This window comes from Papio anubis, chromosome 3 (assembly GCF_008728515.1).
Source record: "Papio anubis isolate 15944 chromosome 3, Panubis1.0, whole genome shotgun sequence".
NCBI classification, from domain to species: domain Eukaryota; kingdom Metazoa; phylum Chordata; class Mammalia; order Primates; family Cercopithecidae; genus Papio; species Papio anubis.
In genome coordinates this window covers 153,997,154-154,069,242 of record NC_044978.1, presented here as the reverse complement: position 1 = coordinate 154,069,242, position 72,089 = coordinate 153,997,154, and the positions used below count along the sequence as shown (strand labels likewise).

The 72,089-nt window shown below is 34.1% G+C and overlaps 1 long non-coding RNA gene across 1 annotated transcript; it reads right to left on the bottom strand.

The window, feature by feature from the left end:
• Positions 1-27,335: 27,335 nt before the first annotated feature.
• Positions 27,336-46,063, bottom strand: LOC103884306. The gene is made up of 3 exons (XR_002521995.2): positions 45,679-46,063; positions 42,440-42,582; positions 27,336-27,864 (listed from the first exon to the last, which is right to left on the bottom strand). It is a non-coding gene; the product is annotated as an uncharacterized LOC103884306 (long non-coding RNA).
• Positions 46,064-72,089: the final 26,026 nt, after the last annotated feature.

Here is a 72,089-nt window from a genome sequence, read left to right as displayed (position 1 = left end):
TGTTAATGTGAATCACTGTATAATATACAATTGTATAAATATGCCACAATTTATTTGACTGTTATGAACAAAGCTGCTATAGTCATCATCCTTATGCATACTTAGTTGTAAAAGTACATTCCATTTAAAGGTATATTTTTAGGAGTGGACCAGAGGTTATAAACATCTTCATGTTTTCTAAGTATTTCCAACTTACCTAAGACTCTTGTATCAGTATGTACTCCTACCAGCAAAATAAGAACATTGTCAGTTTTTCCACATTCTTGTTAGACTTTTTACTCTTGACCAATATGATGGATATATAGTAGTGTCTAATAGTAAGTTTTCATTTATATTTCCAGATATTTAGTTAAGATAAACAATTTTTATATTTGAGGAGGCAGTTGGATCACCCTTCCTGTGAAGGGTATGTTCAAATCTCTTGACATTTTAGTACAGTGTTGTCTTTATTTATTTATTTATTTATTTTTAAATTTTAAAAGATCCTTGTACTTTCTGAGTGAACTTCTTGCTTTGCAGGCCTTCTCCGTTTTATTTTTGTATGTCTTTTTTGTTTCAAACTTTCCATATTTACTTTTATAATTTGCTTTGTGTTTTGTTTGGTTTAGTTTTAAAATCGGCTATCATATCTTTAGCTTCTAGAATATCTATCTGGTCCTTTTATAAAAATTTGACTTTGACATCATTTTTAGTTTTCAGTTTTCTGTTAATATTTTCATACCATAAATTTATTATTTTGTGTATAGTAAGTGTATTCTGCTTTATAATCTGTGTCAGATCATTTTAATATCTTAATTCTATTGCCTCTACTAGATTTTACTAATAGCATCTTCTTTCCATAGGAACCTTGTTTCCCTTGACTGGGTCTAAGACGTATAGGAAACAATTTTGTTGTTGTTGTTAGAAATCACTATGACCTACAGTCATGTTTTCACCCTCCTGAAATATTTTTTTTTCTTTTGCACCTGGGACTCTACTTTGCAATCACATTATAAGTTCAACACTTGACTTCCTCCGATTACACAGAAATCAAGCTAGACTGTGTGGATTTCTTTACTTTTGCATCTGGTTCTACTTTTGGGGTCTCCACTTAAATTTGGGTTAAGCCAAAGTCCTCAAATTTGATTGCTTCTGAATTTTGAGGTTTGCCTCTGAAGAATCTATCAAAGGCACAGATCAATGTGCCCCAGGTGGTTCTTCAGGATGGACAAGTGCTCTCACAGCAAAAGTAGCTTTTAGGGCATGAACCTCTAAGTTCTTATTGTTTTCTGTCTCTTGGCCCAATAATGCTTCACTTATTTTTAACATGTAGCATTTTTAAATTTAAATTTTTTTTTTCTCTATTTTTGGTACCTTTTAAATTGTCCTCAGCAAGAGGTGTTGCGCTAAATATTTAAATCATCATTACTGGAAGCAGCAGCCAACACACATCAAAACATTTGCTTTTTTTTTTTTTTTTTTTTTTTTTCACACCTTGTCAGCTTTGTGCCTCATATAGTCCAGGCATCTTCTTTAATTAGTTTGGAAAACTCCGACTTATGCTTGAAAACACAGCTCAAGAATTTTCATTTAAGATGTTCATGGATTGCTCATTCTCCACGATTTTATTGACATGCCTACAAAATCGTGACTAACTGCCTATTGTTTATGATCTTTCCCTTCATATAAACACTTATTTCCTATATGTATCATTGTCATCGCAATTATGCTTTGTTGTATTTTTTGCTGATTTTTGTTTTTTGTTGCATGTGTATCTGTCTATATTTTGTTTGTCTTGTGGAAAGTGAGGTTCTTGAGGTCTGGGACTGTGAAAACTAATTCCAACTTATTCTTTTTTGTTTGTTTTTTCTTTTTCTTTTTGTTTTTGTTTTTCTTTTTTCTTTTTTTTTTTTTTTTTTGAGAAGGAGTCTTGCTCTGTCGCCCAGGCTGGAGCGCAGTGGTGCGATCTCTGCTCACTGCAAGCTCCGCCTCCCGGGTTTACGCCGTTCTTCTGCCTCAGCCTCCCGAGTAGCTGGGACTACAGGCGCCCGCCACCACACCCGACTAATTTTTTGCATTTTTAGTAGAGACGGGGTTTCACCGTGTTAGCCAGGATGGTCTCAATCTCCTGACCTCGTGATCCACCTGCCTCGGCCTCCCAAAATGCTGGGATTACAGGCGTGAGCCACTGCGCTGGGCCCAATTTATTCTTTAGAGCTCAAATTATTTATCAGTTGCACAGGGAGTCTGTCATTTTTTTTCAAGCCCCAGTTAGTTATGTCTCTTTGTTCTTGGTTAGAATTTTCCTTGTTATAGAAACTTGCAGTCTGTATTTTGACTTCAGAGCCTTTAAAATTCTTTTTTGAGGTCTTGTTTTGTTTTGTTTTTGTTTTTGAGGCGGAGTCTTGCTCTGTTGCCCGGGCTGGAGTGCAATGGCAGGATCTCGGCTACTGCAGCCTTCCCTCCTGTGTTCAAGTGATTCTCCTGCCTCAGCCTCCCGAGTAGCTGGGACTACAGGCGCCCATCGCCACACCCAGCTAATTTTTCGTATTTCTAGTAGAGACGGAGTTTCACTAAAAACCCCTCCCAGAGATCTTTGTATGGCTTTATATTTGATATCATTCAAAAATCTGTTCAAAGGTGATTTCCTTAGAGAGGCTTTTTTTTGGCCACTCAGTTAGAAGGCCCTCCTCAGTCACTGCTATCCTTGTTATCTGCTTTATTTCAAAATATGCATCACTATTTTAAAAACTGCATTTTTTTTTCACACTTGGCTTTTCTATTATATGGTCCTCCCATGAAAATGATTCTTTATCAGGGCTGGGAATTAGCTTTTCTCATCTTCCATTTTTATTCCCAGTATCTAGAATTTTGCTTAACTAGAATTGTGCTCAACCCAGACCAGGCATTCACTAAATGAATGAATTGTTTGACTCCCTCACTAGACTCTCAACTTCCTGAAGATAAGAAGTGCCTGCTAGGTTCTATTTTATCCTCAATGGCTATTATATTGTAGTCACTCAACATGTTATTGGTAAGAAATATACTAGAAACAAAGGTTTAAGACTATTAAAAATTATATAGGTTCAATATTATGAAACTTCCTCACGTTGGTACTGTTCAGAAGTTTAAAAATTTATTTTGTATTAATTAAAAAAATAATAACAGACCTTAATTTAAATGAAAATATCAGATGTTAAAGTGATGGAAAATCATAAAAGTAAACTGTTTCTCACAGTGAGAATTACCTAGGGATTTTTGCTAGAAGCAAAATTTTCAAAGGTCAGACATCTAAAGGCTTAGAAGTAGAAGTAAGAGTATGAGTGATGCTTCAGAGGCTTCCTTTTGTATTTGGCAAACATCTTCATTTACATCTTTCTTATTTTTCAATTCTTTTGACAAACCCTTCAGAGGGCTACTGGTGGCAATAACCTTGACAGACTCAAGAAGAAATTTTATAATGAAAAAAATTCAAATTGATAAAGACATTTTGAGAAAAATAAATTCAAAGAAGGAATATATAAGTAAATGTGATATTTAATAAGGACTTATTTTTTATAGTCCTTTACAATGCCTTTTTTTTTTTTTTCTTTTCCCCGAGATTTAGTCTTGCTCTGTCACCCAGGCTGGAGTGCATTGGTGTGATCTCGGATCACTGCAACCTCCACCTCCCAAATTTAAGCAAATCTTCTGCCTCAGCCTCCCAAGTAGCTGGAATTACAGGTGTGCGCCACCATGTCTGGCTAATTTTTGTATTTTTGGTAGAGATGGGGTTTCAACATGTTGGCAAACCTGGTCTTGAACTCCTGACCTCATGATCCACCCACCTCAGCCTTCCAAAGTGCTGGGATTACAGATGTGAGTCACTGCGCCCAGCCTACAGTGGCTTTTATATAGTCGCTTTACCGTTTTCAGATAGTCTGAAACATTACAAAAAAGAAGCAAATAAACCACCATAAAAATCCCAGGGGCAGAGAGGGGAAATTTATTAGCTAAAAATTGCATATGTTCACAAGGTGCACATATCCAGAGTACAATCAGAAGCTTCCAGTAATAGAACAATAGTAAATATCTGATACAAACTGATATTATGATGCCAATCGAATCATTAGTGGATATTTCATTATAACTCCTTGTCTTTTGAATCAAGCAAGTCTTTGGGTGCTGCTGATATCTTACAGAACTCCTACGACTGCCTTTTATTTTTCCACCTGGGATGTGTCATTCATTCCATTCTTTCCTCTACAAAGCCAGCTGATCAAAGCACTAATTCCTGATAGTAGTCACTTCCCTGCAATACATTTTAGCACCCCACATTTTGATGACTCTAATCATCCTCCATCCTTCCAGAACTGTGACCACATTAAAATGTTGAGACAGTCTGCTTTGCTTGTGTTGGGACCTTATGGAAATAGGAAAATAAAGTAGATGACTTTGCAGAGTGTTTTGTTATTTTTAAAGATGCACGTATCATAATGTATTTATATTTGAAAGAGTAAAAGCACATTCTGACTTTTAGAGGAAGCTGTAGGACATGGATATTGAATAATACACTGAGATTTGGCTCCAATGTAGACCTTACCATTCCTCTAGTGTTGTTGTAATTTTTCCCGCCAGTGGAACCAGGAACAACCTTAGTCATTAGGCACAAAGAAAGCTCGAGATGCATGCATCCTTTAAAACTCCAAATTATCACTGACCTCTGGTTTCTGAAATTTCGTCACTTTACTTGCTGACTTACCTTGACCTGTCTCTGAAATCAGGATACCTGGAATCCCCTGTCTTAACAACAGAAATCACCTGATAGTCTGCTCCTTGTAACTCCCATGAAGTTTCTTAAGTTTTTATGCCATATATCCAAATCTTCTTTGCATCCTCAGCTCAGTTTCTTATGACTTCAAAACGAAGATAGAGTTCTCACTAATGACACACCCAGTAATCTATTGTGTAATTCGAAGTACTTGGAACTAGAGTGTCATAATAAAAAGAGTTTCTTTATGATGCGAGTGATCAAACTGCCGCTGAAAAACTGATCAGACCTCTTGCATCTTAACCTCATAACCTCTAAAGAACCTAAGTAACCTCTTTACTCATGTTAGGAAGTGATACACTGAGAAAAGAATGAAGAGTAATATTGGTATTGAGTGGGTGAAAAAAAATCCTGTTGTTACAAAGAAAAATTTGTGAAGCAGTATCGTCGGCTAGAAATAATCTTTTATAAAATGATGCTGTAATCATTTCTTGAGGGCTTACAAATGCAGGACACTTAGCCTTGCATTCATCATCTTATTTAACTTCCAAAACATTCCTCTCATTTAGAAACTATCATTGTTCCAATTTTACTGATGAAGATTTTCAGGTTTAAAAAGGTTAAATAACTTGTACTAAATAACAGAGTTAGTAAGATCTTAAGCCAAGGTATTGATATCATAGACTGAACACTTAAACATAATTCTAAGCTACGTCCCCAAGCCCTTAAAGGCATTGTAGAACTAATTTTAAATATTCTTTTGACCAAATGAGAAGAAAAACAGACATTTCTATGTGGTCTCTTCCTAACAGAGGAATTTTAGCTCATATTCTGTTTTCCTAAATCTCAGTTTTCTCATCTGCAAAATATAGACTATGATCTCACAATATACTTACAGTTTTTTTGGTTAAAGTGAAATTTATTAGCATAAGCAATGCATTAGAAAAAAAGTGTGGTTTACGAAAACACCTCATTTAATGATGTAACATTAACATTACTAGAAATAAAGCAAATATATATAATAATTCAATATATTAACAGATGATATAAATGCTTTCCCTTATTTTCTGTCTCATTTACCATTTTCAAATTTGATGTATTCAAATGTGCTTTCTCTACCACTGGGAAGCTATTGTGTGTTTTTGTCAGAATTGTTTATAATAAATTATTATCATGAATTACTTACAATGTAGTGACGATCATAGAGAGCTTTGAAAATGTTAATAATGTTGTCTTAACCAGTTAGGGTTTTCAGGGGTTAATAAGAAGCACTAACTGGCAAACTAATCTGAGAACCACTCACAGAAATAATAAATTAGTCAGCTATTGGGTTGCTCATAGACTCCAGGAATGGACGGAAGGACTAGGCTTAGAAAATGGGTAGAGACTATGAATTTTTTTTTTTTTAATTCCAACACTTGGGCAAAATAAATTCCAGGGTTTTCTCTTCAGGAAATAGAGGGCATTGTCTAGCAGGATCTCTGGGGATTATCTGATTCTATAGGGTGCTTGCTATTGACAAGGCTATTTACAACCCTGCAGCGATAGAAGTTATAAAAACTGATTGCAATGCAAGTAATTCTTGTTAATGATAATGCTATTAAATTATTTCCACTAGAAAACATAAATTTCTGCAAGCCAAATTTTCATGTGAACCAATTTTAACATCTTACTGGTTATCTCATTAAAGAGTTTAATAAAACTTTTTGACACTAGTATTTTATATTTTTATGATAAATATGCATTTATAATTTGGGAAAACCAAATACATTTTAGCATAACCATAGAATGAAGTAATAATCCTCACCAATTTTATCACAGAAGTCGCCTTAATAGCACAGCAGTGCTAATACTTTTGGGGAAAATGATAGAAAAAGGTAGAATATTAGCATATGATTGTTATCTATTGCCAATTTGCACTATACACTGTTTAAAAAGAGAAAAAAAACTTGAATTATAATTAGCAAACAGAAAATAAAATAGTACTTAGAGGAATACTCTCATCCTGTAGCCTCTCAATGTAAATTGATTGAGAGTGTCCCATCATTTGGTTCCCTGTATATTTAGGCAAGTCATAAATTTTTGCCACTTAAATTTAAGTTGATTCTCCAGTACTGTCGCAAAGGTTTTTCCTTAAGTATTATTTTCCAGGAAAAGGAATTTTGTACATTAAAATAAGCTGATTTTAAGTGTGTTACTGTCCCATTGCAGCTTTTTTTTTTTTTCTGTTACTTTAAAGCAGCATGAGTAAAACATGAGGCTCTTAGGCTAAACAAAAAATTAGAGACTCATTAGTATTCAAGAGTTGCAGCAGTCAAGATCATTGGCTTTATCAGCACACGGCAATTAGAAATGGAAAATAAGTTAGAGTTCTACTAATTTTTGTACAAATTGAAACCCACTTCAAATTAATTAAAAACTGATATAGTAAACAAATTCTTAAAACAATCCAGTGTCCCCACATTTCCTTCAGTAGTAATGTGTCTGTGAAAACAGGATCACCCCAAGGGAAGACATCATCTACCGTACTTCTCAGCTATAGCATTCAAGTATCGGGGGAAGAATGAATCCTCAGCAGTCAGAGTCAGGGTTGCCATATTGTCCGGCTAATGGGCAAAAATTCTATGCTACTGCTTACTAAAATAACTTAAGAATTACTATAAACTACTCTTTTTAGGTATTTTTGGTGGTCCCTTTTTCTGAATAAATATTGTATGTTTTTTCCTTATATCTCTTCTGCAATTTTATCTAGGCATATTAGAGGCAGACAGACTGTCTTTTATTTTACAGGTAAGCAGATGATAAGGAAGGACAGTTGTCCATATGGGGAGAAACAAGCTTCATTGTGATTTTATCTTGATACAAACTGGAGATGACATTGTGTATGTTGTGACTATCTTCTTTTCCTGGGAAGACAGCATGTAGAGATTTTGGCTGCCAAAGAGGAACTGGCAGATATTGATAGACATCAGGCCAATATTCTTCCCCTTATCCTTAATATTAGAACACAATGGGAGATTGGCAACAGACAGTCCTAAAACAAAAGCAAATGTTTTCCTGACTCCTTGTGGTTAGATCATGGCCTTATGACACAGCAATAATCAATAAAATATATCATTCTCTGATATCTTTATCTTTCTTCCAGAAATCTGGGCTTAGTTAAAATTCTAGCAGCCATTTTTGCAGTCATAAGTAAAAGGCCATAAAAATCCCCAAGACATTTTACTTGATTTCCTTAAGTGTCTGAAGCAACATCAGAAATTATTCTCTCCAATCCTCTTGTTAACCAATGGAACAGAACAGAGTCCTCAGAAATAATACCACACATCTACAGCCATCTGATCTTTGACAAACCTGAGAGAAACAAGAAATGGGGAAAGGATTCCCTATTTAATAAATGGTGCTGGGAAAATTGGCTAGCCATAAGTAGAAAGCTGAAACTGGATGCTTTCCTTACTCCTTAAGGATTAGAGACTTCAATGTTAGACCTAATACCATAAAAATCCTAGAGGAAAACCTAGGTAGTACCATACAGGACATAGGCATGGGCAAAGACTTCATGTCTAAAACACCAAAAGCAACGGCAGCAAAAGCCAAAATTGACAAATGGGATCTCATTAAACTAAAGAGCTTCTGCACAGCAAAAGAAACTACCATCAGAGTGAACAGGCAACCTACAGAATGGGAGAAAATTTTTGCAATCTACTCATCTGACAAAGGGCTAATATCCAGAACCTACAAGGAACTCAAACAAATTTACAAGAAAAAAACAAACAACCCCATCAAAAGTGGGCAAAGGATATGAATAGACATTTCTCAAAAGAGGACATTCATACAGCCAACAGACACATGAAAAAATGCTCATCATCACTGGCCATCAGAGAAATGCAAATCAAAACCACAATGAGATACCATCTCACACCAGTTACAATGGCAATCATTAAAAAGTCAGGAAACAACAGGTGCTGGAGAGGATGTGGAGAAATAGGAACACTTTTACACTGTTGGTGGGATTGTAAACTAGTTCAACCATTATGGAAAACAGTATGGCGATTCCTCAAGGATCTAGAACTAGATGTACCATATGTCCCAGCCATCCCATTACTGGGTATATACCCAAAAGATTATACATCATGCTGCTATAAAGACACATGCACACGTATGTTTATTGCGGCACTATTCACAATAGCAAAGACTTGGAATCAACCCAAATGTCCATCAGTGACAGACTGGATTAAGAAAATGTGGCACATATACACCATGGAATACTATGCAGCCATCAAAAAGGATGAGTTTGTGTCCTTTGTAGGGACATGGATGCAGCTGGAAACCATCATTCTTAGCAAACTATCACAAGAACAGAAAACCAAACACCGCATGTTCTCACTCATAGATGGGAACTGAACAATGAGATCACTTGGACTCGGGAAGGGGAACATCACACACTGGGGCCTATCATGGGGAGGGGGTAGGGGGGAGGGATTGCATTGGGAGTTATACCTGATGTAAATGACGAGTTGATGGTTGCTGACGAGTTGATGGGTGCAGCACACCAACATGGCACAAGTATACATATGTAACAAACCTGCACGTTATGCACATGTACCCTAGAACTCAAAGTATAATAATAATAATAAAAAAATTTAATAAATGAATTAACAGGGGGAAAAAAAAAGAAAATATAGTTAAACCACTCTAGTCAGTTTGTCTTGCATGCAGCAAAATGTAAATCCTAACTGAAATACCTATTTTCAAACCAATGGTCTCCTGAAAGGCAAGCGAAAAGATATTTTATTCCCTGAATAAGTTAAGGAAGAGAAATCTGAGCATTTAACTGTACCAAACAAAACTCATCAAGCTGTCTTCTAATTCATTTGTCTTCAAATGTCCCAACACATAGTTCCTCCTGTCCATGCCAAGTTTTGAGCTTCCTTGGATTCCATATGGTATCATAGCTTATCATGTATTTAAGACCTTGTGAACTAATATCTTGTTTTTTTCTGTCTCAAAGTTCACTGTCTAGTTCAGCTACCACTGCATAGTTCAATTACCATCTTCCTCAAAGGTGTTGACTCTTCTTATTCGATTATTGTTTTCTCTCTCATATTCTCTGTCCTTGTGGATTTGTATGTTATTTACCCTCATCCACCCTTTACAGCCATTATGTAATCAGATATAATAGTTTCTTGGAAAATGTTTAAAATTCCTGCCTAATCATCAGAGGACTGAAAGTCAATGATTTTTTAGCAAACCTTTAAAGATGTTCAGGTATCTCCTCATTTCAGAAAATCCCCATAGCAGCATGAGTTCTTACTTCTCACTCTTTTTTGACTATAAGCTTCTTTTGCTCCAAAAGTCTAGCAAAGAGTTCTTTCAGTTAAATTTTTCTCTGACAATTAAATATTCAAGTCAATTGATGTAGCTTTTTGCACATTTGCCATAAAATACATGAATAAAAAATAAAACTTTTCTATTTATAGATTTATATGTAAAGCTTTATTTCTTGAGGTCTTTAAAAATTTCAAATACAGTAATTATCTTAAAATGATAACATCACAAACATCTATAATGTCACATCACAACCTTTGACTTTGGCTATACCTGTGGTGATGTACCATGGGAAATTACACTTACTTCACACTAGTAGTTTCTCAACTCTTATTTCTCGTCTTAGGACTTCTCCAAAACATAAGTTTGTGAAGGCTAACCTAAGCACTTCCCAGTAGTACAAGGAGTTAATATCCTCTGAGGACAACTCCCAGTAAATAGAAGATAGGAACCATTGATAAATGTGTCAGCTTCCAGATCTTCATGGAGATAACGTTGGGAAGCTATTTAGAAGATTCCAATGAAGCATGCCCCCATTGTTTTCCCATTACAATAAAATAAATAATGTACGTCTATGATTGATTTGCTTCTTCTCTGTCACACTCTTCCTAGTTTCTCACATTTTCTACCTTAAATAATTTCCCAAATAAGTTATCCCTACTCAAATCCTTGTCCAAGTCTTTGGTGTCAAGAGAAACCAAGCCAAAAGAGGTATCGATAACCTTATATCTAGGTCTAAAGGTGCTTTTGGAGCCACTGCTGTCCAGATTCTCATAAACAAAGGGACTCTACTTATCAGAAGGCTATAAATAAACTGCAAATGGAGGGTATAAAATCATAAAGGAGAAAACTTTATATTTTACTCAGGTTTAATAACATTTATTGAGTATTTAAAATGTTAATATATGTATAAGACACTGTATAAGATTGGTATAAGACACTGTAACAATATAAGAAGTGAGTTGTATAGTCCTTTGGGGAACACTGAACAGAATGTCTGGGAACTATCTCATTCATTGTTCAATCAAAATATTTGATGTATCTTAACCTAAGAATGGAATTTTAGAGTCTAGACGGGGTAATGGAAAAATGATCAAAATTCATATACTCTTATATTTATATTTTTGTTGTAAAATTAAAGTGCAATTGCAGGTGTAATATGGTAAAAATAATGATCATTAAGAGTATAATAATATTTTCATATTATACTGGATATTGAAAAGAATCCAGAAAACACACAGTTAATTGGTACTTAAATTCCTGAAGAGCTAAAGAATCGTGTAGTGACATGTACTGAATCAACAGCATCATAATAAAACATTTTATCTGTGTGGTTAATGGATATTTCCATGAATATATGCTAGCAGGTCAGCCGATACAGAATGATATTAGGAAGAAAAATTACTCCCAGTTGTGTTTAATAAAATGAGAAAGAATTGTCAAATGACACTAATAATAATAATAATCCTATAGCAGGCTACATAATTCCATAATAATTACAAGTATTAATCTCACCGTAATAATTACAAGTATTAATCTCATTTTCTTCACTGATTATGAATCTCCTATCTTTTCAATGTAATGGGGTGGCAGATTGTCTGCAATGAATTGTGAAAACCCAGCAATGACTTTGGCAGTGAAGGCCTGTCATCAATTTTGATAAATTAAAATGATTTTGGATTTTGGTTAGCTCTTAGTCTTGAGTAGATTCATCAACTTTATTTTTGCACATGTCTTATATAAAAAAAAGAACCATTGTAAGTTCTTGTTGTCATTTCATGGAGCCAAAATAATTATAGTGATGATAAAGGGCAGTTGACAGCATTAGAGCAGGTAACTATCTTCAAGTACTGGAATTAGAAATAAAATTCCAAAATTTTATATAACCTTGCTTTTTTGATAGAAAAGAAATTATAATATTGCTTACATTGTAGATTCCTGCTATTATGTAGCTATTTTTAGCATGTCTATTGTATAATATTCTTTTTTGTGTGTGGGTAACTAATTCACTTAGAGATCAAAGATTCACTTAGAGATCAAGTGGGTTGCAAAACCACTTTTACTGGTGGATTTGGTTTATAATTAAAAATAGCTGAAAAAGGGAAGGAAAATATTTCACATGAAAACAAACTTAAGTTTGACCAAAATGTTTACTTACTATAATGGTGATTCTTAAGGTACAGAAAAACATTTTGAAATATAGTTATCAATTGCTATAAGTCTAGTTAGCTATTTTTGATATTTGTCTAGTGTGAAATGTGTCTTGACATTCTGGTTCAATCCATTATATCAGGTCATCTGTGAATTTTTATTATTATATTGATAGCGCAGTATATCTCAAGGTCATGACACTTTAGAAATAACGTATGAGGTACATTTTCAAAAGCATTACACATATGTAAAGCCAAGATACCAAAAAAGGTGGATGCCTATGGTAGAGTATGTACTCAATGAATGGATAGAAGCTCAGAGCTTTGAGTGAGGTCTGTGACTGTCATTCAAGACTAGATCAATCAATCATAATGACATAAATAATCTGTATTGAAATCATCACTAAGTTAATCAGTACGATGTAAATCTGAGAAGGCCAGACAAATTCTAGCCATCTTAGCTCAATGAACAAATGGGATAAATTTTAGTTTGGCCAGTTTTTGACCTGATTTCTAACCATTTTACACTAGTGAGAACCTTCCTGAGATAAGGGTTCTTAAAGACATAGCCCTTTGGGCACAAAAGTTCAATATATGATTGTTTTAATTTATAGACTATTATATAGCACATGTAAGTTATACCACATTTACTGATGCATATATGTAAACATATGATAATATTTAGGTTATTATTTTATGCTTTAATTATAATATTTCAAAAGTTGTAGAATATGTAATATATACTTTTTCTAGATATGTTAGAGATAAGCTAAACCTCACAGAATCTGTTTCTTTGATGATAATTTTTATTGTCTAGATTTCAGGGCTTATTTCCTGCATGTCAACCTTATTCCTTAGTGGTGAAAACAATTTTTAACATGCTAAGAATTATGAAAAGAATGAAAATACAATTATTTTAATGAAGAAAAGGATTTTTCTAGATTGCATCTTTAAGTGACTAGTACTCACTAAATTTGTAACAACAAAAAAGTCAAAGATTTTTATAACTAGAGACATTAGGCAAAATAACTTTTCCAGCACTTTTCTTTGATTCATATCATATTTATTTTGTTTTTTCTACTCCTTCTCTGCCATTCATAGAGAAAAGATATTCAGCCTTAAGAGAGCTTTTAAAACCAAGAATGGATTAATGAATTGTCAAATGGAAAATAATCAGTACTTGTGCTAAGTCTTATGTTTTTAGCTTCTTACTTTTCCCCTGGCTCCACACATTCTCTTGCCAAAATCAACTGACCTTGTCCTAGGCTTACACACAAATCAACCTTGTTTTCTACTTTGTGAAAATAAATAGAATGAAGTTAATTAATCAGATAATTATTGCAAGTTAATTCATTAAATAGTTAATGAATTATTCAATAAGAAATAAATCACGCAAACTCCACCACTACAAAGTTAAATACAGATTGCTTGAACACTGGTGTTCAAACAGGTAGATATATATATACAGAAAAACGCTTCAAAAGGAAGTCCTGTGGTTTGAATATTTATTTCCTCCAAAACTCCTGTTGAAATTTAAGTGCCATTTTAACTAAGTGGTGAGAACTTCAGGAGGTGGTTAGGCCACGAGGGTCCTATTCTCAGGAGTGGGATTGATGCCATTACAAAAGAGTGAATTCAGTCCCCTCCTGCCCTCTCTCTCCCCACTTCACCTTCCACAGTGTAATGAAACAGAAAGAATTTTTTACCAGATATTGGGTTATTGTAAACCACGAAAGTCACCAAATTTCTTTGTCAATTGTGTTTCTAACTGTATCCAAACTGGACATTTTGTTATTTACAGACAACTATTATTTTGTTTTAATTCTCTTCAAAACATGGTTTACATTCAGGCTGTGAAACCTTAACAAGTGCTCTCAAATGCAGGTTTCTCACAATAGCAACAACACAACAAAACATACAGAACTCATGAAAAGCTAAAATGTTTGTAAATATCAAGCAAAACAAAAGTTAATAAAATTGGCTAAACTAATAAAAAAAATGAGTTTTTACCTCTTGCTTAGAACACTGCTAATCTTTATCTTATTTTTCATTAAAGAAAATGTCTTAAACTAGATACAGCCTGTAACAACTAAGTATACTCCTAAAAATAGAATCTAAATAGTGTTTGTTTCTCTCTGCCTAGTTCCTCTACAATTTAAAAACTAGTTGTAAGTATTCTTAAATTACAACGATATAGGTGCTTGCATCACTGCAATAGAAATTTATTTTCTTTTGTAACAGAACACAACTGGAAAAACTGGTTATTTTACCAAGGCTTTAACTGGAATGGTGTGCTCGCCTTTAAGAAATTGAACTTGACTTATAAAGCAAGAAAACCCCTGGAAAACTGGCCTCATATTTTGTGTGCACAGTCCCTGTACAGGGTTTCTGATCTGTGGTGAGTGAAGAATGTCACTTTCTAACAGGCCGGGAACCTCAAGTTATCTTAACACCTCAAGAGGAGAGGGATTCACCCAACTCATAGGTATTTTATGGTACAAACCCATGGCTGGACTTGACTTTAACAAGTCTTATCTCAAATTCCTTCCATATAAGGAAGTTCCATCAAAGCCGATTTAAAAGGCCTCTGTAGCAAATCGTTATTCTTGTTTCACTGTATACAGATCATTAAGCAAAGTATAATAAAGCAAACCAGTCCTACCATGTTTGTCTTTTAATACAAACAGGAAACTGAAGAGTGAAAATTATGTCGCAAAAACTATAGCACAATTGTTTTAAATTTTAGTCTGGCCTAATATTTTTCAATTTTTATTATTTTCTACAGTTTAAATTATATCTGTTACAGAAGTCAACTTCTGGATACATCACACTCAAGTCAAAGCCTAAAGAGCAGAGAAAGCAACCCCTAACAGCCCAGACAAACATCCTATCAATACAAAAAAATAAAATAAAGGCCGCGTGCAGTGGCTCACGCCTGTAGTCCCAGCACTTTGGAAGGCTGAGGTGGGTGGATCATGAGGTCAGGAGTTCGAGACCAGCCTGGCCAACATAGTGAAAACCCATCTCTACTAAAAAAAAAAAAAAACAACACACACACACACAAATTAGTTGATCATGGTGGCAGGTGCCTGTAATCCCCGCTGCTTGGGAGGCTGAGACAGGAGAATCGCTTGAGTCTGGGAGGCAGAGGTTGCAGTGAGCCAAGATTGTACCACTGCACTCCAGCCTGAGTGACAGAGCAAGACTCAGTCTCAAAAAATAAATAAATACATACATACATAAATATACAAAATAAAATAAAGTAAAATAAATCTTAAGCTGAAAAATCCTAAAAGATAAGTAACTAAGTAAAAATTACTCATCTTACTCAGTCTTAATCCTACTTCACCAAATACTTTTTGTTTTTTCTACCTCTCCTTTCAAGCCAAATATTAAAAGCTTTTTTATTAATGGAAATTATTTCCTATGCCACCCTCGGGGGAATTGTTTTACTCACTCTACTATTTGCAGTAGGACTATATATTATTGTAGCACCCTCAGGGTGGAATATCGGACAGAGAATCTCAATTACTGTAGCATTTTGTTTAATTATTATCCTCAGAGCAGGAATTACAGTTACTAACAAAAAAATATAACACTTGGGTCTTTCTGAACATGTGTCTCTGCCTGTGATTGGAAAAAAAAAAAAAAATAATAATGTTGCTTCTGTCTCAACCAATCGGGCCTAATAATAAATGCTGCTAAAAAGCCTAGGACTAATGTTTTTACCCTGCTTAATTAAACTTAAAAAAACCAACAACAAAATTTAACTACAGAATCATGGCCATTTCGCAGACAACTACCCAAAAACATCTACAGACCTTGTTGCTCCTGCAGACAACGCCAAGAATATTAAACTCTCCACCCTCACTCTCAGCAGCAAGTAGCCAGAAAGAACACGTCACCCCTTGTCCTTTTATAACTATAGGGCCTGGAATGACAGAGCAAGAGCACCATCATCTCGGACAAACACCGCCACTTTAAGTTCCAGCTCCCTTTCTAGCCTCATGGATTTCAAGGAAATCACTTCTAACTACAAGCAGCCAGAAAGAGCAGGCAGTAAAACACAGATAAGGCAGCTCAGCACAGAGGGAGGTGGGGGGAACGTCTCTTGGGTAACTGCCAAACTTCACCCTCATACAATGGGCCCCAGTAAAACGGTGGGCCTTAATAAGCACATTCCTTTCCCTTCAGGTGCACTAAGATAGGGAAACTAAAAGCAAATTCTGGGAATATGCCTGCAGCTGCAGGAAGATGAATGGAAACAGACACACAACTCTTCCTCCCAGATAAGCACAACAAAGAGACACAGAAGCAGTCCGAGCCTCTAACAGACTCTCCCACCGTGAATCCTTAAAAATTCTTAGTCTGTAAGAGTGTGCCTCTGACCTAACTGGGCCAGAAGGAGCCTCTCAGGCTTGTTTTCTCCAAAATAAATCTGTCTTGATTGGCAAGCTGCCTTTCATGTTTCTTTCCTCTTTCTTTAATTCTTACACCAGATGTTGGCATGTTGATATTGGACTCCCTATCCTCCAGAACCATAAGCAAATACATTTCTGTTTGTCATCAATTACCCAGTCTGTGGTATCCTGTTGTAGCAGCACAAACCAAACTAAGGTAGTAAGAGTGTGCTAATACTTTTCTATATTTACTGAATCCTAACACTCCTTTGTTACTTCCCCTTTTGCAAAGTAACCTCTCCCACTTTACAGAACAAAGGCATTCCCCTCACCTGGCATGTTATTATAGCATATTGCCTCGTGTATAAAAACTTCCAGGCAACCAAACAAAAAGGTAACAGGAAATATTATTTTCAATGAAGACTATTTTTATGGTGAATCAAAGCACAGCAAACCCCATTGAGGCAACCAGTCTTTCTCTACATAAGCATGGTGTTAGAAATGGGGTAGTTTGGCCTGATAGAATATTGTTAAATTGACTATTTAAAGAATACAAGCAAGGAGATACTTTACATCTGCAATTTTCTAAAATTTTTCAAGTAATATATGGCCCTTAGAGAATGTTGTGAGAACAAAACAAAGAAAGCATTGATTAAAACAAGTGATATTGGCTGGCCGCGGTGGCTCACGCCTGTAATCCCAGCAATTTGGGAGGCCGAGGTGGGAGGACCACCTGAGGTCAGGAGTTTGAGGTCAGCCTGGCCAACATGGTGAAACCCCATCTCTATTAAAAACACAAAAATTAGCCAGGCATGGTAGCGGGCACTTGTGATCTCAGCTACTCAGGAGGCTGAGACAGGAGAATCTCTTGAACCCGGGAGGAAGAGGTTGCGGTGAGCCGAGATTGTGCCACTGCACTCTATTTTGGGCAACAAAGAGCGAAACTCCATCTCAACAAAACAAAACAAAAAAGTAATATTTTTTCCACAAATTTAAACATGAGAAATTTTTCTTAGCTATGTTCTTCTCATAAACTGCTGAAATGAAACGCATCTCAAGCAGCAAAAGCAATTCTGGTTAGTGACACTGACACAATTATATGTAACTGAAAAAGTTTTCAAAAGTATCATATTTTTAAAATATATATGGTGGATATAGACATGACTAACTAAATATTTTATACATTTTCTTTTATGTGTAGTATATTTATTATTTACAAAGGTACTTAAAAATATGTAATCCAATCAAATTATAACACATTTTTTATAATTACAACCTATTCTCTTCTTGATTTATTTCTCTTCTTGATTTATCTCTGTTTACTATAGGCTATCTTCTAATTTAAAAATCTCTCTATTCACATATTAGTTGCTAAAGATATTTATTGAAAATAATGTAGGGCTTTGTCTTTCATAACGAGATAGAAAAAAATATATCATAAGGTATAATGAAATTAATGGAGTTATATCTAAATATTTACATATGAAGCTTAATGTTTTTTTCAAGCAGAATGCCAGGCACACTCATGCCAACACATTTCCTAAAGGGATAGCATCTTTTCTATGCTAATTATCTTTTCATAAGTATCTTATAATTTTAGCTACGTATTTTTTGAAATTAAGTAGTAAGAAATAACATATAGACTTGTCCTTTTATAAAACTTATTTCTACACTAGACCTAGATTGTGTTATTTGTGATTTGAATGTTATTAATAATACTAATTAAAATATATATTCTGAAATGTGTTTCTGATTGTGTTTATATTTATTTCCATGTATAGAAACAGCTTTATCTACTACAAATATGAAGACCCTTTCTGTTTGATGGAAAGCAAATCAGATTTAACCAATTGGTACAAGATTGGGCATTGATTATGCTGATGAATTAATATGATAGATACATTCATTACTAGACTGGATAAGATAAATATATACACATACAATGTTGGGACAAAAATATATGTAAAACCCAAGGAAGACAGACATATATTCTCCAGAAAAAAAAAAAGTTGAAATGGATAGGTTGAAACAAACTTAAACAAATTCACAACTCTTTATGATAAAAGTGGGCAAGGAAATTGTCATGGACTGAAACAAAAATGACAGCATAACCACTAGTCTTGCTAGAACATTTTGTAACATGAAATTAACAAAGACCATAGTTCTACTAAGTATGTCTGAGTTCTTTTTTAGGCAATTGATATTTTTTTCTCAGACAGGGTCTTACTCCCATCACCCAGTCTGGCGTGCAATGGTACGATCGATCACAGCTCACTGAAGCCTAGACTTCCTAGCCTCAAGTGATCCTTCCACCTCAGCCTCCAGAGAATCTGAAACTACAAATATGTGCCACTATGCCTGGCTGAATTATTATTTTTTTGTATGTTTTTGTAGAGATGGGGTTTCTCCATGCTGCCCAGGCTGGTCCTGGACTCAAGCCATCCTCTCACCTTGGCATCCTAAAGTACTGGGATTACAGGCACAAAACATTGTGCCCAGCCAGTCAATTGATTTTGTAGTTTTCTATCTCTAACAAAAAAGAAAAAGCTAGTAGATTTTTCAGTGAGTACATCATTTTGATGATATATCACTATTTTATGTCTAAATTATAATCTGGGAGGAGTTTAGAAAATCCAATATATTTTCTTTAATATTCCCCACCTACTTATAAAAATGAAACTCACTGCTAGACTTCATTATGAACCTTATCTAATTTTAACAGTAATGTAATAATCAACTAATTACAAAAATGACCCTCTTAATCTCATTGAAAGATAGTGTTCCAATAAATTGTATTTATTGTTTAATAATTATTGACACATAGTATACTTTTATTTTTAATCAAGTATTAATAACATAATGTATATAATAATTCAATACAGTTGAATTTTTGTTCCTAATTAGATCTTTTATTGTAAGATTATTATAAATTTCTCTCTCTATATTTATATACCTATTTATCTATCTATCCATCTATCTATCTACATACCTATTTTCAGTCCAAAAGTATAGTGTCATCAATAAAGTTTTTCATAGCACAAAAATATAATAAACTAGAACAAATTCTGTGGTATAAGTGAAATGGTAATACATTTTAAAAAGAAAACTAATGATATAAAATTGCCTACTGTTAAAGAGTCTGCTTGCATATATTTTAAGTGAGTAATGTTGTCCATAAATCGCTAAGGTAAAATAATAATTTAGTAGTTTTGTTTCTAAATGTTAATATCGACAACACCATGAAAACTATTCCTTTGAAACAAGTGTAGAGAATCTTCCTTATGCCAGGCACTGGACTGTGAGCAAGTCATAGCAAAAATCAAAACAAAACGTAAACTTTCAATCAGCTTTTATTCTAGTGGTAGATAGGATAACCATTTACAAGATGTGGATCAAGTATTATAACAGAGTTACATAAAAAAAGTTTTATGGCAGTGTGGAAGACGAAAGAAGTAATATTGTCACAGGTTATTGTAACAATATTATTGCTATGGTTATTTAAGATTGTATATGCTATTTTATTTGTACAATAGATCATGTAATTATGGATGTGATAAGGTGGTGTTGGGCAACTTTAAGATTATGATGGTATTTTCTAACTGTGTGACAAATATTAGTCTTAGAGTTTGGTGACACTTTTATATATTATTCTATTTGCTGTTGATAAGTTTACTTTAATAAAACATATTTATCTAAGGAATATGATACATGAAGTATTTAATAGAGTAATAGAAATATAAAAATTACAGGAAATGTATTATGTTCTATAGAATTATATTACTCTACGTAGGCTAGTGTTGTGAAATTCTGCATGACTGTCTTCAAAGGAAACTGATCATTTGCTCTCTCCTCTGTCTCTTTCCCCCTTCCATTGTGCTGGAAAGAGTCCATATACTTGGTGAGACAGTTTTAACCGTGTAAATAAAGCCTACATTCTACAGGATAATGAAGTAAGTTAGAAGTAGTCTGAATGCAAAATGACCTAAAGGAGTAGGACCGTATGGCCGTCCTGTAATATTCAGGTATCTCTAGACTACCACAAAGGAAATGGATATCTGTATTGTTTAAGTCACTGCATTTTGAATCTCTTCCTTATAGTAACATAGACTGTGATAGATTCCTTTCAGCCTACTGATATATGGAGATTAGAAAAATATTTCAATTTAGAATGGGAAAAAATCAAGTTAATCAATGTGGAAGAATTCCATAACAAGAAAGCCTCATGCATGTCGCATTGCAAAATTCAGCTTTGTGCATCAAAAGAATCACACATTGTTTCTATTCTTGAATGTATTTTTTTTCTCAAGATAGTATAGAAAAGGTAGATGGCATATTTATAAACTTTCAGGAATGCAGTTACAAAGCATTTGTCCAAAAGAGATGACTTCTGTCATCACTATTTTACTGAGAAATTCTATATCATCAGAGCCCTATCATTTTCGTGACATATGACACTAATAAAGCATTATGATAACCATGATGATGTATATGTGAGTCATAATACATCATCACAATGGTATCTCTGAAATGATTTATCAGAATTGTACATCACTATGGTGACATTGCACTGATGTTGAAGTACCAGCAAGAATACATCTCCGAGACTTAAAATCCTTATTGTAATAATAAATGTTTTATTTTTACAAATTTATTCTTATGAGAAATGAACTGTTATAATATGTCAGGTTGAGTGAAAAAGAATACAATAAATTCAAAATATTAAATCTATATATTTGACTTCCATGGAGCAGTAACTATTTATATACAGAAACATTTAAGTCCCAGAATTACATGAACTTATTCCTCTGTCTGAGGATACTTTACTGCCATTATTCAATAAATATAAATAAAAATTTATCTCAGACTTCCAACTTTTTTTTTTCTTTTTTTCCTACTTTAGTAAGCTGATATTTGTTGAGAATGATGATGTGAACACAGGTTGCAGGTTCAGCTTTGTTCTTGATAACCACTGAAAACATTGTGTCTGAACATTAAAACACATATATCCAAATGAGATTATCAGCCCCAAGTGACAAGGGAATGTCTGTGTTCTCCTGGTTCTCTGAGAGCTTAAAAATAAAGCAAGCATGAAACAGAAAATTCATCTTATTAATTTAGGGCAGATTTGGCACCTCACAGACGGTCAAATTAAATTTGTCAAATTGCTGAAATCCATGCTCTTCTTATAGTGGTAGGTAAGATCTTGCTGGTCCCTGGAATGCTGTTCAGTGTGATTGTCAGACTTTAATCTGTGGTGGACTAGGAAGGAGATATACTAATTGGTGCACTGTTGCACCATTTCTAGCTTTTGAGTGGTACAGAGAAAATAGTAACTTCAAGAACTGAGGAATTAAGTGTTTGTTAACAAGTACCATTGATAGGCCAATAAGAGAACATGTCAGGCTCAAATTGATCGCTCAGAAATGAAAGAAAAGAGTGTGAGTCTCCTTGGCAGTTTTTACAGATACAGATTATTTCCTAAACCCAGAGGACAGACAGATTTGAAGACCAGGCACAAAACTTAGATCTCATCCTGTTAAAACTGACAATCCTGAGTCCAGATTGGCAAATGTCACAGTCAAAATGTAAACAGTTGGTGACACCAATAGCAATTCATTATACAGCAGATACAAGACATAGAAGGTTGGGTTTGAGAAGATTGAGAGGGTACAAGTAAGCTGCGTGAAAAGTTGGCTCAGATTCCCTCGATACCTTGTAACTCACACCTATGCCTCTATAAACGGTTCTTTATGAACAGCTGACAGAGATAGAAAAGGCCAGACTTGTTTCAAGGATGGGTTGGATAAGTTTGTGGGTGTAAGGTGAAAACGTACCGTTACCATTACAGCCTCACTTACTGGGAGGCCTAAATGATAGTGGTGATGAGCAATCTTCATGTTGGGCAGAGCTTTGGGCACAGTTCTTGGACATCCACTCTATTTGGAAAGACACATTACCCAATACAGAGCTTTATTTGAAAGTGTGGGCAGTGGTAAATGCCTTTGATTATTATACAGAATGCTGAGAAGGACAAATTTAAGGAGACCCAAAGGAAAGACATGTTACTGGACTTACAACATTAGGCACAAAGTGTGAGAATATTTTAATTACACATTAATACCCACAAGAGAGCATTTAGTAAACAAAAGCTTAAAAAATGGGCAAGATAACTCACCTAAAAGACATTATCCAACCAGTTTCTGATATTATTGCTTGAATATTAACTTATTCAAAGAGTACTTGGACCCAACAGAAAAGGCTCCTTCGCACTCAGTCTCATCCAATCACTGCCACTGTAGTGTCCAACCTGTCTTCACAATGAACAACACTTAGGTCCAACTATGACGCATTACTTTGAGGACAGAAAAATAATGAAATAAAAATAAAATACACTAGATGCCAAGTTGATTACATCAGACCCCATCTTTCATGGAAAGGGCAGTGCTTCATTCTGACTGTAGCCGGCATACTTTTTCAGGTAAGAGTTTCTCCTTTCCAGTCATAGTGTCTCATCCAACAACGTTTTCTGAGAATTTTCAGTGTCTGATTTACTGGCATAGAATCTCACATAGCAGCTTTCCAGACCAAGGCTATGGGCACATAATTATGAGACCCACAGATTGTACCACATATAGTACCATCCAGAAACTTCTTCCTGATAGAATGCCTAATAAGCACTATAATAACCTCCTAAAGGCACAGCTAAGGTGCCAACTTGAAAATGAGGTTCTGAGGGAACAGGTTGCTATTCATTAGAATGTAGAATGCACCAAGCATCATTATCTCATGCCGTTGCCCTAATAGGAAGACACATGGGTACAGAAACCAATGACTAGAGGTAGTTTCAAGGTAGATGGTAGAAGTGACCCTGCTAACAAGCACTTCCAAAGACCTAATTGTGGATATATGCTTTTGCCCATTACACTTTAGACTTTGTGGGAATAGAGGTACTAGGTCTCAGAAGAGGGCTTATTTTATTCAGAGACTCTAAAGAATACCATTAAACATAAAACTGTAGCTGCATCATGGCCACGTAGGCCTACTCATGTGGGTACATTGGTAGGGGAAGAAAGATACACCGTACTTCTAGAATTTTTACAAATAAGGAAACCTCATCATAATAACAAGGTAGAATAACTACTATAAATGGGGCAGGGAGAAATAACTTTGGTACTCCAGTGACCTACTGAGTCATTCCTTGGTACTTCCTTGATCAGAGGTCAAATAAAGTGAGGGCAAAAGCTAGTGAGATTTCTGAGGCTGAGTAATCCAGGCAAGAGGTGAACGTATTCTTTTCCTACAGGAGATAGCAGACATTCTAATGAATAGCAACCAGTTCCCTCAGAACCTCATTTTCAAGTTGGCACCTTAACTGTGCCCTAAGGAGGTTATGATAGGGCTTATCAGGTGTTCTATCAGGAACAAGCTTCTGGATGGTACTATATGTGGTACAGTCTGTGGATCTCATAGTTATGTGCCCATGGCCTTGGTCTGGAAAGCTGCTATGTGAGATTCTACACCAGTAAATCAGATGATTAGACAAAGAAAGCAGAAAGGAAGAAGAATAATTAGATGATATAATATTTTTGTGGTAAGTGAATAGTAGATGATATTAATACCATCCATTACTAAATACAGAAGGACATTTTTAATACATTTTTAATGATAATTTTTTTAAAAATGTACCATTATAAATGAATTTTATCTACCACATCAAAGGTCAGTGAGTATTCTTATGTTCCATCTTTATTTCTGACAATGAGTTGATGTGATTCAACATATATCTGTGCAATCTACAAAGATATGACCACCAGACTCAAGCCCAGTATGTCCAAAAGACCTTGAAAAAATTAACCTTTGTCCTGATAAAACTCTTCAAAATCTAAAGCATTTTTAATAAATGAAGTAAAGTTAATACAGTAATAGAAAAACACAAGTTTTTAGAAGTATCAGTTTGTATTTGTTATTGGACAACTTCAAGTATCTGCAAATGTTCCATTTGGACATATCCAGCAGATTTTTTTAGAAATAAGGGTTTGTTTGTCAAGAAAGAGTATGAGATAGCTATAAATATGGTCAAAATTTATTTTGGTAGGCCTTTTCTCTATCAGAAAGATTAACTTATCTATGTAGATAGCATATACAAATACATACTTAGGACTGAAAACTATTTCATAGTAGCAAAAGTTGGAATTACCATGAAATCTAAGAAAATAGGTCAGGCACAGTGACTCATACCTGTGATCCCAGAACTTTGGGAGGCTGAGGCAGGTTGGTATCTTGAGCCTATGAATTCCAGACAAGACTGGGAAACACAGGGAGACCGTGTCTCTACAAAAAATGCAAAAATTAGCCAGGCATTGTGGTGCCCAGTGGTAGTCCCTGCTACTTTGTAGGCTGAGGTGGGAGGATTGCTTGAGCCCAAGAGGAGGTCGAGACTGCAGTGAGCTGTGATCATTGTGCCACTGTACTGCCTCCTGGGTGACAGAGCAAGATTCCATCTCAAAATAATAATAATATTAATAATAATTAACAAAATACCTGATTGGGAACTTTATCTTCAGAACGATTTCAGTGAGCCTACCGGGATGCCCTTGAACTTTATATGGTTTTCAAATAAATATTTGAAAAGCTTGTTTATATTTCAGCAAGTTTAACTGAGGCAGCTAAAAGCAGAGACACTGGAAAGGAAGGTGTCTAAAAGTATATTTTTTAACAGTGTGCGCTCCATATCCAGGCAACCGCTACGTGATTAGTAATGCCTCTTAATAGGTACTTGTCGGAGAGGTACAATGTGGCAAAGGATCTTAAGTTTAATATATCTTACATGTGTGCGTTATATTAAGAAGTTATGTAAATATTTATTCATTAAAAACTCAATCAATGAACATCTAAATTGATTGACTGGAGTCCTGCCCTCAGGGAAATTTTAGACTGCAATACTACTTAAGGAAATAAATATTAGGTAAAAAGGCCAGGAGAAAAAAGTATTGGAATTGCTTTTGGTGTACTAAGATCAAATTTGTAAGCATTAATGAAAAATCCAAAGCAGTAAATTAAATAAATTAAGGTTAAAAAGTAGAGAAGATATGTGAGAGCATGTGAAAATAGGATGAACTCATTGATGAACTATTTTTGAGTTTTTCCTAAAATTATAAGTGATAGAAAGTGATTTAGTTTATCCATAAAAGCACAATTAACACTTCATTTTTCATATCACTGCACATTTTATCTGACTTTTCATGTTGGGAGGGACCTTAGCCACTTGTGGAAAAAAAAGCCATAGAAAATAATGATTAAAGACTTGAGTAGTCATGCTTTTGAAAACATGTTAATTTCATATTTTTCTTTTTAGAATTTTTTCTTTGAACTTATTTATCCTTATGTAAATTTCTTATCCTAGAATAATTTACAAACACATAACATTTTATAGCTAGAAATTAACTTTAAAAACAGCTTTCCTAACCTATTATTTTAATGGCTTCAATTATTGCAGTGTTAGCAGCAATCTTGGAAGAATGTTATTTAATATTTAAGAGACTAATTTTTTAGTGTTATTCTTATTAGGATATGTAAAAGATAGTATTATATTAGAAACCGTCCCTGGAAGTGGTACAGAATTTACGGAAAGAGGACAGATGAGAACCTCAAGGTCAAAATTCAGGTGTTACTAAGAACAGAGTTTTTCGAAGCTTTCTTAGCTCCTCAGTCGAATCCAAAGATGTTCCAGACTTGTAAAAAGGCATCACAAAGGACAAAAAGAGGTTATTGCTTCACCATTTATAGATATTGAGGATCATTTTATGTTAATGCTGTTTTAGTTATATATTATGTAAGTCCAAATAACAGTGACTTGTATTCACATTTGTTTTCATATATTAGAAAAAAATCTATTCTCTATATATTAGTTTATATTCACATATATGTAGTTATATGCATATATGGTTATACTTTTTGTAAGCAGAGTTTTGAATTATATGAATTATTCATTTACAACTAAATAATGGAGAATTAAATTTTATGTACAAGAATATGAAGTCACATCCACCAAGGCTGATGGGAAAATATAAAAATAGTATTTCAAGCTGCGCATAGCATCACATTTGAATATCAAACAAATACATTGACATTGCTGTACAAATTACAGTGAATCTAAATTGCTTTACCGAGTATAGATGACACTGTCACCTCAGTAACAAGCTTGTAAGTTATATATAAGAAATCCACATTAGATTTTCCAATTTTTATTTCTCAATATTCCTGGTTGCAGAAAAAATAGTTATTTTATTTAAAACACTCTACTGTAGAATATTGCTCACTCATATTTTGTGTCTGTGTGAATTTGTATATCTCAAAATGATCTTACAATTCCTGCAGTGCTAATTCAAGAAAAAATATTTACACTATTTACAAATGGTTTAAAAAATGCTCTGCCTTTTTAAATTTTCTTCTTGAAATAGACAATCAATGACTTTTTTGCTAGGTACTAACTGAAACCTACTAACCTATACTTTTGTGATTAAAGTCTTATATACCTGTTTCCTTTTAGGGAAAGCAACAACAACAGTATGTGGGGTTACTGATTTAAACATATTTTTTAGTGATAACTTTGTCCATTGATTTTTCAACTGTTGTCATAAAACTAAATATTATACTTTCACATAGAGTAAATATAATTAATTTTGTATCTAAACTCATGTCATAAAACTTTGAAGAGTAAAAGTTTTTTTGTTTTTGTTTTTTTTTTTTTTTTAATTGAGTGCAGAGGAAATGCCAGTCTCCTGGTAACTTAACTGTAACTGAAAGAGAATGAAAAATTGGAAGACACAGAGAGGGAGGGAATTTAAAAAATAAAATTACAGTTAATGTAGTAGAAATGGAATTATATTTGAAATAAATTTCCAATTGTATGTTAATGATTCTATTTGTGTACTAAGGAAAAAGAAATGTAATAAAAAAATTTATTTTATAGTTCTTACAAGGGAAAGTAATAAATAGAACCTACATTGCACATGATGTAGAAAAACAAACTTTTTTTCCATATAATATTGTATTAAGTGGCTAACAGTTTAGTTTTATTTCATAGTAAAATTAAGGATCATTTTGGGACATTTAAGGTTTAAATGAAATATTTATTATTAACAAACTGAAATCCCAGAATGCGTGAGGTTCCCCAATGGAGTAAAATTGTGAGGTGTACTCACTATGGGGTAATTTTTTGTTTCTAAATTCAGGCTCATCATCCTCCAAATGTGTTCTGTTAAAAGAAAGGAATAGGAGTAGTTTGAAGACAAATATTTCAAAAACTGTCAAATTATTACTTTTTCAAAAATCAGAGATTCTTCTGAATACCTTTTATTCTATCATTTGTCTACGAGGAAACGAATATTAAAGTGATAAACGCCTCCAAGTCACAAAATGACCATCCGATGCTAATATAACAATGATTCCCCTTAAAATGTTCTATTAAATATTACTCAATAACAACTATCCCATACTTGTTATATATATAATTAAACCAAAACAGAAAATTATATTTTAATTCATTGATTTGTTCAGAAAATATAGTTGTTGTAAAAGAGTTAATCTTTTAAAATCTAGCTAGTTTTGAAATATAATTGCAAATAATGGCCAAGTAATCTAAAATCTCTTCCTAAATTCACTCCTTTTTTTCCAGAAAGGTTATCTGTACTGTAGTTAAAACATTTAAATCATAATTTGATTTAAAACAAATTATAATAACAGTTTTCAGAAAATACATTTCAATACTTTTAATACATTGTTTCTGTTTTAATCCTCAGCCTTAATTTTTTGTCCTTGAATTCTGTGTCACAAAGTTGAGAGGATGTAGATACCGATTAATATAATCTGGATTCTAATTCCTCCCAGATAGTACCGCGTCTGACTCATTGTATTACCTCTTCTTGGAAACGTGCAGTGATTATTTTCTCCAAAAATAAAGTCAAGGTTAGTGAAACCCTGATATCTGTATGGATTTTATTTCTGAAATATTATTCACTTTTATGGCATAAAACTTGTGTTTCATATGGAACAGGTGCAACGCAAATTATCCATAGCCAGGAATGAAAAATTTAATTTTAGATAAAGAATACATAGAGTGGAATGGCCCTAACTCCTTTGTCCTCAGAAAAAACTTTACAGTAAATTATGGTATCAAATGGAGTACTGAGGTTTATTCTTTCACTTTAAATGCTTATTTCTTGATATTAGGTTTCAGAAGAGATATAAAAGTAGAATATGTTACTTTTATAATATAAGCTCTAGTAGGCAGGGAGGACATCTATGCTAAAGATTGTGTTTTTATGATCTAAGAGCTTAATTTAACATGTACACTTTACAATCATTATGCAAAATAAATATAATAGTTCAGTTTGCAAGATAAATTTACTCTGAGTGATGGTAACATTAAAGCTAGGTTGCACATTAAAAGGTTCTCTAAGAAAAATATTTCATTTAGTGTTTATTTCATTTCTCACTTCAAGGTCTCTAATTAATAAAAAATTATCAAGTCATTGTCAATGTAATTGATTTACACTTGATATTTGAGGACTAATATTAATTAAGTTATTATTCAAAATAACCAAATTCTTTGCATACTGAAAGATTTAGCTGATCATTGATCTATTTTGATAACATTTTTTGAGGTATCCTTTTTTTTACACAACTCATTGATCCTCTGCATTTCTGTCCTCTGCCTACACAATAAGCCTTAGTAAATTTTTTTTTTTCCCCAGGGAAAATTTTGCATTTATTTGAAGCATTATTTTAACTATTGAGTTAAAGTTTTTCTAAGAACTTAGAGCATTTGCTATAGTTTTACCTAACAGACCACAAATTTAGAATACTTTGTTGAAGGAAAACTTATTTTTGTTCTAAAATATTTAACCGGGACTCTGTCAGAAAATTCAGGATATGTAGTCGACAAGCTAAAGATGACAGAAATATGAAAGTGAATCTGCTTTACAGATGCTCATAAAATTCATTCGCACACAATTTACTGCATATTTTTGTCTCAGTGCTGTACCTTTAAACACTTCCAATTTAATGATTAATTTCAAGAGTTAATTAATCAGTATTCTTAGTTTTTAGACTCAGACTTTTATATTTCTTCTCAAATTTCAAAACAGAAGGAGAAAAAATGTTGTCACATATAAATCCAGGATATACTTTATCTGGTCACAATTTCATTCAATATTCATGAGCTTCCACTACCTGTTTATTGTCATGTTCATAATTGCAACTAGTCTCAAAATTCACCACTGCTAACAATTATTACAAGAAGTAAGATAATAAATATATTCATCAAGTTGAGGTTAATAAGCACCTGGAAGTCCACAGAAGTTGCCCCAGAGCCCAGAAATGCTTGAATATGTATTTATTTTTACTTTTCTATAATTTTAATAAGAATATGTGTATCTCATACATATCATTATATGTATCTTTGACTATCTAGCTGATTATCATAAAATATTACAGTGAGGTATTTACTGTGCGTGTGTTTCTCATAACTTTTTAAGTGTTTTCTTTTTTTGTTTCTAGTCACTTACCACAGAGTATTATTTAAATTAAGTTGAATTAATGAGAAATGTTATTAACTTTATACTGTACAAAGGCATTTCTACCAGGCAAAGACCAAATATTGTCCTGGCACCTTGAAGGAATTGAGATTTTCATTGAGATTTTAGTGTAAACAGAGAAAGTTAAGCAATAATTGAGCAAACACAGAGAACTATAAACATGTTCAGGCTACAGAAGTCAGAACTCTATCCACGGTTTGAATACTATTTTATTTCAGCAGAAGAGCACATTAATAAAATAGTTTTAAAATATATTTTATTGTTTTTATTGTGTTGTTCATTTTTAATTGAAAAATTTGCACGTTTTCATTAAATGGTACATATATTAGAAGTTTATTTATATTTTTGCATACATGTTTAAGTAATACAACAATGCTTCCAACCTGAACACACAAAATTGTGTTTTGCTTTAAAAGCAAATAATATGTAAATGTGAGAAAAATATTTTTTATATCAAAAAGAAAGGGGAAATTTGTAATATTTTAATGTAACAAGTATTTTCAATGATATGTATTTTTATATTGAATATCAGGCATTATATTTTTTCTGTTACAAATATGACAATGTTTTTTGATTATTTTAGGCTTAATTTTTTACATATTAAAATATAAATTATTTTATAACTTATTTGTAGGATTTTTCTTTAAAAATCCACATCTAATTCTTTTATAAGCATACTCAATGTTTTTCCTCTATTCAGATTTCAAAAGGAGAGTATGTAAATAATACAGCTTAAAATAAAGAAATGAAAACATTTAATACATAATGACCTTTGATTTAACCTTACGTTAAACTGATTAAACCCAGTATTAAAATTGAAATCCTTTCAAATCCTGAACAATAGTTTTGAGCTTAGAGTTTAATTTTTTCATATATTTTTAATGCATTATGTTTCATTTCAGTTGTCTATTAAAATCCAGAGGTAGTAAAGATAGAAAAATACTGAGATTCATTTAAAATTTTTTTCTGACCTCAGGCAAATAGAGTTCATTTTAATGAAATTAATTTAATGAAAATAAAGTAGATATGACTGTTTTATAGTAAGAGCTACACAATCAATATGGTTTCCCAAGCCTGATAAATGACTTCTGGATGTAATAAGGCTGCTAAATATCATGCTACTACTCTATTAAGCATTATTGGAAAGTTTAAAGTGAAAGGAGTTCATTTATTTAAAATTAATGTATATAATCTTGTGCTTTTCTCCATTTCAGAATAAATTCATTAATCAAACACAGTGGAGAAGAGCAAAAAATAATAACAATAATAATTAAAATAAATCCAAATAACTAGATAGAATAATAAGAAGGGGGCTAACTCATATTTCTAACATAAATAATTACAAATGATTTGAAGGTACATTGAGGGTTTTTTTTCCTAATATATAATAAAGCAGAAATAAGTTATATTTTTCAATTCAAAACAGAGAAAGGAACCTCACATTTACCTAATACTTGTGTGCCTGGCTGGTCCATACATGAATACATATCAAGGAAGGTTCTTGTTGGATTAAATGATCAAAAACCTTCAAAGTCGTGGAACAACTGTGCCTAACACACAGTTATTTTAAGTTTTAGTACTTCCTCTTCTTCTCATTTTCTTCCTCCAGCCCAATATTGACCTTGCACACACCATATGTTCTTATTTAGTATCGTATACACAAATAATATGGATATTTTATGCAGAGCTACATTTTACAAATGCATGGGTTTTGAAAGTTATGAATACTGGATCACCTGAATACCTGTACAAAATCATCCTGAAAGCAGGATCGGGAAAAAAGTAAACAATGATTTATCCCTAAAGAGATTAAGATCATAGAACTAATTACGAGACCATATTTCCCCCGATAGTTTTTTTTAAATGATTGGGAATTATTTTCATAGTTGAGAATTCTTTCATGACATGAAAATTATACTTATTTGAGAGTGTAGTCTACATGGTGAATTGATTAATGGTCTTAGAAAAATCCAACAGGTTTTGATAAAATGACAGTACAATATGAAGAAAAAGCATCACGGTAAGTCAGTAAGGCATCAGACAATTTCAGGTATAGGGAAGAAGTACTTGATTGTGTGTCAAGAATTTGTAGTAGAAGATAAAGTTAAAAATGTAAGTAATACGGCCGGGCGCGGTGGCTCAAGCCTGTAATCCCAGCACTTTGGGAGGCCGAGACGGGCGGATCACGAGGTCAGGAGATCGAGACCATCCTGGCTAACACGGTGAAACCCCGTCTCTACTAAAAATACAAGAAAAATTAGCCGGGCGAGGTGGTGGGCGCCTGTAGTCCCAGCTACTTGGGAGGCTGAGGCAGGAGAATGGCGTGAACCCGGGGGGGCGGAGCTTGCAGTGAGCCGAGATCGCGCCACTGCACTCCAGCCTGGGGCACAGAGCAAGACTCCGTCTCAAAAAAAAAAAAAAAAATGTAAGTAATACACATTTTGTTCAGAATCGTGTCTTGCTGAACTGATTTAACTTCTTAATTTCTGATCTTCTTTTGTTTCTCCATTAAGCACTTTTCCTAATTTCCTGTTTAACTCATAGACTGCCTCTTAATGTAAGTTTCAGATTTTGTTGGAAGGACACTATAATACAGAGTAGGAAGGTCCTGAATATGTAAATACATAGTTACAAAGTAATGTGATAACCAGAGAGAGGTGAGGACAGAGTGTCCTGAGTGTCCAGGCGAGGTAAATGGTTGATTTAGAAGGCAAACATGGTAAAAAGAAAAATAAAATTTAAACAATGAAACATGAACACTTTCTTGGCTTCTAATAGTCATATCAATAGAAAGATGTCATGGATATATAAAAGAGAAATAAAGAAAAACAGCCTGTGAAGAAGGAAAATAGATACATTTTTCTTTAGTGTGTTGCATCAAATATTGAGAAGGATGATAACTTTTTTCACTCTCATTTTCTAATGCATACACAATTTAATTACTTGCTTTTCCCCATATTATTGATATGTGACTACCCTAGACTTAGTAGCTTAAATAGCAACTATTTCATTGTGGTCGAGGTTAGGAAAAATGAAGCTCAGCTGGGCTCTTTTCATTTGGGGCATTGTAACCCAAGGAGAATTTCCTTGTAGCCCTCTCAGGGCATGCAACAAGGGTGTGGCTCACATCTTTGATGCCTGGGGTCTCAAACCCCTAGGGGGAGCATGCAGATGGGCAGGTCTTGGGGAGTCTTTTTGAGTTCTGAACCCACAGCAGTGTCTATCCTTAAGTGTTTACAGCTCCCAAAGTCCCAGTGGGCATGCCTTACAGTGTGCTTTTTCAGCTTAGCCATCTGCAGATGGCTTGTGTTAATCAGCTCAATTAGATCCTCTGCCTTATTGTAAGGACAGAGGGCTTTCTGTATTCAGGGTTCTTGCCCTAGTGTACCAGAAAAATCAGATCACACGTGTGCTTGGAGAATGAAGGCAAGGTTTTATTGAGTGGTGGAGGTAGCTCTCAGAAGATGGATGGCAAGCCAGAAGAGGGACGGAGTTGGAAGGTGGTCTTCCCCTGGAGTTGGGCCACTCTGTGGCTGGGCTCACCTCTGACCACTGTTGGCCAAATTTTCCTTGGTGTCCATGTCTTTCCACCGTCGATGGCCTGCCGGGGTCTGTTGGTGTCTTCTTCTGCAGGTGTGTTCCTGTTGACGTCCAGCTGCTTGTGTCTCTGTCTGCTTAACTTGGGCTTTATGGGCACAGAATGGGGGGCATGGCAGGCAGAGTGGTTTTGGAAAATGCAACATTTGGGTGCGAATACAGTAGTGTCTGTCCTCACGTAGGTTCCTGGGCCCAGGCCTGAGTGTGGAGCCCTTGCCGGGGACCCTGTCCTTCTCTACCCAGCATTTCCCTGTCCCTTTCCTTATCATCAGCATCATGCAGTTTCGTCAGGTGAAAGCTATTGTTTGCTTTATGCAGTAGTCACCAGAGATGAGTAATATTGCTTTGTAATCAAGAGTGCTGAGCTTTCATCTTTAATCATTTTTCAAAACTTTCCAAATGTCTGTTTGTACATGTATCTCATTGTCTAGACAAAGTTTCTAGAATTGGATAACAAATCTTATTCATTTTAAAAAAATTCTCAGAGTTCTAGCATAACACAAGGAACTGCTTAATAAAATGCCTACAAGAGCCAGGCTGAAAACAAAGTTAATGGCCTACAGAGAGCTTCATAAATAGCATAGATCTTGGTGTTGGGGAATGTATGTAAGATAATTTTGTTCACTTTTCTGCACAGCAATAAAAGTGTCTTGAGTATGAATACACTCAGAATAAAGCCTCCACTCTGTCACTATCTGGGGACAACTAACCAAGCAACCAAATAAGCGTTTCAAAACATTTTCTGGAATGCTTGGTACTGTTCAAGAAAACCAAACCCAACCAAACTGTGAAATGATTTAAGAGAAATGAAAATATGATAGTAAAAACCATCATTTGACCACAAAAGGAAATTTTCTATTTGTGCGATGGAATGCAGCATAGCATAAACAGGGTTGCTTAAGAGATGAAACTTGTTCTCAGACCTGGTGAGATCCTGTGCCCTAAGCTGCCTCGTGATTTTACTGCACCTGCAGCCAATGAAATCCAAGAATATAAAGACCAGAACTCTGCAAAAGGGAGCATGGTGTATGAACAGAAAGGCCAGAAAATGAGCATGTCTATGAGCATATTTTATTAATAACTTTAAAATTGCTTTTGTTAATTGCTAATAAACTGAGTGAAAATTTCCAGGGTGAAATTTCAATGTTTCCACAGAACAGGAGAAAGGGAGTAGTAGGGACAAGACAGGGAATTGTGGAAAACTTTTGCCCCAGAAGGCCAGAGATATTTGTGGGTGGCTAGTTATTACCACTGGGGTGAGGGGGGTGAAGCTTTTCCAGTTTTGTTAGGTCTATCCTTATGATTAGTTTCAAGTCCTTTAGTTCATAAAAATATTGTAACTTTGAAGTGCTCTCTCATAAACTATTATTTTAATGTGTATGTGTAAATATTTTTGCCTACGATAGGGTAAGAGTTCAATAATTATGTGTTGTTTATATGAATCATATTAGGAAAAATATATTGTGATTTCACATATTCCAAATTAAATACAAAATAAAATGCTAACTTAAAAATATTTCTTAATCTCAGTCATTCTTCTAAAGTAATAATTTTAGAGTGCTGTTGATCCTGTGTACTACATTGAAATTAGAACACACAAAATGATACAATAGACAGGAAAAACAAAGGGTCACAGAACGCCCTCTGACATGTGTATAGGGCTCTCATTGAGCTCAGAGAAAAGCAGTTTCTAGTGACACTGCAAATTTCTTTTTAAAAGGTGGCTTGCACTGTCAGGTGTAGTAGTTGAGAAATCTTTGTAATCTTGTTTGATGTTGAATCCAAGGGCAAAGTACTAACTTTGTTGCCCAGAGCCGGCCCTGTTATATGAATAGGATGCTTCTATTTCGAGGTCTGTCCCTCAGGGAATTTGTGAGAGAACGCTCCAAGACGATTCCTTAATAATCTAGCTAAATGGGCCGGGTGCAGTGGCTCACCCCTGTAATCCCAGCACTTTGGGAGGCCGAGGTGGGTGGATCACGAGGTGAGGAAATTGAGATCACCCTGGCTAACACAGTGAAACCCCATAGCTACTAAAAATATTTACAAAAAAAAAAAAAAAAAATTAGCCGGGCATGGTGGCGGGCACCTGTAGTCCCAGCTACTCGGGAGGCTGAGGCAGGAGAAAGGCGAGAACCCAAGAGGCGGAGCTTGTAGTAAGCTGAGATCGCCCCACTGCACTCCAGCCTGGGCGACAGAGCGAGACTCCATCTCAAAATAAATAAATAAATAAATAAATAAATAAATAAAAACAATCTAGCTAAATGAAGAAATTAAGAATGATATGTTATTTGGATGATTATTGATATAGGACATTCAACTTAATTAGAAGAAACTCTAAATTAGCATTTACAAAATTTAAATGGAGTTGGAGAACGAAAAGCTTTTGTGGAAGTCTAGAATAGAATTCAATAACAAGACCTTAAGAGATTGACCTGTGAAGTCCTCGTAAATTTTATAAAAGCTTCTGAGGAAAATGAGTGGTATGAATTTGTCACAGATTATTTGAGCATAAATGAGATCTGGATCAAAATCTAATAATGAAAACCAAATAAGTTAAGGAAAACAAATCAATGTTTTTTTAATGATATGAATCAGGCTCTTCAATATAAGCTTTTATAAAATGCATTTTTTAAAACTACAAAATCTGTCAAATTTGAAATGAAATAGTCAACTTTTCTTTATCAAATATTACATTGTTAGAAGGGATCCAGTCCGGGCATCGTGGCTCTAGCCTGTAATCCCAGCACTTTGGGAGGCCGAGGCAGGTGGATCACCTGAGGTCCTGAGTTTGAGACCAGCTTGACCAACACAGAGAAACCCCGGTTCTAATAAAAGTACAAAATAAGCCAGGCGTGGTGGCGCATGCCTGTAATCCCAGCTACTTGGGAGACTGAGGCAGGAGAATCGCTGGAACCCAAGAGGCAGAAGTTGCGGTGAGCCGAGATCACGCCATTGTACTCCAGCCTGGGCAACAAGAGTGAAACTCTGTCTTAAAAAAAAAAAAGAAGGCCCCTTCCAGATATTTAAAAAAAAAAAAAAAAAAGGTTTGTTTGCATATATTTCAACAAGGCGTCTCATCGCTACCATGAAACAATTGTTTTCTTTTTATCATCCCATGTCTTGTCTATGAGGAGTTATCTATATCTAAATATCTGCAAGATTTTTAAAAAGTACAATACATCGAGGGCATCATGTAATGATAAAAAGCAAATGGTTGATGTAGACAAATATGAAAAAGCAGCAAGGTTAAGAAAAAAATACTGTATATTTTACAGTGTCAAACATACAGTCTGTTCAATAAATAATACGACATGTGAAATCTACAATGTCAACTAGAGATGGAGGCTGGGGATATTACAGATTGACATTACTGTAATTAAGGAATGAAAAAAATAGCAACATTTCAGGACATAACAAAGTATACCATCTGGGCCTGCCAACTATAAATATTAAATATGGAAAAAGAAAGGACAAACAAAGCTAATATAAGCATCATGCCATTTTGCAAATTCATAAAGAATCAAAGGAAATCAAAGAATCATTATAGCCCTCTAAATGCTTCTACGGGTAATTTGTTGATAAAAGGAGTTGGCAGCACTTCATAATTTACAAAGGAAGATAGAAGACAGATGTCAGAAGCAGATGCACACTTCCCAGAAAGGAGAAGGAATGCTAAAGCAAATCAGGATCATTTGCAAAACACAGATAAAATAAACAGGAAAAAAACAACTGAAAAAGGACTAGTTTCACAGAGTTGACCTAATCATTCTATTAAATTGATACTGATCTCTAGGTCATAACTTCTTAAGTTTGGAAGTGGCATAAATTGAATAGACAAGTTATTGATATTCTACTATTTGCACAGCACTGTGCCAGACCAAGAAGACATACTGAGATGAAGAGGACAACTAGCTGAAGAGATCTCAAAAGGATATATTCTGTGAAGTGTAAAGGTGTTCCCACAGTCAGAGTGTTTTGATTTTTCACAAGATAGTAGAAAATGAGTGATTCTTCTACTATCAGTTATTCACCAATTCAACCATTCATCATCCATCTATCTAAAAATATTTGAGAGCCAATTCTAATGATAGCCTCAAATACAATGTAGTTGAGGGTATTTTAGAGGTCAAATAGAGAGATACGATAAAAGGATAATTATTTCAAATTAGAGCTCTATTAGATTTGAAAAAACATTGGATTTGAGTCAGTATTTAGAAGCACGAATTCAAATTTGACTTGTCTGAATTCATGAGTACTTCAAAGTAAGAATAAGATGAGTACAATTATACTTTCTATTTTCCTTGACTGTAACTTTAATAGTTTAATATATATTAAAATTTAATGTCAACTTAATTTTAATATTAATATGTAAATATTTAATTAATATACATGCATATACATGTACACATATCTATATATTCATGAATGTATATTACATACAGGTGTATCTGTATATTATACATATTAAAATCTATATTAAATCTATATTAAATTATTAATATTGCTATCATAATAATTGAATATCAATATTTAATCTAATCAAATATCAAATATTAGTGTTAATATTTAATTTAATGTAATTTGAAGACTATTTAATATTTAATCTCAGTGAAATGAAATAATACATTATGATAATGATAGCTATGTTACCATAAATTATTAATGTAATTATATATAATACAATTAATCAGTATAGTAGAATTATATTAATTATATAAATTATTAAAAATAAATTGTCTATAAATTATTAATTATGTTGATAATTTAATATAGATTTTAATATATATTTGTGGGTATGCATAATATACAGATACAGCTGTACATATATATATAAATTCATGTATATAGAGATATGTGTACATGCATATGCACTTACATTTATATGTGTAATATATGTTTTACATTTATGTGTTTAAGATAATTTTAACTATAAAAATCTTTTCTTTTTCTTTTTTGAGACGGAGTCTTGCTCTGTCACCCAGGCTGGAGTGCAGTAGCGCGATCTCGGCTCACTGCAACCTCCGCCTCCCAGGTTCACACCATTCTCCTGCCTCAGCCTCCCGAGTAGCTGGAACTACAGGTGCCTGCCAGCACACCTGGGTAATTCTAATTTTTTGTATTTTCAGTAGAGAAGGGGTTTCACTGTGTTAGCCAGGATGGTCTCGATCTCCTGACCCCGTGATCTGCCTGCCTCGGCCTCCCAAAGTGCTGGGATTACAGGCGTGAGCCACCAGGCCCGGCCCTAAAAAATCTTTAAGTTTAGATCCAGTGATAGAATTGTCCAGACACACGTATGTACGAAGATGACTTTCAGCTGAAAAAGCATCCGAGACTCTGTACTAGAATCTATCACAACGTAATCCTGTAGGTAATATCATACATGTTTGTGTATTTATAGAATTATTTTGCTCCTGTACCTCTTGTCTTCAATCACTTACTCCAAGGTAGTAGGCAGTAAGATTGAGAATTATTTTAACAACTGGTAGTATTGATCAAAAATGTCCTCCCTGCTTCTTCTCACTGGCCTCAATGATCTTTATCTTTTATGACCAGCTGTTCAGGTCCAATCTATTCCACTTAGTCCTTTCTGGAAAGACAGGTTCAAAGAGATCCTCTTATTTCTTTGAACTTGCAAAATATTTAATGTCAATTTTGTCCTTGGTAAAGTAATATTCTGAAAAACCTAAGTGGCTTAAAGGAAAATAACTGTATTGAAAAACAGCAGTTGACTCTATTCAGCAAATTTGTTTTTAGTTTACTGCCCAGTTTTTTTTTTTTTTTTTTTTTTTATTTAGACAGAGGTTTATTGGAAGCATACTCCAAACTAAACAGAAGCCAAAACAACTAGATATTATTACTTCTTTTCACGTCTGCTCACAGTTTTACTTGCAGGTATGCACATGTCAACGTGTGCCAGCACATATACATACACAGGTATCTTCATATATAAACACATGCACTCACACACCCAAGTCAACTTTTTTTTTTTTTTTTTTTTTTTTGACACGGAGTCTCGCTCTGTCGCCCAGGCTGGAGTGCAGTGGCCGGATCTCAGCTCACTGCAAGCTCCGCCTCCCGGGTTTATGCCATTCTCCTGCCTCAGCCTCCCGAGTAGCTGGGACTACATTAGCTGGGACTACAGGCACCCGCCACCTCGCCCGGCTAGTTTTTGTGTATTTTTTAGTAGAGATGGGGTTTCACCCTGTTAGCCAGGATGGTCTTGATCCCCTGACCTCGTGATCCACCCGTCTCGGCCTCCCAAAGTGCTGGGATTACAGGCTTGAGCCACCGCGCCCGGCCCCAAGTCAACTTTTTTACATCATAATAGTTCATGGATGTGGTTTTTGACACAGAAATGGCATAGCTGGAAACTCGTGTTTTCCTCTAACTATAAATACATTAGCCACTATGTTAAAATATTTCTTTTTCTGTCGTCAGCTGAAAATTCTGATTAAAAAAGGAAGATAGTAACATGCATAAGTTGTATCCCTACAAGGGATACATCTGTCTGTGCTTGGGGTAGTCATGGAGCTGATTAATAGTTGGAGCCTGGCAATTAGAACTTTTTTGAGTCTGCTAGATGGAGCTGGAAATATACTTCGCTAAGAGGAGCAGTGAAGTAAGTTGTTTACAGATGTGCTCTGTGTAGCTGAAGTAGTATTTAACTTAAGCAAGTGGCTTCAAGTGAGACATTAAAGAAATGGTGCTACAGAATCAACTACAACATTACTTTTAAGACAGTCATTTTTTCCAGATACTTAAATGTGTTAAGTGTCACTGGGTGCTACATCAGTAATCTGGGAGAGTAGAAGAGCAGTAACAATTTGTGAAACATATTGGGGATCATTTCCTTTCCATTTTGAGTTAAAAGGAGTAATTTGAGAAACATGTAAAGACTAGGGAACTGGCTGTTGTGAACAGAGTAAGCAACAGTAAGTTTATTCTAAGCTTTTACTGATCACACAAAAATATTCGGCATGGATAAATATCTGACATAAATAGTTCCTGTTTGTTTTTCTAAAATCATTTTAAAAAAACTTAAGCCTGCCTCCACTACCTCACATAGATCGACTCAAAGCTCCAACTCTTCCTGTCTGCCACCTCTGCACGCTCCTCCAGATACTTTCTGCATCCACACTACTACCTTCCAATTCTGCCTCTGAAAGAGAGGCCTACAAAACAGGAAATTGCCACTCCTATTTCCAGGTGAGGTTATAATATAAAGGCGCAAATTCCCTGATTGCTTACCCTGTTATGAGAATTTTGGAAGGAGGAAAATGGTGGTGATAAGGTTTGGGCATCAGAATTCAAACTCTTTTAGAAAAGTTATTGTCAATATCATCAGCAACCATGTTGGGCTTCAGGTATATAATGGGAACAGCACGTATCCATATTTGAAGTCTGTGCCCATATCCCTTGTTTAATTCTGATCCCATGGGAAGATACGTTCTGAATCCCTAATAATCAGCCAACACTCTCCGAAGTTGGACTTTGCCTAAACTACAAGACCTAATTATAGTTAATGCTTTGATGATGTAGTTCAGAAGCAACAATGTATGAATGACAACATGATTGCTCAAAGATATAATTCTTTGATATGATTTAGTTGACATAAACAGAGTGTAACCACAGGAATGACAAAATAATTGACACGTTATTTTAAAAACGTGAATTATTATGTTGACTTGGATGTCAATTAAAAGCTGATTCTAAATTCAAAGACTCGAGAGTGAAAATTACTTCAAGGATGTAAAAAGTCATTTCATGTCTGCATGTATTTGCAAATATAAGTACTATATGTAACTTTTTATTGTTTATTAATCAAAATTTTATATTTTGTATTTTCTCAACACTCAACAGGTATTGTTGTTTGTTTCTTTTGGATATGAGAGGATCAAAGTCAACAGTAATTTTTTCTTTTTTTTATAATCAAGTAAAAAAAAGCCTATGGCCAATCATAGGCTAGCTGCAATTATTAGGTTATTGAAATAAGTAATTAATTTTACATTTCTAAACCTATTTTTGTTAATCCTCTGAATTACTTTAATTATAATAGGAATTTCATAATTATGTCAATCAAAAATTTTAGTGGTCTTAAAATAGCATGCATAACTATAATGATTATAATCCCAGTTCAGGCTGTGAATTTTTAAAGTTTGTACAGCCCCCTTCCAATTAAGCAAAACAGTATTTAACTTTTATTTTATTAGTTGAATGTCAGAATACATTTTTGTTGGTTTATTCCCCAAAATCAAACATATCCCCAAAGGAATGCCTGAATTACATATAATGTGTTTGAGATTACAGAGCTAGATGGGTACATAGATGATAGATAGGTAGATGGAAATAATTAATTCTAAAAGCTCTGACATCACCGTATAAGTCAAAAGGCTATGCCAGACTTTCTAAGAACAATTTTAAATAAGAATTCCCAAAGGTCTTGAACAGTATTATTACATTATTTCAATCAGCATTTTATCTCGGCTTTGAAAGAGACTATGGCCTGTATTTGGATGTGTGAGATTACCACCCTGGAATTTGAAGAAAGGATTAACCTAAATGGGAGATGGAAAATAGTTGAGTGATTCATACAGAAATATGGTTCTGAAGAGCAGACACTTAGAGAACTCTCACCAGCAATAAGGAACGTCGGTGACCAAGATCTTAATCCAAGAAAACATCTGCACCAGAGTGCTGAGTTCCAACATATAGAAAGGATTAGGAAACATCCAATTCTTAGAGGACAAGAGAAACAATTTATTTTAGAATCATAAAACCTGGAATTCGAAGAAAGGTAGGGAAAAGGTCAGGTTTAGGCTTCTTAGGAATAAATACATATTAATTATCAAAAATCTTATAATTTTATATTATGAAATATTCCTATGATAGAGTAAATAGAAAGATGTTAATGCCATTCACTTCCAAGATTAAATTACCATCCAATTTGAGAAAGTGTTTTGCATATTTAGCATACATCATTTTGGAAAAATAGAAGAGTTTAATGTCTAATTGTGTTCCTGCTTCTTTTTTCAAAATCACTCTAGCTATTCTTTTTATTTTTCCTTTTTGTCTTCTGCTTTTTTTTTTTTTTCCTGATACAGGATCTCACTTCGTCACCCCAGCTGGAGTGTAGCAGTATGGTCATGTCTCACTGCAGCTTTAATCTCCTGGGCTCAAACAATCCTTCTGCATCAACCTCCTAACTAGCTTTTGAAATGACAGGTGTGTGCCACCACACCCAGCTTTTATATACGTGTGTGTGTGTGTGTGTGTGTGTGTTTTATAGAGACGGGATCTGGCTATGTTACCTAGGCTGGTCTGGTCTGGAACTCCTGGGCTCAAACGATTCTCTCACCTTGAACTCCCAAAGTGTTGGGCTTACAGGCATGAGCCACCATACCTGGCCCACTCTAGTTATTCTCAACCATATACTCCTATCTGTAAATTTTGAGAATATCCTATCAATTTATTTATGAAATCACTTTGATTACTTTGAAATTGACCTCACTGTAATACTGATGCCTTGAAAATATACAGCTTTCCCTGTGTTTAGGTCTACTTTTATTTCTTTAAAAGAAGACATACTTTTCTTCAAAATATGTTATATATTGTTATTTGTTGTTTCTAGGTGATTTTTTTGGTTAGTTTGGTTTCGTTTTGGCTGGTTTTGGTTTTTCTTTTATTTGTATGTTTTGATATCATCACTTATATTGAATATCCTGTTTTTCTTTTAATGTATTATATATTTTGTTTTTTATTCATTTTTCTTGAGTTTTATTGATCATTGATCTGCTATTCACTTTTTGAAATATATGTACTCTTTTGATATTCTTTTAACAGCAACATTTTAATTTTTAGTATGCACACTTGATATCACAAAGTTATGTAACCAACATCTCTATCTCCCTTAGAAAAAATAGAGACAGTTATAAAAAATACAGGAATTTTTAAAACTTTCAATACAATTTTCTTTTTCTCTGCTATGTTACCTGAAGTTTGAGATTCATTATGTCTTCAAATTTAAACAGAACTTTCTGTTTTTATTCACTTATTGAGTATATTACCAATAATCTACCTTGTTTTTGTTTTTCTAACTTTCTCCTTGCGTTTCTACTGTTTCTTCTAGATTAATACACTTTAGTAGTTTATTTAGTGGGAACTCACAAGTGATAGTCAGTCACTCTTTAATTCAAAATATTGTTATACCAGCCTGGCAACATGGTGAAATCCTGTCTCTACCATAAATACAAAAATTAGCCAGGAATGGTGGTGCACACTTGTAATTCCAGCTACTTGGGAGGCTGAGGTGGGAGGATCGCTTGAGCCTGGGAAGCGGAAGTTGCAGTGAGCTGAGATCATGCCACTGCATTCCAGCCTGGGTGCTAAAGTGAGACCTTGTCTAAAAAAAAAAAAAAAAATCATATATATATATATATATATGATTTTTCTTCTAACATATGTATTATTATCTACAGTTACTGATAAGATAATTTATTTGTCTTTGGTAATATGCTTTTTATTTTTAAAAGATATCTTGCCTCAGACTCAGCAAACAACTTTCATATAAAGTCTCATATTCTTTTCTTGCTATCGAGAAAATTATAAACCATTATAACTTTTAATAGTGCCTCTTTTCTCTTCTATCCTTCTGGCATTCTTAATAAATCAAAGCCTTCTAGGCACTTAGCTTTATGCAAGGTGTTTAATTTAGACACTATCTTGCCTGTGTCTGAGATAGCTTCTCCTGGCCCAGCTGCTATGAGACTTCAGTTTCAGTATCATGTATCACAGCTCAAATAGATTGGTCTCACTTGAGTTTTTTTAATGTTTATTATTTTCTATGCAGATAGTTTTACATTTAAAATTAAAATTGTTTTATTCTATGCTATTTTTTTATATATTTTTGGTGAGAATAGGGCCAATTCTAGTCAAGTCCTTTTGCAATATAAAGTGTTTATTCATGTGTTTTCTAAAATGTGGATTTTGAAAAGATATACAATATTTGGATTCCTTTTAAATGAGAAAAGACAAAAAAATCAAAACATACAAAACCTGAGAATGTATTACTTCTGACCATATAGCTTATTTTCAGCTCAGTTAAGTTTAGAGATTTGTCAGCTTTTCTCTCTAGTATCCTTAGTAAGATTGACTGTGTTTTTTCTTTGTAAATACCCTTTGACCGAACTCTTTAGGAAGGACAAGGCAACTTCTTAAAATTCTGCTTAGGTTCTCAGGAAATGTCATTCATTTGGCAGGGATCCCAATGTGTAGCACAGCTTGATTCCCTGCACAGTCCCCAAAACAGCTAGGCCTGACACTACGAAGCTCTTTCAATGACAGGCATTCATTCATCTGAACTTATTCTGAACTCAGAGAATACACTTAAAACAACAACAACAACAACAAAATTACTTTGAGAGGCACATTCTGAGGTTTTTGCAACTAAGTATTTCCTCTTTAAGTCTTTTTATCCTGTAGAATGGTTTTAAGGGCAGCCCTTTTCTTTATATTTTAGCAGGAACCCTGAAATGTTCCAGTGAAAAAGATTTTAAAACATTTTTAGCAGTGTTCTTGCTTTAGAGTTGGCATTTGTCTTTGTTTAATTGTAAAGTAAAACTTAAAGTTCACTCTTGTTTGACTTCCACTTAGGAAAAGAAAAGACAAAAGGAAAAATGACATGGAGTAAATTTTAATGACTGGATTTTATTTACACAGAAATATTCTGGGTCCTTTTAAATTTTCACATAAGAAGATTTCAAATCAAATCCAAATTACACAATTATGGACTGTAAAAGATACGTTACATATGTTAATCAACATGATAGTATACTCTTAATTTGTTCATAGAGTTTAATTTACTGCAAAAATCTTACCTTATATAGAAAAAGCACCACTTTAGAAACATGGGCTCTGCAGTCAGATAGCCCAGGTTGAAATGCTGGATTTACATTTACTACCTGTGAAAATATAAGAAAATTACGTAACTTTTTTGTGCTTCCTGGTCCTCCATTTTGTAACAAGAAGAAAAACAGCACTTAACTCAGAGTTATTGTGAAGAATGAATAAATTAGTATACAATGTTTGGAACTGTGATTGATGCTCAGTGAGTACACACTAATTTTTACTGTTAATTGGTGATAATATCTGTAGGCTTCATTTATCCACAAAGTCTACGATTTCAACAAATGTTGCTTTCTTCAATGTATCTCCTTTTGCAAGGTTAGATTTCAATTTACAGAAAGGTTAGTTTATATATGAAATTTCGTATTTCTTATTTAGAAAACTCTGTAGTCTTTTTTGTTGGTTATGGAGGTTCTTTTCTATTTTATAATCCTACAATTTTATATAATCTATATTATATCTTAATTCAGTCCAGTTACTAGGCAAATGCCCCACTTTACTTCAAGGTGTATAAGGCAGGAGAAATTCTTAGGCAAAATCAGCTATCTATCTTCAATGCCTGTTTAATAGTTTAAAAAAGTCATTTGACACCCAATTTTGCCTTACATAGCTTTTTTCCTATTGTAGATCTAATGCCTTTTCATAATAGTCTAAATTGCCATGCATATGCTATGTACATTCTCCAGTCATGATACGGACATCCATCGCATTTGAACATTTTATTGGTTGGCTTAACCAAAGTTGTTTTGCCACTGTTCAGTTATTTTGCCATAAAATATTTTATATAATGATGAAAAATTATATCTGTAAAGTGATTGTAACCATATTAAAAATAAGCATCCTCACTGTAAAAAATTAACAAAATTTGGTAGATTTCTTTCTAACTACTGTAGCACACCTACATACACAGGGACAGTACATATTTATAATAATCTATCCACATAATAGATTGTTTTCCATATAATAATATAGTATCAACCTGTCTGTAGATCATTCATTGTTTAGTATCATTATTTGCAATGTTTCTTAGTATTCTATCATACGTTTATGTTTATAAATATCTAAATAAAAATTAGCTCTAGTTGGACATTCATATTGCTCCAAAATGTACACTGTATAAATTATATAGTGCTTTAAAGGAGAAACTTTAAGTTTTGTATAAATAAATCTTTATACACATATTAAGCTCTTTTGTCTTTTTAAAATTCTTGAATATAAAGTTTAATGCATTCGTTTTTGTTTCCTATTAATAGACATCTTATCCAATAAGCTTACTCCAGATAAAAGTTTTGGGGCACAACTAGCAGATTTCTTTTAGGCATCTTCACATATTCTGCTATGCCTTTGATGAAAGCATGTCAGATTCATTGAGAAAAATTTCAAAAGTACAGAAGATGTAAATTCCACACCAATATACATTTGATGTATATTTCCACTATTTTTTCAATACCTAGATCCATCTGATTTTATGTTATGGATTATTTTAGGACTCTAAATATTCCCTAATTTAAAATTTTACATCTAATTTTAATTATTTACACATAGGAATTATTTAAATTATTTTCTGATAAATTAGTCAATGCATAGTTGGTAGGCAGCATTTTCATAGGTGACTGTGTTACATACTTTAAAACATCCTTTGAGTAAATTCCTAGATATGGAATTGCTTGTAACACATTTTTTTTTTTTTTTTTTTTTTTTTTTTTGAGACGGAGTCTCGCTCTGCCCCCCAGGCTGGAGTGCAGTGGCCGGATCTCAGCTCACTGCAAGCTCCGCCTCCCGGGTTCACGCCATTCTCCTGTCTCAGCCTCCCGAGTAGCTGGGACTACAGGCGCCCGCCACCTCGCCCGGCTAGTTTTCTGTATTTTTTAGTAGAGACGGGGTTTCACCGTGTCGGCCAGGATGGTCTCGATCTCCTGACCTTGTGATCCGCCCGTCTCGGCCTCCCAAAGTGCTGGGATTACAGGCTTGAGCCACCGCGCCCGGCCAACACATTTTTAAGATGTTGAATCATAATGAAAAGATTCTTTCTGGAACCATGCCAGCTTCTAAGTCCAACATACGAATATGTATATCCTTAATAATTAGAAATGTAATATTTTAAAACTTCTCAAATTCATAGATAACAACCACTAATTAAAATTTTACTTATATTTATTTGTATTTATTTGCCTACTAATGAGGCAAACAACTTTGTATATATTTTTAGTCTCTTATATTTCTTCTCTCTTTACTTGCTAGTTTATATTGTTTGTTCCATTTTATCTATTCTGTCACTCGTTTAACTGTTGTGAAATGCTGTTTTCATGTTGATGACTTTCACTGGATATTTATATGATTCAAAGACTTTTCCAGATTACTCTTAACTTTTATATTTCCTTTGTGGGATCTTAATTTTTTAATATAAGAAAACAATTTACATTTTACATAGTAAAATGTATTAATATCTTATAAAACTTTACAAATATATTTCATAATGATACTATTCAGCACCAGATATTTTATAGTATATAGATATCAGGTATTCATATGTGTATAATTTTAGTTCTATAATATTAATATTTTTCATCTCTGGCTTAATATACTTAATAGTGTAAGATAGAAATGTAACTTTATTTTCTGAAGATATAAAGAAGCCCTTTATTCATCTAACTTTTAGACAACCAAAGGGAAAAAGAAGACTTTAAGTGGAGTTATATTAAATACACTTATAAATTTAAAGGTAATTGACATATTTACCATACTAACATGAATGCCTCAGGATAAATTTTAAAATCTCTTGGTTCATGATATCTTTTTTGTTCTTCATAAATTTGCAGTGAATAAGTACTTAATTCATTTAATTTTAAAATGATTTTTCTCTATAGTTCACCACAAACTTTGAATAATTTGTACTATGTTTAATTTATTTTTCTTTATAATGAAATAACACAGTAGCAGTGCTGAGAATGAATCCAGGCTTTCTAACTCCAGAAGTCATGCATTTAACAGCATACTAAATTGTTGGCATATAAAAGACCTTTGTTTCTTTGTGAGAATTTGTGTGTATGTGTGCAAGTGTACTTGTGTGCTTACATGTATTTATTTTTTACCAAATGTAATTAGTTTTTCATTCCATTAAATGTATAGTTTATTAATTGGATTACTTCTACCTATAGACAGTCGATGTATCATTTGCAAACATTTCCAATAATTACACTTTGTTGACTCTTTTATTCATTATTTCCCCTTTATTAGAGTTTCTTTTGCAGTTTTTTTTTTTTGAAGATATTTTTATGTTGGATGCTAGTTTATCGTGTCTTTATTCTTGCTAAAGTAGTTATTTAAGACAATAAATTTCACTTTAATTATTGATTGATCTTTACCCCACCAGAATTTGTACATTATTTTTAGATCTTTCATTGAGCGTAAATTTTCTTATTGGGCAAAGGGCCTGGTGGTGTATATGGATTTTTGTGTGTGTGGAAAGAGAACAGGAGCCTGAGCTTCTGTTCTATGGATTCACGGGCCATGTATACCTGGTTGACTGGGAGACTGCTCAGAAAGAAAAAAGAATGAAAAATTAGTGACAGTAGATAGAGTAGGTAAGAGTGTGAAGATGTTTATATCGTTCTTGAATGCTCTTTAGAAGACATCACTCCAATGGAGACAAAATAAATAGTTGAATATAACCCTTCAAATGTCAATCGGAAGCTTTATCAAGCCATCTCTGTGCTTGCTTAATGATTCAAGTACAATGTGTTCATGGTGTCAGAGAATGAGGCCACGGATCCATTCAAAAACATAAAATTTTATCTCACTGAAAAGATATATGACGGTAAATCAGCAAATAGAAAGATGCTCCATATCATAAGCCATCAGGAAAATTAAAATTAAAATGACATTAAGATGCTACCACATACCTATTAGTATGAACCATGAATACTTTGCCCCTATTAGTCTGTAGCAGCATCTCATTTCTGGCCAAAATTCAGAACATTGACAACACCGAATACTGGTGAGAATGTAAATCAACAGAAACTCTCAAATTTTGCTGGTGGGAATGCAATAGTGGTATAGCCACTTTGTAAGGCAGTTTGGTAGTTTCTTACAAAAATAAAAATGCACTAACCATATGATTTAGAAATTCCACTTCCTAATATTTAACCAAAATAGTTGAAATTTTATGGCCACACAAAAAGCTACATGTGTTTACACCAACCAAAACTTAGAGGCAACCAACATGTTCTTCAGTAGGTGCATGGATAAATAAACTGTATACATCTAGGGAATAGAATATTATATAGCAGTAAAAAGAAGTAATAAGCTACCAAGCCATAAGAAGATATGGAGGATCCTGAAATGCATATGAATAAGTGAAAGAAGCCAGTCTGAAAGGGTATATGGTGTATAATTTTAAATATAGACATTTTAGAAAAGGGAGAACTCAGGAAACAAAAAATATATAGTGGTTATTAGAGGTTAGGTGAAAAAGAAGGATAAATAGGAGAAGCACAAGAATTTTATGTCAGTGAAAATAATTTGTATGCTAAAATGGTAAATACATGTCATTATATATTTGTCTAAACCCAAAAAATATGGATGAACCCTAATATAAAATATAGGTTCTGGATAATAAAGGTGTGTTAATGTAGATTTATCAATTGTAACAAATATATACTCTGATGGGGGATGTTGATAATGAATGAGGCTACGCATTTGTAGAGAGGGTACGGATCAGCTCTGTTCCTTTTGCATTGTGAACCTAAAACTGTTCTAAAATACAGTCCTAAAAAATAAAATCCAAATTATAAAAGAAACATGGAATTTCTCCCACCAAGGTTAATCTGGCTGATTTCACTACTGAACAGGCTATGTGCCAATATCAGGGGTTAACCTGGACCCCTAGTATGGCATAAGAAGAATCTGTTAGCAGGTAGCAGGTGTGTTAAACCCTATACTTTTCATTATAGAGAGGGGAACAATTTCTCTCTTCAAAGTTAGATTCATATTCCAGGCACAAATGTGTTTCCTATGACCAGTACCATTAGTTGAGAACTTGCAGAAGAATATCCTTTGCTTGGTATCTAACAGTATTTCTTCTGCACAGAGAAGAAATTGCATACAACCTACACTATAAAATAAATTCCATGAAATCACTAGTATACCATTTGTTCTGTCTCCTAGAATTAGTTGGTTTCATAAAATGGTTGAATGACTCAATCATGGGAAATACCATTATAAGAGACTGAAGTGAATTTCTGCAGTAGGTGATATGTACCTGAAAGCGGCAGCCAAAATATAAGGCTTTATCCCCATATCCAGTAATAAAGGACTCAGGACCTCGGTAAAGATGTGAGACATCCCTCCCATGACTGTATGCAATGACTAGAGGAGAAATTTTATTTCCTTTGCCCATGACCCTGGGTTCAGTGTGTTTGGAGATCATAGATCCCAAGAGAGAAATGTTTCCACGAAGAGACACACAAGTGATTTAATAAATATGAAAGCTGAAACAACTCCTGGCCATTTTGGTCTCTTAATGCTGATAAAGCAGCAAACAAAGGAGGGAGATGCTATGCTAACAGTCTGATTTATTCTACTTATCAAGGGAAAATTTGGTATTGTTACTCAATGGGAGCAAAAAGGTCTATGTGTGGACCCCAGTGAATTCACTGGGGCATCTTTTAGTTATCCATGCACAACACTCATCAATGGAAAGCTCCTTTAACTTACTGAAGACAGTACCACCAAGGACTCAGATCCTGAAGGAACAGAGCATTTGTTCACCTTAACAGCAAAACATCCACCCATTTGAGGCACTGACAAAGTGTAAACGAACATGCAATGAGTTGTGAAAGAGATCTATGGATATAAATGTAGGTACCACGCTCAGTTATAGAAGGGATAATTATAGCTGTTATGCTATGCAAGAAATATTTTCCCAGCCCTTCCTCAATTGACCAAATGAGAGTGAAAGAAGGGTACATTACTAAGATTTTAGGAACTGGACGAGAGTGGAGAATACCAGAGAGGTCAAGTTATTTTTTCTCCAGGCCTCTCTTTGACAGGTAGCAAACATTTGCCTGACTCACTCTAGTAAAAGCTACAGTTCTTATCAGTCAGCCCTGCTCTCTATACATTTAAATGGAGTTTTCTACTTTTACTCCTTCCCTCTTAATTTCAATAGTGGTCCTCAGCTAAGGCTAGCCATAGAGTATTGCATAATCTTTTGTTTTCTCTTAACTCTGCCCGTATTCCTCTCAATTTTTTCCTTTTTCTGTGCCATTTGTCATCTGCTAGGACTTGGACACATAAAATAATCAACTCTTAATGATGAGGTAATTAACACAAACAATTAAAGTAGACAATGTCTAAAAAGTCAATGATTTAACAAAATAAAGATGAAAATTTGAATAAAGGAAAGGTCCAGAAAATATTAAATAAGTTAGTTTTATGTTATCAAGTACTAAACTGTATATGAGATTTTGATATTTTGTTTTTCAGTTCCTAGGGATTTTTGGCATTGAATTAAGATTAAATAGTATTTGTTAATATTAAAACTACTTCTTATGCATTCAAATATACTGTTTTACATATAGCTCAGTATTAATAAATAAGAAAGAACAACTGTTAACCACAGAGTTAAAAAATTGTAGCTCATATCAACTATAAATATTATGTAAGTAAACTCAGTTGCAAAGGAGAATAACAGCATTCTCTAATGGCAAACTTAAAATTGAATTTCTAATTTTTACTATCTCACTATATTTTGCCATAAACATACTCCTGGGTTAATGTTCTTTAAGTCATACGTGCACACAAAAAAATCTTAAAAGTTTCATTAGAAATACAATTTTTGTTTTAAGAAATATCTGTTATATAACTATGCTAAGTACCAGGAACTGTGCTAGATGCAAATTATGATTATTCACAACTTCCCAAAATGAATTTATAGACCCATGTCCTTGAGGACTCCAGCTCCTGGTTAAAAATCTAAGTGTAAATGTCTGGCCTGACCACAGGCCTGACAAAGACTTTACATGGAAGGCCTCCTGTGGACAAACTGCCATCCCATCAGACTCTCTGTGCACATCCAGGACATCACAGACTCTAAAAGGAGCTGCTGTCAAAGAATCGGGCCCCCTGGCCTGTCCTGCTGTTTCACATATTTGAATTCCTAGTCCCTGAGCCTGCATTCCTAGGTCACTTTCGCTTAGGCTTTGTACAGAGGTGCCTCTCAAGATCTCCTTATGGGTAGAGATGCTCTTAGCCCTCCTCCAAGCCCTCACGACAAACCTAGAATCCAGAAAACTGCTGGATCATCTTGTTCTTGCGGCTTCCTCAACAGTGAGATGACCACAATATTTGTGCTGACCCTTGACTGACACTTCATTCTATCAGGGAAAATGGCACAAGTTAGTCAGCGTATTCTCAGATTTCAACCTCTTGCCCAAACGACTGCAGGACTGCAGTAAGGGATTAAGAAGCTTAACCCTTTCATTTTTGGCTTGTTGCTTTAATCAGCCCTTCGGACACCTGGCAGCCCAGCAAGTTAGCATACACTTTCTTTCTCTTTGCAGCTCAGCTGAGGTGCTGACAGTCCTGAAATTATAGCCTTTCTAATGTTATTATTAACTACTTAATTTCTGCTAGGCAGATACTGTAGGATTGAAAGCCAAGTTTTCCCAAAACTTTAACCTTTCAGCATGAGTAGAATAACAGAAAACTAATTTGGAATATTTAGAATTAACAAAGAAATATAAGCCAACATGATGTGGGCTAAATAAAAGGGTGGCCAGATCTAGTAGTGTTTGATCACTTTATCTGCAGGGTAAGAAATACATAATCATATTTTCCAAAGAAATCAATTTATTTGCTTCAGTGTTGAAGCTATTGAAATATCTGTAGCTATGCACATTTTTATTTCTTGAATGTAATGTTGCTAGAATAACCAGCTTATTTTCACCTCCATTTAGGAAGCTCTATAAGATAATTCAAACTAATTATAAGGCCACCATACTACGAGAATTGCATTGTATTATTAACATATTTGTATTCATTTATCAGTGATAAATTAGAATTTTGTGAACAGATAACAAAGAAAATAAGAAAAACTCCTTTCCTCCTTTTCTTTTCTTTTTCTTTTTCTTTTTTTCCTTTCTTTCTTTTGTTTTGCTCTTGTTGCCCATGCTGCAGTCCAATGGCATGATCTCAGCTCACTGCAACCTCCGCCTACTGGTTCAAGTGATTCTCCTGCCTCAGCTTCCCAAGTAGCTGCGATTACAGGCATGTGCCACCACAACCTGCTAATTTGTATTTTTAGTGGAGATGGGTTTCACCATGTTGGTCAGGCTGGTCTCGAACTCCTGACTTCAAGTGATCCACCTGTTTCAGCATCCTAAAGTGCTGGGATTACAAGCGTGAGCCACCATGCCCGGTACAAGAAAAACTACTACTAATATTAAATATATATATATTCTAAGGCTTTTCTGTTTGTTATTATGTATATTTCTGTGTGCATGATTCACAGAGTCATGAGAAATAGTCATTGGGAGGCCTCATAAAGATTCCCACTGTATGTAGCTTGTATGAAGGAAGAGTACCTTGTAATTCTTTCTTTCAGTTGGCACCAGGTAACAACTATAAGGCACCTATCTCTTCACCTACCTTTTTCTAATTAAATTATTCAAGTACATCTGGGAAATATTAAAATCTCCATATCAGAAAAATATTATTACTGAAATTCCTTCTCTCGGTAGCTATGTACTCTTTGGTATGACTAGAACAATACAAAGAACAAAATGAAGATACCATTATTTGATACTTAGCTTGCTCAGGAGGCCTACTCTATTTACTTTAGAGTAAAATATGTTTCAAATTTTCTAACCACCTCTTCCTTAGCTGTCTTAAAGAAGAAAGCAAGAAACATGTCTAACTAATGGAATTCAGTGATCGGTTGAATAATTGGGTCATGGGAAAAGCAAATTGTCATCTCATTTTTGAAAACGATTGCAAGTTGGCAGTTACCTTCTCCAAATTGACTGACTTGCCTTCAGTTTCAGTCTTCAGAGGGTGTCTCATTTCCACCTATCGCTGTCCTCTCTTCCTAAGAGCTCTTAGTATCAAGTACTCTCTGTAATAATTTGAATTATGTTTATGTCATGGGACAGTAACTTCTCAAATTTGCTTAATCCAAATAAAAATTAATTGCTTATAATGGATGGGAAATTAGCAGAGGTATATAAAGCATCAATCAGGATAGAATCTAGGAGTTAGATTATGGACATCTCTGTATATCTCCTCACATGTTCTGCTTATCTGCCTGTTGTTTTCCTAATCAGGTAGACTGTTCCGTGCTGTGTTGGATATGGCAACTATCCATATCCAACACATGGATGTGGTTCTAAGGCTCCATAATGTTCTAAGAGAGTTATATTAAGAAAACCTGTGCTTCTTTTCAAATTTTTGTAGCAACATTTCTACAGAGGATCCTGCTTCCCTTAATGATTTTACCTACCCACCATGAACCTCACAATGTTGCTAGGGTTATAAAGAAATTGAATGACTTGTCCTAAGTTACTTTTCTTTAACATACCATAACTCTGCAAACAACTATGGGCCAAAAAAAAAAAATAATAATAATAATAATAATGTGGCCACTGGAATATTCCCAAAAGCCCTGAAAATTGAGTAGTTTACAAAAGTTATGATTAAAAGAACTCAAACAAATTTACAAGAAAAAAACAAACAACCTCATCAAAAAGTGGGCAAAGGATATGAACAGACATTTCTCAAAAGAAGACATTCATACAGCCAACAGACACATGAAAAAATGCTCATCATCACTGGCCATCAGAGAAATGCAAATCAAAACCACAATGAGATACCATCTCACACCAGTTAGAATGGCAATCATTAAAAAGTCAGGAAACAACAGGTGCTGGAGAGGATGTGGAGAAATAGGAACACTTTTACACTGTTGGTGGGATTGTAAACTAGTTCAACCATTATGGAAAACAGTATGGCGATTCCTCAAGGATCTAGAACTAGATGTACCATATGACCCAGCCATCCCATTACTGGGTGTATACCCAAAGGATTATACATCATGCTGCTATAAAGACACATGCACACGTATGTTTATTGCGGCACTATTCACAATAGCAAAGACTTGGAATGAACCCAAATGTCCATCAGTGACAGACTGGATTAAGAAAATGTGGCACATATACACCATGGAATACTATGCAGCCATCAAAAAGGATGAGTTTGTGTCCTTTGTAGGGATATGGATGCAGCTGGAAACCATCATTCTTAGCAAACTATCACAAGAACAGAAAACCAAACACCGCATGTTCTCACTCATAGATGGGAACTGAACAATGAGATCACTTGGACTCAGGAAGGGGAACATCACACACTGGGGCCTATCATGGGGAGGGGGTAGGGGGGAGGGATTGCATTGGGAGTTATACCTGATGTAAATGACGAGTTGATGGGTGCTGACGAGTTGATGGGTGCAGCACACCAACATGGCACAAGTATACATATGTAACAAACCTGCACGTTATGCACATGTACCCTAGAACTTAAAGTATAATAATAATAAAAAATAAATTTAAAAAAAATTGTGATCTTGGACAGATTATATAAGCTCTTTACATCTTAATTTCCTCATTCATAATGAGAATGTATTAATGCCACCTATTGCTAAGGACACCAATAGTTAACAATAAAAAATTCCATTATTCTCAAAAAAAAAAAAAGATCAAACATGTGTCTCCTTTACTGCATTTGTAAGATTAAATCCTTTATATAAGATTATGTAATAACATGGACACTTCCCATTGATGTTAATCCCATAGGATGTATAGTCTATAGCTTCTACTTTATAATACAGTATATAATTTCAGAATAACAATATGGTAGAGGATTAAAGACCAGTAATTTCCAAGAAAGCAGAAAGTGCCTGGGAATGTCTGACGACACCTTTAACAATTAATGATGTGAATGCATTCCTCTATCCCTTACGCCACCCTCTCCTGGTGGCTGGAAAGACAATGTGTTATTTTCATTTGTTCTACCTTCAGTTTTTATAACTCAGAAGTCTTCATCTTGGATACAGTTGTTCTCATTAAGCCATAAAAATTTACTTTCATAAAACAAAAAATACCATTAGTTCTAGAAAATAATCATTAAAGTAAAAAATGAGGAAGATTCATCAGATAATTTGAACCAATTATAAAGACCTAGGTCTACAAATGGTACTTATAGTTCATAAATTAGATTTTATATACTTCACATTTTCCTATAAACCTTTCAGTAATAAAAAAATTTATGAAGGGATACTAAAGAAAATTGAAAGCAATTGTCTTCAGGAGAAGGGAAGAATATGCTTAATATATAATTCCTATCAAGATAATAGCTCAAACCAAGGGCTCTGAAAGCAGATTAGCTGGCTTTAGACTCAACATTTACTTTCCTAGCTGTGTAATGCAAATAAGTAACTTCAGCGCTTTGAGCCTCACTTTCCTTTTCTATAAAATTTGGATTATAAAAACAACTTAGTGTGTAGGTTATTAAGAACATTAAATGAGTTAACTCATGTACATTTCCAATAGTGAGTTCCATGCAAACTTACATATTAGCTACTCAAGTCAATAACAAGGTTGGTGGTGATATTTACGATGGCATCTCTCCATGAAACCTGCCGAGTTAATGCGAAAGGATAGCCTGAGAGAATCTGCAATTATGTTTTCAGATCTCTCTCTCTCTTTCAGATCTCACTCAAACCCAATCCACAGAACATAGGAGCCCTTTTAGGTGCTTCAGGAAGTCTAAAAATTTCCTGAAATTTCAAGACATATTTTTTTGTATAAAGGTCTATATGCATATTTATTTTAAAAAATTATTTTAAAAAACAGATACCAAACAATCCATAAGCTATAGTAAGCTTTTTTGTTTCACTTAATTATGCAATTGGCTATAATATTAAGCAACTCTACTAGGAATAATATGCTATAATAATTACGAGAAAGTGAAATGGGCTTTATTAGTTGTGTTTATTTGGGTAAATCTCTTAACTTACTGATATTTATAAAATAAAATTAACTATATTTTTTATATCTGTGAAAATTGCTAATTTCATATTTACAATAATATATAATAAACCTAAGACACCAATAACTTAATTCTTTCTTGAAGGTAAATTAGACCTTTCTAAAGCATATTATCAAGATATATCTATGTAGCAGTATTTCATTGTCCAAAGCTTAAATGCGTTACTACATTTTCAAAATGTGTCAAACCTCTACCTCCAGGGAATATTTGACTCAATATACATTTTTTTACTGATGTGGCTTACCTTTTAAGTTTTATTTTGTGACCTTAATATGTTGGTTGTAGAATATGGTCGAGAGTAAGGAAGAGTGAGCTGTCATCATTAATGAAATGTTATGCTTTTATAATTCCATTTCCACTATGTAGATTTTATATTTTGTCTTGCTATATCTTTAAGAGGTAAGATTATACAATAAAAATAAAATACTGATTTCACATACAGTATAACAAATTGGTTTCACTATTTTAATCTTGGTTGGACTGAAGAAAAGACTATTTATTGAGCATTTTAAAACTCAACCACAGAATAACCTTAAGATTTAACTTTCACATGCGGAAAGTGCTCTCTCTTTAAAATGTCAGGTCCTACGGTTGTGTGTTTTAATTTGTTTACCTGTTTGTTATTGTTTTTCCACTATGACCTCTCATATTTTCTGGGAATAATTCTTCATAAAACTTCTGGAATACATTATATATGGCATTAAAAATAACAAGCAAATAGTGTATTTCAAGGTGGATGGAAATTTACATCCACAGCTGTTTACGTTTGAGAGATTGCCATATGTCTTTTAAGTTGGAGAATTTTTTTTTTTTTTTTTTTTTTTTTTTGAGATGGAGTCTTGCTCTGTGGCCCAGGCTGGAGTGCAGTGGCGCGATCTAAGCTCACTGCAAGCTCCACCTCCCAGGTTTACTTAGGCCATTCTCCTGCCTCAGCCTCCCAAGTAAGTGGGACTACAGGCATCCCCCACCATGCCTGGCTAATTTTTTGTGTTTTCAGTAGAGACGAGGTTTCACCGTGTTAGCCAGGATGGTCTCGATCAAGTTGGAGAGATTTTTATGGTAGAGAATGAGGATTTGAGGAGTGGGAGGGCTGTGAAGGGAAGTAAGAAAGATGTTCGGGAAAGAGCCTAGTCATCTGTTTGTTTGTGTGTATTTGTAATCATACAAAGGAAAAATTTAATAAAGATTGAAATAACTCTAGGTTGGTGGCAGAAATTCAGAATGCTCATAAATAACAACAGAAGGAAGAATAAAGGTAAATAGTAGGAAATAAGAAAATGTTCTAGCAGAAAAACTGAAAAATCAAATATATCTTGCTCTAATTCTAATAACGAGTTCTTCAAGAGTTTGCTGAATAGAAGTACTATTTTTTTCTCACAGTGTCCATTCCATGTGTTGTTTTCTTTGGCACCTTCCTTGCATTTTATCAATGTTGTGTCTCTCTCAAAATTCAAAGTGATGTGTAATGATCCAAGATATTTGTGCAATCATCCATATTATTCAGATGGTGTCATACCCTTGCTCATAACTTACCAAAGGCTTACATATGACATTATGATAACACCCAGACACTTTCGCATTCCCTTTAGGCTGTCTGATATCTTAGCAACTCCCCCTCACTATTTTCACATTACAGTGAATGTTTTGCCGTTCTTACAACAGTCTAAACTCTTCCAGAAATTTTCTTCCTTAGGAATATTGCACCTTCTTCTCCTATTGCCTAGAGCACATTCCCTCACAATTTCTATATCTCTTTACATAGGTTTTCTACATCTTTGCTCAAATATCTTCTTCTCAGACTCTTTCTCTTATCCTGCTGTCTAGAACATAACCATCATTGCCCAGTCACAAACTGACAATTCCCCATTTTATTTTTTTCACAACGTATCTCCACAGACTATTATAATATTAAAGATATTATAAAATATGTATTGATATACCAGTTATTTTATGTTTCCATCTCCCATTAAAATGCATATTCTATAAGAACAGGAAAATTATTTACTGAGAAAACATAAATAGTTTGTCATCAAATCTACCAAATTTCTCTTTCTCCAATGCTTTGACCAAAATTTTCATTCCTATCCATCTATAGTAATCAAATGTGCTCTTATTTTACTTTATGTTATTTACAGATAGAATCAAAACTGGAATACAATAATGCTTTATTATTTAAAACATATTTCCTAGATCTCCCTTCCAAAATAACAATGTGAGGAGCTTAATGAACCCCAGCAACACAACCATAATTGGTTTAAAAAAAAAAAAGGTTAAAAACACAAGTTAAAATCTCTAGAAATTTCTTTAAGGATATGAAACAAGTGAAGAAACATTTATTCAGAATAATCTGTTAAATCTCACTAAGGTCAGCAAAGAGTCTATAGAATTTCAGTCATGAATCTCTCTCTCCAAAACCAAATTTTTCTCTTTCACCCTAGTTCTTAGTCAAGGAAGATGTATCACCACAGGAGAGGCAGGCTACTAGCTTTTCTTATCCAATACCAGCTTATTGTTACACAGGCTAAATTGCAGATGAATGTAGCAGTGATGTCAAAGTTTTTTTTTTTTTTTTCCTTTATCCAATTGATGGCTATTAAGACAAATTCTCTACCCTAAATGTCACAGGCTACAAAGTGAAATAAATATAGTTAAATAAGAAGGTTAATATAATAGATACTTATTCCTTCTTTTATGTTTTTAAATTATAAAAATGTATATAAAATAATAATTGTAACACTATATTGTTAGATTTTTTTATATATATACATATAAAAATGTATATATATATGTAGTTTGTATACCAAGAGTAGCATAAAAAATAACTATATAGGAACAACATTTCTTCATTTCACTAGAATTTAATGTCTTAATTTTTTAGGATTGCCAAAACAAAATACCACAGATTGAGTGTCTTAAGCAATATACATTTATTTTGTCACACTTCTAGAAGCAGGGAGCCCAAGATCAATGTGCCAGTAAGGCTTGTTTAACCTGAGATATCTCTCTTGGCTCGCAGAGGGCTGCATACTCATTGTGTTCTCACATGACCTTTTTTCTGTGTGTGTGCACCTCTGATGCTTCCTGTTTTCTTGTAAGAATTCCAGACATATTGAATTAGAGCCTTACCTTTGTGACCTCATTAAATATACTTACCTCTTTAAAGGCCCTGTTTCAAAATATATTCTCACTGGGGACTTCAACTTCAATATATGAATTTTGGAGAGACACAATTCAGCCCATAACAGTATAAGTCAGAAATTAATTCTAAAAAGTTATGAGGTACATAGTAAGCCATGGAACAATGATTGAAAACACACACACACACACACACACACACACACACAAAATACCGTGAAAAAATTATTTAAAAACATTTACCTAACTCAAAAAAAGTAAAAGAGGAAAACAAACAAAAACAAAAAAGAGACATACTGAAAACAAAAAGTGGAAGACATAAACCATATATCAAATACATCATTAAATGTAAATGGATTAACATTTCAGGAAAAGTCAAAAATTGTTAGAATGGATTAAAAACAGAATCCTGCTACATGCTGTCTAGAAGAGAAACGATTTAGATTCAAACAAACAAATTGGTTTAAAGTAAAATGATAGAAAAAGATGTATCATGTAAAAAATATAAGAAAGGTGAAGTGGTTATACTAATACTACACAAAAACAATTGACACTAACTTACTACCAGAGATAAAAAGGGATATTTATAAATTGTGAACATGTTATCCATGATGAAGATATAAAAATGTCAAACCCTCAGCCAATGGAGTTCTCAAATATCTGAAACAAATATATGAACTGTATGAAACTGACAGAAATGAAGAGAGGAACAGAGCCTTCAACAATAATAGTTGGAAACTTCAATAATCTAATTTTAATAATGTGCAGAATTAGGCAAAATATCAAAGAGAAAAGACATAAACAGCACTATAAACCAACTGAAACTAACAGACATTTATGGTATTTTGGTATCACCCAAAAACAGTATATTACACTTTCTTTTCAAGCTCATATGGAACTTACTTCAGAATAGACCATGTGATACAACTCAGTGAGCTTCAATAAATTTAAAAGAAGTGAAATTATACAATACATGTTCTCTTGCTATAAGGAAATGAAACAAGAAATTAATAATAGAAAGATTATTAGGAAATTCACAAACATGTAAACAAGTTTTAAAAACCACTCTGCTTAATGGATCAAAGAAGAAAATAAAAGGTGAATTAGAATATGCAATAAGATGAATGAAAATAAAAATGCAATATAATAACATTTGTGGAATACAACTTTAGCAGTGTTTAGAAGATATTTATAAATTTGAATTCCTATATTAAAAAGGAAGAAATATCTTAGATCGATAACCTCAATTATACATTAACATATTTCAGAATGAGATGAAACATTGGTGAATACAATATATCCTAAAGGAATTATGTAAATATAGAATTAAAAAAACACTTAAAATTCAATAATAAATAGAAAAATAACCCAAATAGAAATTGGGCACAGAATCTGAATTAACATTTCTTCAAAAAGAATATACAAGTGACTAATCATATGAAAACATGCTTATTATTTTTAGTCATTATTTAGGAAATATAAATTATGGTCACAATGAGTTTCCACTTTACACTCGCTGTAATGAAAGAAGAAAAAAAAAACATACTCACAAGTGTTGGTGAGACTGTGGAGAGACAGAAAGCCTCATAGGCTGCTGTACAATAAGTGGTAAATCACCCTTGGAAAACAATAAAACATTTCCTCCAAAGGTTAAAAATATGTAATAGTTATCATATGACCCAGTAATTCCACTCCTCCTAAGCATATGCTTAAGAGTAATGAAGACAAATATCTATGCAATAACTTGTACACGAATGTTTGTGACAAGGTTGTTCATAATTAACCCCCAAATGGAAACTACTAAAACACTATCAAATGATGAATTGATAATATGCAGCATATCCATCTAATGGAATATTATTCAGCAATAAAAGTACTGGTACATTATACAATACAGATGAACCTTGGAAACATTATGCCAAGTGAAAGAAGCAAGTGGCAAAACACCATGTATGGTTTAATTCCGATTTTATGAGAGGTTCAGAATAAGCAAATCCATAGAGATGAAAATATAGATTAGTGATTGCCCAGGTAGGGGTTGGCAGTAAGTGGGGAGTGATGCCAATGGATACATAGTGTCTTTCTGCATTTATGAAAGAGTTCTAAAATTCACTGTAATTTACACAATTCAGTGTAAATCAAATTGTAAACTTTAAGTAGCTGAATTGTATGGTATATGAATTATAACTCAATGCCATTGTCTTTTTTTTTAAAGCATACTTACTAGCAGAAAGAAAGAAGCGCATCTGAAATATAAATAAATAATCTTACTTATTTTGCTATGAAACACTTACTGATGATTCTGAACAATAAAGCTAAAAGCACATGTACTGTCAGGGTAATTCTCGCACTTATTATAATGGATGCCTAGTTATTTGAAGCCTGGAGTTATGTTTTATTTTTGTGCCTGAAGACTCCACGAAAGAATATGGAAATCTAGTTCTTTCTATTTCCAGATCTGGTTCTTTCAAAATATACCATCTTTCCTTAAAACAATTTAGGTTAGCAAAGGCACACAAATTAGATAAGTACAATATGCTTTAACCATATGTTCATCTTTTGCAGCTTTGATTTCTGTTTGGATTTTTAAAATTTTCTGGCTATTTTGAGCTTTCCTTCCATATTATTTGAATGTTCTAAGAGATTTGTGAGTGAATTCCTAGTATTTTTTATTAAGTATGTAGTTCTGAAGAAGCTAATTAAACATCTGTGAACATTACTTAAGCTATACAAATTATACTAGAAAACTGTATAAACTCTCTTAGAATTAGCATCACAGTGGAATCAATGATTAGAACAAAATGTATGAGTAGGAATACAAATAAACAAATTCAGAAATCTAGAAATGTAGTAACTGCATTATTTTGTTTGAAAATATACCTCTATGTCTATGCATATAAGATTGTCATAATGAACTGAAAGAAGATTTATATCTAATGAAGCTTACAAAAATAGAAACAAGCAGAAGTTTGGTTCTAAGAATCATCTGTAGTATTAATTTGCAGGCTAGCTATTTGCATGGTAATGTGGAACTATAAAATAAATGAAAGCTGAAAATGTCGAAAACTATCACAATAATCAATGGAAAATTTATGCTATATAATCAACCATTTTTTTGTCACAATATCAAAATCTCTTTTAACATCTGTTAGAGATGTAAAGAGAAACAAAAAAATAGAAAAAGTGGCATGAATATTTAGTACATTCTTGTTTAAAACATTAAACTATTTCAGTTATTTGCAGAAAACTTATCAGGAATAGTTTGAACAGTGATTGTCTTCTTTTTATATTACTTTTAACAAAGTTAACACCATCATTTCTGTGCGTAAATTACTTTACTCTTTTCTAAGCTTATATGGATCATTCACATTTAATCTTTTGCACTTTCAATATGGTGAAATATCTCTGTGAGTCTTTTTAATCTGAAGTGTTTGCTGGTATCACATTCTCTAAGACATCTTCATCTTTTTTGTTACAATCACCTTCTTCATTTATATTGATAAGTTCACTTTCACTATGTTTCCCTATAGGCTCTGAAAAGACAGCAGTATCAACCCTCCAGTCTGGTATTTTTTTCTGTAACTCCATTTACATTTTGACTCTAAAATTTCTCTTCCAGTATTATCATTTTTTCATTTCTTTGCTCCATTTTCATCTTTGCTTTTCAATTACTACTTAAATTATGCATTTTGTAATATGACAAATTTGTATTTACATTGTGAGGCAAAGTATCAGCAAAACTACATGCTTTTCTGTCTGTGAATAGATGAAGTAACAGCTGCAAAGGGAGCAATCTTTACAGACTGTAGAAGTGATATGATTTGTCACTGACCACGATGGACACCTATGATTTATGTAATTAGTGGCTCATTTTTAAATGGAAACAGCAAAACTTTTACTTTATCTAATTACTGACAGAGTAATGTACCATGGTAAATAAAATATGAACCATGTTATTGGAGGACTGCTGTTATTTAACTAGACCTTGCTAACTGAAAGTTGTGCATACCAGAATATTGTAAAGTGAGAACTGCTTGTATCTACATAAACCACTTGTAAACTTTGGGAGAGTTTTAGGAAAATAATTTATATAAGTGTAAGCATAGTTCCACATTACTTTTTTTTTGGTATTTGTTGATGATTTCATTTTCACACGAAATAGAAACCAAGGAATAAATCCTACTGCTCTCTGGAGAATTCTAGTACACAAGACTGCAAAGTTAGTTTATTCAACTAAACTGCTTTGACTGCAATAGACTGCTATTATTTTCTCATTAAATATAAAATATATAAAGAAAAAATATTTTATGAATATTATTTAAAACTATTAAATAATTCAGAGTTGACATAATGAATGCTAAATATAATTAAGATAATTCATCACACCATAACACTATGTAGCATAAATTATGTTAAGTGCTTTGTGAAAATTTTCATACTTAATCATCACAAGTCCTCTAAAAGGAGGTATTATCTTTTCAATTATAAAGTTAAGGCAAAGGTAGTTTAAAGTAATTTTACATTTTTACAACTAAAAATGTGAGAATCAACATATGTTCCAACTCAAAATGCATCCACATTATGCACCAAAATTGATACAAATATTGAATTATAGTGAACTTAGATTTAAATGTCATTATATATCCATATTTGCATTTTTATATTTGTTTTATTTCCTGTATCTGCTAATTAATCTATTTACTTAGCAGTATCTCTCTCATTTTCTTTCTCTCTCTGTTTTTGCTTGTCTTTGTTTAATGAGATCTAGATTTTTGCTACTCAAGGTGTGAATTGCAAATTGAAAGCATGAGTTTCACTTGTGAATGTATTAAAAATACAGTATGTTAGATTGTATCCACAACTTACTGAATCAAAACAGAATTTTAACAAGATAACTAGGTTATTTATATGCTCAATCAAACTGGGAAGCAGACATCGAGATTTCCAGCTGCAACTGAGTAATTATTTTGTTCTAATCTTTTAAAAATAATTTTTATTAGCAATTGTCTACCTGAAAATAACCTGGTAAGTAGAAAACTAGCAAAAATTTTAAACTTGCAAGAAAACTTATGATCCTATGCTCCCTTCTCACCTAAAAGGTAAGCACTGTGCTGAAAGTTTTCTTTAGCCTTTTTATGCTCTCCATCATAAATTTGACAAGTGTGTATTATTAATCAAAGTATCTGTTAGTGTCTCATGTTTCCAAACTTTATATTAATGAAATCACACTGTTGATATTTTTATTCACTTGCTTTTTATTCTTCTTCATGTTTCTGAAATTTTTGCCTATTTATTATATGTATTACTTCATTTTATACCATGGGATTAATTTGATGACATAAATATTCCAAAATTCACTCATCAATTCTCCTGCTAATGCACACAAATTGATTTTCATTTGAAGCTAGAATAGTGTGTGTCTCTGAAGTGTATAACTAAGAGTTGAAATTACTGGGTCATAAGTTATAAACATTAAATGGCTACAAAAGTATAAAATCCTCTCAGTTTATGCATTTGCCTTACAATAGGTTAGTAACAAACAGCTCACAGAGTAGTACAAGTCTCCAGAACACAATTTAAATAGCACTGAATTATAGTGCACTATGTTGAATTCGCTTTAAAAAAACAAACAAACAAACAAAATATCAGAGTTTTTTTTCATTCTGAAATTTCTCATTATTCTTTTGTACATAATGCATGAAAACATATTACAGCCAATCAGATAGGATAATGAGTGTGTGTATGTGTGTGTGTGTGTGTATCACATGAATCAGATACATATAGTAATAGAGCTCTTTTGTGTGGTAAAACATTAAAAAGGATGATGTCCAAATTTTGAAAAGTTGGAAAAGAAGGATCCTCTCACATATTGTTTATAAACAGATATCTCTTTCTAGTTGAAACTGAGCAATGTATATCAAAGTGTATAACCAAAAGGAATTTATTTTGAAATAAGAGTTAGGTGAGTCAAAAGTATATATATTAGTTGCCTGTTCAATAAAAATTTTGAAATGTCTTTATATTTAACTTAACTACACTAAATCTTCAAGTTAATTAAGAAATCACTTCTTAGAAATCTTGAATGTATTGGTAAAATTTTCTGTAAAGTTTAAGAATATGCAAAAAGGAGTGGAATGCTAAATTCACACTACAGGAGTAGAGGGACTTATTCTACCTGGTATATCTGGGTAATATGCCTGATATCTGATTACTAAGTCAACGATCTACTTTAGTGAGAAGACTTCAAAATCCAAAGTAAGTAATGGATGTACAGAACTGCAAATTTGGGAGAAGTATATTAATTAATAAGATTACTATTAAGTAGTTAATTCAATGAAAATAACTCTAATTTAAACAAACCTAATTGGTAATATCGATGCTTTTTCCCTGAAATCAGAAAGCACCTTGCCAGTAAGAGACTGCTCTTTAAAATTCTCTTAATACTGGACAATTTCCCCAGCTCCATAGACTCCGTGAATTCAACATCTAAGGTGTCAAACTACCCTCAAACAGAACATCTGTAATTCAGCCTTTCAATCAGAGTGTCATAAGAACATTAAGACTTATTACACATGGTACTTTATGGCAAGGATGGCCAATGCTAAGGAGGAGAATCTTGAAAGAAAAAGTTTAAAAGTCTAGAAGAATTACACCTTTGAAGGCATCATCATTGTTACAGAAAAAGCCATGAAAGTCGTCAAGCCTGAAAAAATAAATTACTGCTGTAAACCGTGTGCAGATGTTTTGCATGACCTCAAAGAGTTTTGACAGAGTAAATCAAATAAATCATGAAAGAGATTGTGGACATGGCAAAAAAAAAAAAAAAAAAAAAAAAAGGGAGGGAGTGGGGGAAAAGGAAAAAAAAAAAAAAAAAAAAAAGTGGAGGTGAAGGGCTTCAAGATACGGATCTTGAGAAAATTCAAGAGCTGATAGACATCACACCAGTGTAATTAACAGAAGACAACTTGAAGATGAGTACCTTCCAACTAGTGCCCAATGATAAGGAAGAAGACAGAGAAGAAGCAGTGTCAGAAAACAAATTAACATTGGATAATGTAGCAGGAGAGTTCCATTTATTCAAGACTGCTTTTCGGTTTTTTTGTTTTGTTTTGTTTTGTTTTGACAGAGTCACGCTCTGTCGCCCAGGCTGGAGTGCAGTGGCGCAATCTCCACTCACTGCAAGCTCCTCCTCCTGGGTTCACGCCACTCTCCTGCCTCAGCCTGCGGAGTAGCTGGGACTATAGGCGCCCGCCACCACGCCTAGCTAATTTTTTGTATTTTTTTTTTAGTAGAGACGGGGTTTCACTGTGTTGGCCAGGATGGTCTCGATCTCCTGACCTCATGATCTTCCCCCCTCGGCCTCCCAAAGTGCTGGGATTACAGGCGTGACTCACTGCACCAGGCCTGCTTTTCGTTTTTTTGTTGTTGTTGTTCTTTTGTTTTCTATGACATGAACATTTATCTGATATCAGCACTGAAACTAGAGCAAACACTGGAGAAAGAATTGGTACCATATAGAAACATTTTTAGAGAAATGTAAAAGTAAAAATCCAGACAGAAGTGATAATGTATTTCTGTAAAGTTACATTGAGCGTGCTTGCCTCTCTTGCTGCCCCTTTCACCTCTTCCACCTCTTGTGCCTCTGCACTCCTGAGACAGTGAAACCAACTTCCCCTCTTCCTCCTCCTCAGCCGCCTACTCAATGGGATGATGAAGAGTATGAAAATTTTATTCTGACTCATTTGAGCTTAATCATTAATGTATTTTCTCTTCTTTATTATGTGTTTAATAATATTTTCTTTTCCCTAGCTTACTTTAATGTAGGGATACAGTATATAATACATATAGCACACAAAATATGTGTTTGTTTGTTTGTTTGTTTTTGAGATAGAATCTCACTCTGTCGCCCAGATTGGAGTGCAATGGCACAATCTCAGCTCTCTGCAATATCCGGCTGCCGGGTTCAAGTGATTCTTGTGTCTCAGCCTCCTGAGTAACTGGGATTATAGGCACGTGCTACCAGGCCTGGCTAATTTTTGTGTTTTTAGTTGAGACAGGGTTTCACTATGTTGGCCAGGCTGGTCTCAAACTCCTGACCTCAAGTGATCTGCATGCCTCGGCCTCCCAAAGTGGAGGATTGCAGGCATGAGTCACCATGCCCAGCCCAAAGTATGTGTTGATAGACTGTTTATGTTATTGGTAAGGTCTCCAGTCAGTATCAAGCTGTTAGTAGTTCAGTTATGAGGTAGTCAAAAGTTATACATAAGGAGAATCGTTTGACATGTGGGGCATTGGAATCCCAACCTCCTGCATTGATCAAGGGTCAATTGTATACACATGGCACATATATAAATTTTACTTAAAATTATCAGCAATATTTGTCCACTGCTTCTATAGCTTATATTTACACTCTTCAATCTTAAAGAATCATGAGGTACAAAGAGATAGTCTTACTTCATCTTGGCTCCCCATGAGACTCCTTAATTATCTATTTTCACTTATACAGTCCTTTAAATAATTTTAATGATAAGGATACTCCCCAAGAAATCCTAGTAAGTTATTTGGCTTACAAAATATACAGAGGTTGAGTTGCTCACAATTATCCACATCAATAGCGACTCCAAATTTCTAAAAATCAATCATATCTCACTAAACACAGAAGGAGCTTAATTATAATACTTGACTTTTTTGACAAAAAAAGCATTAAATAAAATTGATAGAACACAGCAGAAAAATGAGCATATTTGAAACATAATTACTCAAACTGAAACATTGAAAGAAAAATTATAAAAAAGGAAACAAGTTTCAATGTCTTGTGATACACTGTGAAATAATCTAACTGAAGCATAATCTGAGTGTAATTTTTGTGAAGAATAGAAAATATATAATAAAGCATGGATATGTAATCCCTGTGTGTCAGAGGAGGGGCCTGGTGGGAGGTGATTGGCTCATGGGAGTGAATTCCCCCTTGCGGTTCTCGTGATAGTAAGTTCTTACAAAATCTGATTTTTAAAAATCGCGTGACACCTCTTCCTCCTTCCTGCTCCATCGTGGTAATACGTTTCAACTTCCGTTCCCCTTCTGCCATGATTGTAAGTTTCCTGAGGCCTCTCTATCATGCTTCCTAGACAGCCTGCAAAACTCTAAGTCAGTTGAACCTCTTTTGTTCATAAACTATCCAATCTCAGGTAGTTTTTTGTAGCACTGTGAGAACAGGCTTTTACAGAAATTTCGTACCGGGAGGATGGGGCACTGCTATAAAGATACCAGAAAATGTAAACACGACTTTGCAACTGGGTAATGGGCAGAGGTTGAAACAGTTTGCAGGGTTCAGTAGTAGACATGAAGTTGTAGGAAAGTGGAACTTCCTAAAGACTTGTTGAATGGTTGTGACCAAAATGCCGATAATGTTATGGACAATAAAGTCCAGGCTGAGGTGGTCGCAGATGGAAATGAGAAACTTATTGGGAACTGGAGTAAAGTTCACTCTTCCTATGCTTTAGCAAAGAGATTGGCAGCATTTTGCCCCTGCCCTAGAGAGAGATAATTTAGGGTATCTGGTGGAAGAAATTTCTAACCAGCAAAGCATTTGAGAAGTGACCTGGTTTTTCTAAAAGTGTATGCTCATAAGCATGAAGAACTAGATGGTCTGCAATGGGAACTTATAAAAGAAGGCAGAACATGAAAGCGTGGAAAATTTGCAGCCTGATCATGCTGTAGGAAACACAAACACATCTTCTGGGAAGAAATTCAAATTGGCTGCAGAAATTTGCATAAGTAGCAAGAAGCCAAATGTTAATTGCCAAGACAATGGAGAAAATGTCTCCAGGACACTTCAGAGATCTTCATGGCAGCCCCTCCTATCACAGGCCTAGAGTCCTAGAAGGGAAAAGTGGTTTGTGGGCCAGGTCCAGAGCCCCACTGCTATGAGCAGCCTCAGGACATGGTGCCCTGTATCCGAGCTACTCCAGCTCCAGCCATTACTAAAAGGGGCCAATTTATAGCTCAGGCCATGGCTTCAAAAGATGCAAGTCCCAAGCTTTGGCAGCTTCCATGTGGTGTTGGGCCTGCGGTTGTGCATACAGCAAGAGTATGGGAGTCTGCCTAGACTTCAAAGGATGTATGAAAATGCCTTGATGTCCATGCAAAAGTCTGCTGCAAGAGCGGACCATTCATGAAGAACATCAACTAGTGCAGTGCAGCAGGAAATTGTGAGGATGGAGTCCCCACACAGAGTCCACACTGGGACACTGCCTGGTGGAGCTGTGAAAAGAGGGCCACTCTCCTCCAGACTGCAGAATGGTAGATCTACTGATAACTGTTATCCTGCACCTGGAAAAACCTCAGGCACACAATGCCAGTATGTAAAAGCAGTCTCAGGGGCTGCACCATGCAGAGCCACAGGGCTGAAGCCACCCAAAGCCCTAGGAGCCCGCTCCTTGCATCAGCATGCCCTTGCATCAGCATGGAGTCAAAGGACATTACTTTGGAGCTTTATTATTAAGTGACAATCCTGCTGGATTTCTGACTTGCTTGGGGCGTGTGGCTCCTTTGTTTTGGCCAATTTCTCCGTTTTTGAATAGGGGCATTTACCCAATGCCTGTACCCCCATTGTATTTTGAAAGTAACAAACTTTTTTTTTTTTTGTACATGCTCAAAGGTGGAAGGGACTTGCCTAGTGTATTAGTCTGTTTTCACACTTCTATAAAGATATACCTGAGACTGGGTAATTTATAAATAAAAACGACTTTACTGACTCACAGTCCGCATGCCTGGTGAGGCCTTAGAAAACTTACAATCTTGGCAGAGGGGGAAGCAGGTACTTTTTTCACAATGCGGCAGCAGAGAGAGAGAGAGCAGGGGAAACCACTACTTATAAAACCATCAGAACTTGTGAGAACTCACTCACTATCACAAGAACCGCATGAGGGAAACATGATCCAATCACCTCCCACAGAGCCCCTCCCTGAACCATGGAGATTATAATTCGGATTACAATTCAAAGTGAGATTCATGTGGGGACAAAGCCAAACTATATCACCTTGTATCTGATGAGACTTTGGACTTGGACTTTTGAGTTAATGCTCGAATGAGTTAAGGCTTTGAGGGACTGTTGGGAAGGCATGATTAGTTTTTGAATGTGAGA